At 37.0% G+C, this 53,966-nt stretch overlaps 3 protein-coding genes, 1 long non-coding RNA gene and 2 pseudogenes across 10 annotated transcripts in view; 4 read left to right on the plus strand and 2 right to left on the minus strand.

Annotated features, from left to right (window-relative positions):
- Positions 1 to 1,079, plus strand: part of LOC147520366 (uncharacterized) — a 1,660-nt gene extending 581 nt beyond the window's left edge. Inside the window, exons 3-5 of the long non-coding RNA XR_015214411.1 lie at positions 25 to 148; positions 273 to 354; positions 1,002 to 1,079. This is a non-coding gene — a long non-coding RNA (uncharacterized LOC147520366). The remainder of the gene's footprint in view (positions 1 to 24; positions 149 to 272; positions 355 to 1,001) is intronic.
- Positions 1,080 to 7,953: 6,874 nt separating this feature from the next.
- LOC147520367 (NADP-dependent D-sorbitol-6-phosphate dehydrogenase-like) lies at positions 7,954 to 10,547 on the plus strand. Its single transcript, XM_086594949.1, has 6 exons — positions 7,954 to 8,086; positions 8,912 to 9,006; positions 9,105 to 9,222; positions 9,390 to 9,522; positions 9,801 to 10,020; positions 10,117 to 10,547. Exons 1-6 carry the CDS (start codon positions 7,954 to 7,956, stop codon positions 10,345 to 10,347), a joined length of 930 nt encoding a protein of 309 aa, XP_086451075.1. The 3' UTR covers positions 10,348 to 10,547.
- Positions 10,548 to 12,152: 1,605 nt separating this feature from the next.
- LOC147520368 (cullin-1-like) lies at positions 12,153 to 23,127 on the minus strand (annotated as a pseudogene). Its single transcript, XR_015213161.1, has 13 exons — positions 22,950 to 23,127; positions 22,694 to 22,741; positions 22,320 to 22,612; positions 21,433 to 21,468; positions 21,262 to 21,348; positions 21,021 to 21,152; positions 20,898 to 20,909; positions 20,691 to 20,754; positions 20,365 to 20,506; positions 13,221 to 13,364; positions 12,909 to 13,130; positions 12,654 to 12,818; positions 12,153 to 12,563 (listed from the first exon to the last, which is right to left on the minus strand). The product of XR_015213161.1 is annotated as a cullin-1-like (transcript).
- Positions 23,128 to 26,444: 3,317 nt separating this feature from the next.
- LOC147520369 (polyprenal reductase 2-like) lies at positions 26,445 to 31,383 on the minus strand. Its single transcript, XM_086591898.1, has 6 exons — positions 31,030 to 31,383; positions 30,261 to 30,613; positions 28,692 to 28,923; positions 27,300 to 27,398; positions 26,923 to 26,994; positions 26,445 to 26,820 (listed from the first exon to the last, which is right to left on the minus strand). The coding sequence occupies exons 1-6, from the start codon at positions 31,180 to 31,182 to the stop codon at positions 26,716 to 26,718; spliced, it is 1,014 nt and encodes a 337-aa protein (XP_086448024.1). The 5' UTR covers positions 31,183 to 31,383; the 3' UTR covers positions 26,445 to 26,715.
- Positions 31,384 to 32,272: 889 nt separating this feature from the next.
- Positions 32,273 to 41,882, plus strand: EMB2757 (Transducin/WD40 repeat-like superfamily protein). 6 transcript variants are annotated; one of them, XM_086591899.1, is made up of 15 exons: positions 32,273 to 32,486; positions 32,578 to 32,640; positions 32,725 to 32,796; positions 32,885 to 32,941; positions 33,506 to 33,729; positions 34,032 to 34,090; positions 34,172 to 34,265; positions 35,003 to 35,114; positions 36,166 to 36,248; positions 36,386 to 36,477; positions 37,138 to 37,244; positions 38,829 to 38,892; positions 40,065 to 40,297; positions 41,351 to 41,544; positions 41,637 to 41,882. In XM_086591899.1, the coding sequence occupies exons 1-13, from the start codon at positions 32,353 to 32,355 to the stop codon at positions 40,167 to 40,169; spliced, it is 1,266 nt and encodes a 421-aa protein (XP_086448025.1). In that variant the 5' UTR covers positions 32,273 to 32,352; the 3' UTR covers positions 40,170 to 40,297; positions 41,351 to 41,544; positions 41,637 to 41,882. The 6 variants fall into 6 exon arrangements, with proteins under 6 accessions (XP_086448025.1, XP_086448027.1, XP_086448028.1 ...); XM_086591901.1 differs by having other exon boundaries at positions 35,003 to 35,069; XM_086591902.1 differs by having other exon boundaries at positions 35,003 to 35,069; positions 40,065 to 40,292.
- A 476-nt stretch (positions 41,883 to 42,358) lies between these two features.
- LOC147520371 (aldehyde oxidase GLOX1 pseudogene) lies at positions 42,359 to 44,850 on the plus strand (annotated as a pseudogene).
- Positions 44,851 to 53,966: the final 9,116 nt, after the last annotated feature.

Raw genomic sequence — 53,966 nt, forward strand, 5'->3', positions numbered from 1 at the left:
AATATATATTTTTTCTTTTTTTAGGTTATTTTCTCTTTGGAGCTTCGGATTGAGTAATTTGGGGTCGACACCCGTGTGATATAATTTCATTGCTTTATCTTTCACTCTTCTTCGCTGCCTTCGCAAACACTTGGACTTTGTCAAACAGGTAACATCTCTTCACTTATAACTCAATCTTTTTAATTTTCCATTTTCCCCTTGATCTATTTAACCACTCAAACACTTTGTAAGATCTATTTAATTACTTTGTGGGGGGTTTTTTTTTTTGTTAGGTTATTATCTATTTCATGGAGATGGAGTATTCGTAGGGGTCTTCTCATATCCAACATGATTTGGCGTCCTTAATTAACTTAGGTATCTACTTTTCAATCTCGGTTTTAGTTTTGTTTTTAAAATGTACCTGTGATGTATGAACCTTTGAAGTATTTGTTGTTTCATGCCTAACATTTAATTGATATTTTTGTTAATGTGGTTCCTGAGTTGTGATTTTATTTTTTGGAAATGAATATCCCCCTGTTTAGTTGCCTTGGAACTCATCAAATTAATTTTGTATTCGTTGGATACTTTCTGAGCTTTTCACTCTCCTATTGTATTCGTTGGATACTTTCCGAGCTTTATGTATGACTAATTGAAAAACGAATGATAATGAGCAAGCAAAGATGCTCAAGTGCATACCTGACATGCTAACTTTGCTGATGTATGTATATCTTTTAAAGGATTCTTTTGTTAATCAAACTTTGAATGCTGGAAGACATTTTTGTCATTTATTTATACAGGGTTTATTGGTCTACGAAATTTTTTGGTGAAAAATGGTTCTTATACAGTTATACCTGAATATTGATATTGAGGTGTACAGTACACTAATTTATTTTATTGTTATTTTTTTTAGAGGAGGCACCACATTTAGTGGCTTCTCAGTTGTGATTGTTTTTTAATTTGAAATTTAAATAAAAATTTGTCCTAAAAGTCATGTCTCACCTATAATCCATGATCACTCATAGGAGTGGTATTATATCAAGAGGTTTTAGAGGAGAATTCAGACACTTGGAATTAGTTTCGGGTTTATGTGAAGCTTCTCCCTGCTCGCTAATCGATTCATCGTAAGTTTCTACCGCCATTTTATTACTTTTATAACTAGGTGGCTTTTCCATGCTGATAGTAGCAACATGTCTATGCCAATGTAGTCATTTGGTTTTAATCAACTGTTGAACACACTTATGATCTGACCATAACCTTATCATTCACATCCAATATCTAGGGCTTTAATTTATTGCATTTGTCGATAATGCTCAAAAGTGCTCTAATATTGTTCAATCGCTATTAAATTAATAAACTTTAGATTCTCAATTGTAATTTGCACTATTTTTTGTTACTTTCATGTGCTTTATTTGGTTCACATGCAACTCAGTGTACTAACTTCTAGCATACATGATGTATGAACTTATTCGGCTCATTTTGCTGATAATGGTTTTTATATAATTTTCAGAACGATTTTTTGGCTTCTAAATGATTGGTTGAACTTCATGAAGTTCACATCTGAAAACACAAACGTCCTCGGGGTAGAAGCAATAATCACCCAAGATACTGCTATGTACAGGTTGTGTCAAAGGAATATTTCGACCTTTGATCATGAGGCCCTAAATGAATTCCTAAACCAACTGATGTACAGAGTGTCAATCAAGGTGCCTGCCAAAGCTATGAGGGAGGCTCAAACCTACTGTAGAGCTTCCTATAAAGCATTGGTGGTAAGTAAGAAGTGGAAATACTTCCAATTAAAAATTTCATGTGTATGTTATTATTGTTCTCTAATTGATGTCAATGGTGCGGGGCAAAGATGGCTAACATGAGTTGGTGAACCATGGCAGCTCATTCTCCTGGAAGCCAGATGGCATCAAGTGTGAAGACGTTGGTTGTTTGCATCTTATTCCCAAAGAACTTTCCCTGAAAATTTTAAGTAAAATTGAAGCCGGAGAAAGGTTTACCGCCTATGTTGTGGTCCCAATGTGGCGGAAGGGATACCGGAGAGTAGATCCGTTCGTGGGCAATCTTAGACCGCGTAAGAGGACAATGGAGATGATGTACACCGACATTATTCAAGACATAAATGGTCTCTGCTTTCTCTCGATGGCAATAAACTAATAATCACATCTTCCTTTTTCGCGTGTCTCGCTCACCGCATTAGCGTGAGTAATAAGTTGGCCTTCTTCCGCCCTTCCCAGTTTGAAGTTGCTCATATTATCGGTCATACTTGACCGATGATGCTTGTATGAGTTTGCTTAGAATTAAGCTTTTCTCGCCAAATAGCTCGGAAAGCTTTGATAAATGTTACTTGTAAGCTAGCCGGTTGTGTAACCGTGGGTTGGTGTACTTTTTAGCTTGTTGAATTCGCAGTTGTTGTTAAGGTTTACACAATCGCCAATTACCGCTTTAAAACAATAGTACCGCCAAGATGATTGAAATATGAGAAATTCTACTATGGTAGTCTTTGTAGTGTGCTATCGTGTTAATCTATTCTTTTTTCTTTTGGTTAAAGATCCTACATTAACTTTAAAATGAGGAATTAGTCATAAACCCGCATCGCAGGGTACAAACACAAAGATCTATGGCCGACTGCCCTACTTCATGAGTCTACCCCAATGATTGCCTTACTGGCCCAAAAGAAAATAACTTGACTGCCATAGATTACAAAACAATAATTAATCAGCTAAGTCCTGGTCAGATGCCTCCTCCACTGATTAGAGAGTCTTCATAAGCTCCTCCACCACTTGTCTCAGCTGTTGCCTGTCTTTGAGTCTAGCGGCTACCACCTCAGCTTCAAGCCTCCAAACATTTATGCTTGAATGGGATTTTGAGCACTAACCAACTCAAATTCCATGCCCTAATCTTTCGCCCATTCAAACAGTCCTTGACTAAGATAACCTCTTCTTAATAAGAAAAAGTAGTTGTCGTTACATTTGAACAAGGTATTTGTCCTGCGCTGTGGGGGTCGAAGGCCGAGGGTAGGCCAAGAAAAATCGACGCACGGGCCGTAAGCACGGGCATACCCTAGTTAACAATATAGCTTGACCTCACATCTCAGATAAGATCTAATCAACTTCCAACTTTCTGCTCCAAATCTCATCCATGCAAACGTCATAATTAAAGTTACCCTCAAAATGACACCTAACTAACATGCTATAGTTGTTTGAATGTCGACAATCTTTAACTTTTGCCCGTGAGTAACTGTGGCGGGCGGTTGGGCAAAACTAAAGCGTCACGCCTAGGCCCCCGACAATCTTTAACTTTTGCCCAGAGTAAACTGGGTCGGCTTCCTCGGGCAAAGCCAACCAAAGCGGCTTTAGGCCCCCGAGTCAAAGCCCAATAATAAGGCCCCCATTCAATGTTTGGGTCTGGAGTTTGTCTACTATTATCAAAAGATCTGGATACAAAAATGTTCGTAAAGAGAGTCAAACCTGGGGTAATTGCAGAGAAATTAGAATAGCAACCAACTACACTAATTAATTTTGGATACTTATTAGGCATTTAAAATATTTTTGTAGCATAAACAATAGGTTACTTAGGCCACTTTTTAAGAATTCGCCTTGGCCCCAACAATCTCAGAGCCGGCCCTGAGAGTAACAATGCACCTTCGAAAAAGTTCATGATCAGTTGGGTTTATCCAACTGTAAAATAAGCGATCTCATTTGTCTTTCAAAAAATACATTTGTGACAAACCAAAAACTTCATTGATAGGGAAAGTGCTCCTATATGGTCCTTTAAATGGAATCATACCTTTAATATAATAAGTATTCATAGACAGGAAGAACAATATTCAAGTCTTTGTATAAAATTAACTTTATCGTGTGACCAATAAAAAAACACCATCTAAACAAATAACTTTAGTGATTATGAGAAAAAGGACTCTTAGAATGCACATTTATTAGTTAATAAAACTACTCCCCTCATTCGAATATTCTAAGAAATGACACTGCGGCCATTAGCACTTCTCACCTTATACAATCTGCAACAAGTCAATTGCAAACTGAGGAAGCCAAAACCTCAAGGCATGATTATCGAAGCACCTATTTTGCTTAGAAGCCTAATTTACAAAGCAATCAAGTATGCGACATAATTGAAAGGAAAAAAATGTGTCGCTCGTGGTTAAAGTACCTGATTGCAGTGCGGATTTAGTATGCATTTGTTCGCCTTAAAACTTCATTCCATGGATCATATCCAACTCAAACTAAAATAAAGCTCACTGGTGGTTCAAGGCATTTAATAGTCTGCACAAATGAAGAAAAAAAATTGAAAACACAACTGAAAATTTAAGGCATTCTAAATCAACGCCAACTTAACAGTTGGTGCGTATGCAATTCCAAACCCAATTAAAATTTAACACACAAACTGAGCTTAAAGTCTAGCACGAGGTTTTAAATAGGTTATCAACTAATAAGAATCAAACGAGATTGTACTTCATTAGATGTCTTCTCTTGCCAGAAAAGGTTTGATCGACCATATATGTGTGGAAGGTGCAGTGTGTAATGTGCGTAAGGAGCTTGACTATGATGCACCAAGTTTCAATCTCAAGAACTATATAATCTACACTACAAAATAGTGCAATTAATTTTTAATGACATAAAATTAAGAATTCATCCTACAGAACTTAAGACGACTTCGTGCTCTTTTCACATTGTTGACAATATTCATCAAGCCAATTTTAAGTCAAGAAGCCGTTTCAAATCATTTTTTTTTTATCCGTTAAAAACATGTCTATATTCATTCAAAGCAAAAGAGGTACAATACTACTTTCTAACAAAAAAGTAGGAAGAGAGTTCAGATCCTAACTTCTAGATGCCCACTTGGCCAGATCATGAGCTTCAACATTTACTTGTATGCTAATCCAACTAAACCTACAAAAGTTAAAAGTCTGGCATAACTCCTGAATATTACATCTAATAGCATCGAATTTCCAGTTTATCAACTCACCATTCATTCAAGTTCTCAGGTACCAAAAATAACTTGTCGGGCTCTCCTTCAACCAAAATAGATGTGCTTCCTGTAGTCCTAGCTAGTTTAACAGCCACTTCTAGAGCCACCATTTCTGCCTCTTCTGCAGACCCAGCTTCAAAGTGTCTTGTAGCTGCGCCCACCACTGTTCCTTCCCTATCCCAAGCCAATGTTCCAGCTGCTGCCACTCTTGTTTTCCTACAGAAGGCCGCATCAAAACGGATTAGTATAGTATCTACTTCCACTATAGGAAAAATAGGATTGTTTTTCTCATCAAGCCAAGTCTTAAAAAAGTAAGAGTTTTGAAGGACTTCTCCCTGAGGTTCTTTATATGCTTCCATGCTTCTATTCCACTGTGCATAAGCTCTTCTCAGCAGGCTATCTCTATTGGGTAATTTGCCTTCAAACTTAGCCTTATTTCTAACCTCCCAAATATCCTGTAGAATATGAGCTGCTAGCAGCCCTTTTTCTGCAAGGCTATTTGTGTCCACCCTAGGAAGACATCCAACCAGTCTCTTATGGTATGTTCTGCATATACTTCAACTCTAGCCCCCAACTCAGAGGCATACCAAACCATTTTGGTCCACTCACATTAGAAGAAAAGGTGAATGGGTTCTTCAGGCTCCAACCAACATAAGGGGCAAGTGTGATCCCCTTGGATATTTTTTCTTTCCATCACGTCCCCAGTGGGAAGCATGTTCATATACAACTTCCAAAAGCATGTTCATTAAATGCATGTTATTCAAGATATATATAGTGTTCAGTGTTAATTACCATAATGTTGAGAAAACAACAAAGTTAGTTACATTGTGCAACTAAGATACAGAACAAGGAGTGACAACGCATAACTATCAATCCGCACTTGTTTCACTGCTACCTATGTGAAGCTGGTCATATTGCCATCAAAGTACAATATATCTTTTGCTCCAAATTAATTTGTACGGATTGAAAAATCACATCAATGTTCTATTGTTGTTAACACGTATGTTATAATCAATAGCGCTTTAACACATTCGTTGCTTGAGCCAGTCATGCATTCTATAGTCTGTGACAATAAAATGAAGCCAATACCGATAAGTCACGATTTTTACTTCTATAGCTAAACACGACTTTACCCGACTGACAATGACTGTCGCCAAAGGTATTACCCGACAGACCAAAACTGCCGCACGACCGTCGGAAAATGCTCGGTCGGTATAGGCTTTCTACAGTTATTAACGGTCAGAATAGGCCGTTGGGTTTGATGATCTTTGCCGACGGCTATTCCCACTGCTCTGGACCGTCAGATATGCCTACTGTCAAGAACCGTCGCAAATGGACTGCGGTTGTTAACCGCCGGATATACCTGCGGTCACTAGCCGTCGGATAAGACAAGTGTTATAGGCCGTCGGATAAGTCAGGTGCTAGTGACCGTTGGGTATTCCAATAGTTGGTGCCTGCTATTGTCTGTCGGGATAGTTTACTACTTAGACAATTTGTATCCGTCGGGTATTAGTTTTTTGTTTAAAAAAAATATTGGTTATAATAATTCTTTCAGGTATCCCAACATTACATTTTTTTTTCCCCTCCAATTACATTCTTGCAAGTTCCCACTCAAATGCTACAAGCGCCAATATATTTATAAAGAAACAATAAGAACAACAAAATGCTAAAATTAAAGTACTCTGCTCAAAGACACTGAATAGTTTGTGACTTGCATGACCACAATAATCTTGCCTAACATGACTAATCAAAGGAGAAACAAGACTTCAAGCTAAGATAGGAACAATATCGGGGCAAAATTTAAATTTAAGACCGAACAAAAAATGTAAGACTGAACAAACAACCCTTAATGTATTGCTAAAGCTATTCCCAATAACTTACAAGGAAATGGTTTTACTGAAACTAACATTTACAAAGAAAAAAGTTAAGGGGTCAAAACTTGTCATATCATAAAGGATTTCCAAAGTGAAGGCTTTCCCATTTAAGCTAATACTACTACATAAATGCTCATTAGCCACGGTAGGTCACAACGTATATACCACTGTTTCCCTAATAACAGTGGCTAATAGTCATATGGCACGGTAAGAATACCTTTTCATATGAACATTGTTTTTCACTATTCACGTGAATATTTTTTTTTTTAAATAATAATCTTTAATCAACCTTAAAAATAATAATCCCTGCCCTACCTGCAAACTAGTTAATATTAAAACTCCTATAAGGGGTATTTTTTTAGCTCTCTTAAAATTGGATATCATCAACTCCTATTAAAACGGAAATTCTTCTCTTATTGAGAAGAAAAATTCTACGGGAATCATTCTCTTATTATAATGGGAATTTCTCTCTTATTGAAAAAGAAAAATCTAGCATTTCTCCGTTACATCTTCTCCTTCGATAGATCTACTAAACCTAAAGTTAGTCTTAACTCACTCTCAAAAGAACTTTATATCGTGATCATCAAATATATAAATTGTTACAAATTACTGTGACACGGGTAATTGTCCAGGTAAAATCAATTAAGACATGGACAATCCTTAGCAGTCGATTCTGTAGCACATGCACCTAAATAGACATGAGACTAGGAGAGAGTATAGATTCGTGAGTTCAGGAAAAAAAGAAAAAAAAAAAAAAAAAACTGAAAAAAAAAAAAAAAAAACACTTTAAAATAAGCAATCATGCCCATTCACTTTTAGTGGAGTACTCCTTTAAGTAAACATTATTTAGACATTTTACCAAAAATAATTTAAGGGCCCCTCATATGTTCTTAAATCTTTCTCCAACTTGAATTTTTTTGTTGGCTCTCCAACTTGAATTTGTTGCAGTGTTTTGCACATGCTCATAAATGTATGTTTTAGAAATGTCTGGTCGATATTTAGGCATTTCCACAATCTCCTGTGAGTCTATAAATTGAGGAATATGTTTTCCTAAGATGTAGCTCAATATTAGTCTGTTTGATCTTACAACTTCTGGTTTCTGTGCGTGAAAATGGCAATCACACTCAACAATGGAATCAAAATGCCCACCATAGGATTAGGAGTATGGAGGATGGAAGGGAAATCTATCAAAGAAGTTATCCTTAATGACATTAGAATTGGTTATCGTCATTTTGACTGTGCTGGTATATATATAGTTTTATGTACTTCTACCAGTTATTTCCTTCCTCTTGGCAGCTCTTATATTTTAAAACTTTTATTTGTCATCGAAGCATACACTTCCCTAAAGATTCCCAAAGATTACTACCATGTGTGGTGCATAGGTGCTTACGCGAGGAGTTTGCTCCTCAATACCATGGAGCGATATATTTTACGTCTTTTTTAATTTATTGTTTGGAGGAGATTATTACATCTTTAAGCTAGGATATACTTTTTCCCAACTCCTACAGAAGTTGATAGTGTGAGGAGCTTGGTTTTGAAAACTTGGACATTTGCTCTGTACAAATACAGAATCACATGCTTCTCAACACCAAGTAAATTAAAACTTAAAAGGATACACATAGATCCATCTTTTAGAGTTTCAGTAACTAGACAGCGAACAAGAGAAGCAAAATTCCCTTGAAGTTGCAATCTTCAGAGATTCTGTTGTGCGTAACGGTGCAACAATACAATGTCAAACTTAATTGTGTTGTGTCTATACGTGCAACATAATTGAACTTTACTAACTAAATTTGAAGGCGGAAAGGATAATTATTTAAGCTATTGTTTCATTTCATTTCCTTTTAACCAAATAAAATGTTCCCGAAAATAGCCAATTTAAAACCATGGTGCAGGAGTTATGGCTACCGTACGTATCTTTGTTGGAGGCTAAAACACATTCCGGTTAAATGTTACAATAGTTTTTATGCTTGGTTGATTCCATTACTACATGGTAATTAGGTTCCACAGCTATGCGTACTTTTGCTGATAAATTGCTAATCCTACATCATTATGCCAATGTTTATTTGCAGCTAAATATCAGAATGAAGCAGAAGTAGGGGAAGCACTTGCAGAAGCTATTCAAACTGGCATTGTGAAGAGGGAAGACCTTTTTATTACCACTAAGGTCTAAAAATTGCACATCTGTTTTAGTTAACCTTTTAGTTCTATGTTTATTTTGTTATTTGCACAAGGGTGACTGTGCTTCCCTTCGCTCTGTTTCAGCTTTGGAATTTAGACCATGGACATGTTCTAGAGGCTTGTGAAGATAGTTTGAAAAAGCTCCAGCTAGAATATCTAGATTTATACCTTGTCCATTTTCCTATAGCCAGCAAGTTCACTGGTAATTCATTCGTTCTTTGCCATTTTAGTGTTCATTTTGTCTTTCATTACTTCTCCGATAATTCAACTATATCCTGAAGCATATATATCCAGAATGTTTCAATTCCTTAGCAACGACGATGATGTTATTGGAATTCTAATGCATTTCTTATCTCCAAACTAATGTAGGCATTGGTAAAACTTCAAGTGTTAAAGATGAGAATGGTGATCTTGACATAGACACAACAATATCACTTGAAACCACCTGGCATGCGATGGAAGGTCTGGTTTCAATGGGTTTGGTCCGCAGCATTGGAGTAAGGTAAACGTAAACCAACCCTCTTCAAATGATAAGGAGGGTTTACCCAGAGTTATTATCCAGCCTGGTACCGTAAGTTCTAACAGAGTAACCACTCAACCTACTCTAAGATTTTTAGTTTAAGCTCGTCATTTTTTTGTAGACATTCAAAGGTGAGAACCACTCATAGTCTCTGCATGTCATTGGTCTTCAAAAGTTGGCTTGTGTCTTGTTGAGCTTTCCTTAAACCGACGATTTTATTGTCTATCGACTAATCTATTATTAACAAATTGTACGTGCAGCAACTATGACATCTTCCTTATTAGAGATTGTCTAGCTTACTCGAAGCTAAAGCCTGCAGTGAATCGGATAGAAACACATCCTTATTTTCAGCGTGACAGCGTTCTTAAATTCTGTCAAAAGCATGGGATATGTGTTACAGCACACACTCCTCTAGGTGGTGGTACCGCAAATACTGAAATGTTTGGTTCAGTGTCATGTTTGGACGATCCAGTTCTCAAAGTACGCAAATTATTCCTATTCAACATTAACATACATTGCAGAAAGAGTCGATTTTTTTTTATCTAATTGTATACATCATGTCCCTTGAACTGGCAGAGACTAGCAGAGAAACATAATAAGACCGTAGCTCAGATTATTCTCCGTTGGGGTATCCAGAGGAACACAGTTGTCATCCCAAAGTCCTCAAAGCTTGAGAGGCTAAAGGAGAATTTTCATGTGTTTGATTTTGAGCTGACCTTGAAGGACATGGTATCGATTAGGACTGTAGATCAGAGACTCCGTTCTAACCAGCCAGGCACGGGTTGGGGCATAGATGTTTACGCATAAAAATGCAGAGGGCACCTTCTAGTGGTAGACTTGCTGAAAAGCTTAGCACCATTAACTACCATCTCCTCAATAAAACTGGACAATTAATAAGTTAGTGAAGAATGCGTCACATGCATTCCATTGAGTGATTGTACTTGTAAGCTTTTTCAAATTGAGTGATGTAATTGGGACTCAACTTTTTTTTTTCAATCGAGCGATTCTGTCCAAGACTCCAAATTGATTTAAACGGTTTTAAATTAACTAATATAATTTCGAGATTTCATGTCAAATTGATTTCGATATTTCGAGATTTCCATGATATAATCGACTTCAACAAAATATACTACCCCTGGCGGCCTGGCCCTGTTCCATGGTGCGCCCAACTAGAATGAAAATGAACAGATTTGGGTAACCAAACTCATTGGGCCGGATTTAGCCAGCCCAAATTGCATCGCTTAACGTTGAATAATTAGAGAAAAACTGCACAAACAAAATATTTTCCAACTTCGACATGGAAAGAACTAGGAGTGACAGTTTTGTACACGACTTATTAATCCGACACGAATCCGACCTGCAAGGCTATAAAATGCAAGTGTGAATTGTGGTCCAATGTCTATTTCACTCTATCTACCGTTCTATTGAAGGAATGCTGATAAACCATGATATTGCATTCAATACGTAGCCCAAAAAAAACATTATTATCAGTTATTTTTGTTTTGTTGTCTACTGAATGGAATGCGATATCATGGTCGTATAATTGTAGACGTTTATGTTCCAAGACAAAATTATTTTTTTCGATAATCTAATAAATAATGGAATGCGATATGCCGATATCATATGGTCGAATAATTGTAGACGTTTATTTTCCAAGGTCGAAATTATATTTTTTCGATAATCTGATAAATATCTAGGGGTCGTCCAAGTTTAGCAAGGGCGACCCATCTAACTATTTTCATGTTTTTTTCATTTGGGTGGACTTGAAAAAAAATCATTTGTTATTCAATCCAAATGTATTCGTCTTTTCAACAAAAAAGAAAAGAAAAATAACAAATGAAAAAATGTTGACAAATGTGTTCTTCCTAATGTATTCTGATGGGTTTTTTTGAAAAAGACGAATACATTAAGATTGAATGGAAAAAAATTATGGGTTTTCTATAAGAAAAAGGAACACATTTAGGTTGAATTGAAAGAGTTCGGGTAAAAAGAAAATTAAAAAGAATGTGACTAGGTGGATCAAGCATAGATGGTGTCTATTAGGACTATAGATCAAAGGCACGGGTTGTTTACATATAAAAATGCAGAGAATACCTTCTAATGGTAGACTTTCAAATACGTTCGTGGCCTAAATCATTTGAAAAAATAGTTCATGGCCTGAAGTGATAAAAACGTTGAAGTTTATGGTACAAAACTGCAGTTTTATCTTCATCCTCATTGCCAGCTTCCACATTTGATTCTCCTTCAGGATCATGTTAGCATGAAATTTACATCAATTTTCCGCTTGTGTATCACAGACTCAGTCTGTGCGAACACCCTGGCCCCGGCCCTTGTAAGTTAATTAGCGGTCATATTGACTTCGTTCAACTGCTGTGCCTTGCAAGTCAAAACTACTCACAACACCCTCGTCTTTTAGTTCATTATAGACAGATCAGCTTTGTGAGCGACTGTTTTAAACTTTTGATGCCAAACAAGCTGCTAAAGCAAGAGCAGCTTCAGCGGTAATTTAACTTCAAGCCTTGTACAGTATATTGCTTTTTACTGCCTGACAACTTTTTTGGCTACTCAACATTAACTAACAGTAGCAAATATCAACAAGTATTGACAACAAATTATAACAGTGTACAAGATGAGGATGTAAAATAGCAAATAAGCACGAGTCGTAATTGTGTAACTCTATTAATGGCAAAGACTGCCTTGGAGACAGATCAATGCACTTGAATGTTGAGTCCTATTTCTTTGAATCATCTTTCTTCTGTATGGACTATGTAAAGGTGATTCCAAAGGGCCCACAGAACCAGTCCTTCAAAATGTACAAAAACATTCTCTCTAATAGCGCGCTGACTTCCCTACACTTGTGAGTATCATTTCTATCTATTGTCAATGGCTTCCTACTCCCCTATTGCCCTGCCTTAAACAGAGTAAGCCAGGTACTTGCACAGGGAACGATCTTCTTCATCTCTCACCAGATAGCCACGTTGAATCAGATAATCAATCCTTATATTGATTGTCCTAGTATCAGGCTGCATTTCCAAAGTTCCATAGGAAGTGTTACTAGAAAGGAAGGTCATTGTCAGTGTGCTACTTGAAAGTAACATGATAGAGATACACACCTCAAACCTGCCGCTTAGCTGCTGAATACAATCCTGTACTAGCTGCTGAAAACTCAAACTTCTCCGACTCTTCATAATCCTGACAATGGACGCATCTATAGCAAATTTTCCAGAGCCATCATTTTCTACCACATTCTTCTTCTCATGCATGGGAGGGCAAGGAATCTGCAATCTCAGCAAAATTACTTCCATTCGAGTTACTAATGAATTGACTGGATAAATAAGAATGATCTCAGACGTGAAAAAAGCTCAAACCTTGATCTTCTGCAATTTGCTAGTATATTGAGCATTGATCTCGAAAGTGTCTGTTGGTAAAATGGTTACACTGTTTGGCTCTTTGTTAAGGATTTTGTATTTGCCAGAAGAAAGAGAATGAAGCACTTTACTAAGGTAAATCTCATCAGTCAATTTCAATTCACCCTTGATATCCGAGTAACTTAATCTATCTGCAGTATTGAATAGAAGCAGCAAGCAAGCCTGCAAATATGAAAAATAAAAGCTCGGGCCTCAGAATTCACATTCACCAAGGCCATCCACTAGGAAAACAAGGCTCACAATAAATTATACCTGAAAAGTTGTCACAATCAGCTCAAAAGTGTTTTGTCCCAACGTTCCAATGACATTACAAGTACCAAGGGAGTGCATCCACTCAAGTTTTCTTTTTTTTTGGTCGGTATTAATGAAGTTCTGGAAAACCTCCATACACTTGACCTGAAAGAGATGCACAAATAGGGACAAACTCTTTTTTCTTGAAAACCACATTGTGGTCTCGAGCCTCTACTGCGGGCGATAGCAGCAACAAAGTTTATTTCTTCATTGTCCCCCCTTTTTCAAATCTCACTTTCCATTCTGTTCGCTTATTGTGGTCTTGAGAACCAAGCAAAGTGGTTTATGGTTCTATATCCTTTCCCCTTGGGATCTTTTATTGTCAAACCTCACATAGCGCTCTGCTCACCTGTCTTTGTCTTGAGTAGGTTATTCCCAGTAGGGTCCTGTAAGGTTTGGCAAGAGGCAGGGGTAGTGGGGTTGGTCTAGGGACCTAGGTCGGTAGTCATGAAGAAGAAGGAAATAACCTTGGGGGAAGCCTCCTCAGGAAACAACAGAAACCAAAATAGAGATCAAAATAAAATAGACAAACTCCAAAAGGAGATGCACCAGCTTTTCTTCTCAAGAAAGAAAGCTGTAGTGGAGATAGATTGCCTCAATATAGAGGAACCGGTGAATGATGCTTTGACTATAGTAGGGAGGATGTATGGGAGTCAAGGAATTGACTTGGAGGGGCTGGGGGAAGATCTGCATCGGACCTGGCAAACAAAAGGGCACATCAACTTGGAACTCATGGATCGGGAACATGTGAAAGTAGTGTTTGAGGATGATCCGAGCCGAAAGCATGTGATAGAAAATGGGCCTTGGGTGCTTTGTATGGATATATATTCTCAGTAAAGGAATGGAACAGAACTATAATCTTGCGTAATATGACTTTGAGTTTGTTAAATTCGGTCCGATTTGGGATCTCCCAAGAGAAAGGATAAATAAAGTCAATGTGTGGAGAATAGGGCGAGCTCGGCAAGGTCATGGAGGTGGATCTATCATGTCCCCCGAAGTTCAATAAACCGATAGTCGAGTAAGAGTGGAACTAGATATCGAGAAAAGGCTCTCAAAAAGATCAAAATGTAAAATTGGAAACTGGAGAAACGATAATACGAGGCTAAAGTATGAGAAACTGAAGTGTTCTTTTTTCTTATTGGAGTGATTGGCCATGACCAATACACATGCGAATCTGAGCACAACAATCGATATGAACTTCTCAAATGTGGTGGCTCACAGAAAGATATCAAACCTTTTTTCACAAGCCAACTGAGGGCTAATCAGTTCTACAATGGAATAGCGTACACAGGCAAGCATATGGTCACCATATCAGGAACACCAGCAAAACTGCGGATGGATGAAAAGCCGGCAAGCGGAGGAGATACGACGGAGTATGGTGGCCGGAAAAACAACGGGCAAGTCAGACAAGACAAGAGGGAAAAGGAATTGTCCGCATGTGAAAGGGCAGAACAAGACAAGGAAACAAGGACAGGAGGATGCAGCATACCTGGGTCTCCAGGTACAGAGACAACGGCTAGTTTAACGGTCATAAACTTAATGGGCCAAGGGCAGAAAACAGCAAAGGGAAGGGGTAACAACTCGACTGGATTCGGGATGCTGGGCTCAAGCCCAAAGGGGATTGGAGAAAGGGCTGAGGGGGAAAAGAGCTTAGATAAAGCCCAAGGTGGACGAGATGGGCTGGATGAGCAAGGGGCCCAAACCCAGCAAAATGAGGACAGCTGGAGCATAGCTGTGGAAACTGAATCAGATCAAGGAGATAAGAAGACAGAGAATCTAGAGCTGCGCGAGGGAGAGATCTCTAGCCACAGGGCTACCGCAGTGGTGGTGGAAATCGAGGAGGCGCGACAAGATGGTTTGGTCTCCCAACCAAAAACTGATATTTCCCAGGCTTCCCACCAGCCTCATGAAAGGATTGCCCCTGTACCAGCGCTGGGTAGCACATCAACAGGTGGAGAACACATTTTTTTATTTGATAGTAGGACAACGCGTGGTAGGGGAGTTAAGGTCATGGTCTCGAAAAGGAAAAAAGGTAGGGGAAGTAGAGAGGCCTGGAAAAAAGACTATACAAAGGGATCAAGAAGAACAAGGGCTAATAAAGGCTGGATCAAAAAGGAAATCAGTTGAGTGGAGAGAAAGGGAGGAAATGGCACACAATGGCGATGGGTATTGGACCAGAAAGAGTCTAAGGGTGATGGCTGGCCGATCAAAGAAGGCAAAACTTTATGCAGATGAAATGAGGAGACGTGGGTTAGGCCAAGAACTGATCCCTGAAGATGCTCAAATCATTCCTATTTCTAGTGATTCAACTGGATCTCAGAGACAATCAGACTCTATGGGTCAGGCTACCTCCACTGAGCCATCTTTCTCTACCTCGGAGTCTATAGAAGACGATCAGACTGAGACAGAGGAAGATGAAGAGTCAGATTTCTCTGAAATCATAGATAACATGGATGAAAACTATACTCTGAAGATGAATGAAGATCGGAAAAAGGCAAGTCAGAAGAATATGGAGAGAGGAATCACTATATATGGGGCTCAGGTGATGAGTGACTATGAAACAGATATAGTAGGATATGTGGATCAACCTTCACCCCCTAGCGGTGGATGATTCTCGCTGCAGCTTCAAAGGGATCTGAGGCAAGAAGAACAAGACTGACTTATTTGGGAATACAAGATTGCGAGAAAGGGGAAGGATCGAGCCATGGGGCACGTAAAAAGGGAAGGGCATGGGGCGAAGGAAGGTAAGTGGAAGGTCAAGCGGTGGAGGTGCAGTACACTACTCCTCCAGGTTCGCCGGTGGTGTCCCTTCTTCAAACCGCCTTCACCACAATGAGTATTTACTGAATTGCCGGGTATTGGTACCACCACGGCAATTCAACATCTAAAGGACACGGTGGGGAGTCATAGTCCGGATGTGATATGCCTCTGGAGACAAAAAAAAGTAGTGAAAGGATGGAGTATGTTAGTAAGCAGATTAAGTATGGTAGTTGTTTCAGTGTGATGGCTAAGGGTCAGAGTGGGGGCTTGTCAGTGATGTGGAAAGAAGGAGTGGAGCTGGAGATTTTGGGAGCGACACAGAATCACATAACAGGTAAAATTTTGAATTTCCAGTCTAATGTACCTTGGTTCTTTACTTTTGTTTATGGTCATCCTGTTGCGAGTCAGAGGCATAAAGTTTGGAATGAGTTAAGGGATATAGCTACTCTTATTCCTGGCCCTTGGTGTCTCTTTGGAGACTTCAATGCTATATCTTCCTTAGATGAAAAGATTGGTGGTAGGAGTGTCATGAATAAGAGTATGCTAGAGTTTAACAATGTGATAAATGAATTAGGTTTGATTGATTTGGGGTATAAAGGACCTAAATTCACATGGAGTAACCACAGAAAGATTAAAGATCATATTCTGGAAAGGTTAGATAGAGCCTTGGCTACTGCCAACTGGCTGTGTTTGTTCCCTAATATGCAAGTGACCACTTCTGCCACTGCTTCTTCTGACCACTTGGCTATGTTGATAACTCTTAATAAGGAAAAGAACAAGGTTAAGAAGGCCAAACCTTTCAGGTTTTATAACATGTGGCTTAGGGATGACACTTGCAGGCCTGTGATTGATGATGCTTGGAACGTGGTGAGGCATGATATGCCTGATGTGAATGTTTTAAATAAAATAAAGTCTACCCAACAAAGTCTCAATCACTGGAACAAGCATGTTTTTGGCAATATCTTTACTAACATCACTAAGATTCAGCGAGAGCTTAATGAGGTCCTCTCTAAGACCTTCTCCATCACAAACTATGAGAGAGCAAAAAACCTGAAATCTCAACTGTTTGATTGGTTGGTTAAAGAAGAAGAGTTCTGGAAACAGAAATCTACTAATCACTGGATCAAAGAAGGGGGGAGGAATACTAGATTCTTCCACCTTTCGACCATTTATAGAAGAAGGAAGAATAGAATTGAGAAGCTCAAAAATGATGATGGGGAGTGGAGTATAGGAGAAGAGGAAGTAGGAGTCAACATCAATGACTACTTCTCTCATATCTTTGCTTCCGACCATCCCCCCAAAAAAGACCATATTCTTGATTTGTTCAGCCCTTGTATTACCGAAAGGGAAAATGAGATTCTCTCAGGCTTTGTTCCTACTAGTGATGTGATATGGAAAGTGATTAAAAAGATGGGGAGTCTAAAAGCCCCGGCCCGATGGGTTCCAAGGGGTGTTTTATCGTATCGACATTGTTGGACCCAAAGATGGTGTCCTTTGTGCAAAATTTCTTCATTATCGGGAATCTTAATCCTAGTTTTAATGAAACCTTTGTAGCCCTTATACCAAAGATCACCAATCCCCGATCATGTTTCCAAGTTCAGGCCTATAAGCCTTTGTAACTTCTGTTACAAGATTATTTCTAAGATCCTGGCTAATAGGTTAAAATGTCACCTTAATAAGATTGTGTCCCCTTTTCAAGGGGCCTTTATCAAGGGCAGGAGTATTGGGGATAATACTGGGTTGGCTTGTGAGCTTTTTCACAACATGAAGCATATGAAATCTAAGGGAGAGGGTTGGGTGGCCCTCAAGATGGACATGGCTAAGGCCTATGACAGAGTGGAATGGTCCTTCTTGGACAGCATCTTTGAGAAGCTAGGCTTCAATGATAAGTGGAGAGGAATGATCCAGCAATGTTTGACCTCTGTCACCTTTCAAGTCTTACTTAATGGGTCTCCTCTGGAGAAGTTTAAACCTGAAAGAGGGTTAAGGCAAGGGGATCCATTATCCCCGTATCTCTTTATTTTAGTCTCTGAGGCTCTATCTAGGCTCATAGCTAAAAAAGAGCAAGAGGGGTTGATACATGGTATCAAAATAAAAAGAGGTCCCCCATCACTCATCCGTTATATGCGATGACTTGATTCTCATTTACTAAAGCCAACTCCACCGATGGGGGCACCTCGCATGCATCCTTGAAGATTACCGTGAGGCATCCGGGCCCGAAAATTAATTTTGACAAGTCTAGTATGTTTTTCAAGAGGAATGTGAGAATCGAAATAAAATCGAGGCTTAAAAGGTTCGAAAATGAGGCGTTTGCACCCGTGAGAGAAATACCGGGATTCCAGTTATGCTATCCCAAAGGAAATCGAAGATTTTGATTTCTTAGTTGATAATGTCCACAAAAGATCAAGAGGGCTGAAAAGCCAAAGTGTTGTCTCAGCCGAGAGCTACTCTTATAAGCTCTGGGCCCAAGCAACACCTATATATGCTATGTCTACATACATGTTGCACAACTTCGACTTGTGATAAAATAGACAAGGCCCCAGGGATTTCTTTTGAATGGGGCGTAAACAAAGAAAAGTGTCCACACCATTGGGTGGGAACACATGTAAGCCCAAAAATATGGAGGGTCGGGTTTGTAGAAAAACAAGGGAGATGAATGTGGCCATGTTGGCCAAGTTGCCTTGGAAGGCTGCCACTGATGTGGAGTCCATGTGGACCAAAACTCTATATAGTATATACAGCAAAAATTGGATAGGGGATATTGAAAAGCCACCTGATTATGCCTCTTTCTTCTGGAAAGGTATACACAGGGTGTATAATACTATCAGTGAAGGGGTCCTTTGGAACATTCATGATGGGAAATCCACTTCAGTTATGAAGGATCCTTGGTTGATGTGCAATGGGAAACCAAGGACCCTCAGAGAGCTAGGGGTGAATAACCCTGAGCTTGAGAATATGAAAGTGGTTGACCTTTTCAAAAATGATGGGACTGGCTGGGACCAGGAGGTGCTAGCTCTACACTTTGAGCCATTTATAAGACAAAAGATTCAGGAAGTGGTAGTAAGGCCTTTGGGGGCTAGCAAGGATAGGCTGATTTGGTGTGAGGATAGGTCTGGGAGCTTAACTGTGAAATCTGTTTACTCCATGCTGTACCACAGCAAGTGGGAGGGACAGACTTCCAGCTATAGCTCGAAGACCATTGCACACATCTGGAAGGCTAGACTCCCAGCCAACACTATTTTATTCCTATGGAAGCTGTATATGCTTGGTCTCCCTATGGGGGACAAACTGATCCAAAAGAAGGTCCAAGGGGACCTATCATGCCCCTTCTGCTATAAGACCATGGAAACTGACATACACTTGTTCTTTGAGTGTGATTGGGTGAGAGCCCTTTGGTTTGCATCTGGCTTGGGGCTTAGGGTGATTGGACCTGAGAAGGGTACCATACAAAAATGGGTGGAAACTTTTCTGACCTGGACCCAGAGCACTAAGGAGGACATAGCCTATGCTGGGGTGCTGGCTTGCTGCATGCTTAATAACATCTGGAGGATTAGAAATGAGATCAGATTTGAACAGAAGCAGGCTAATAGGGATAGGGTGCTCAGGAGGAGCTCTGTGGAGGCCATGAAATGCTGGCAAGCTTTCAAGGAGGAGGGAGTTTCTTCTGACTTTAATATAGATATGCTTTTGAATGATTATCCCACTGACTTTGCTGACATCCCTAATGACTGTGTAATTATTAGGTTTGACGCTGCTTTTACCAAAGAAACAGGATGGGCAGCAGCTGGCTGCATCGCAACAGATGATGAAGGCAGAATTGTGGGAGCAGCAACAAGGAGGTGTAAGGCAAGGTCGGCAGAAGAAGCAGAGATGTTGGCAGCAGAAGTGGCAGCTCGTATGACAAAAACAGCTGGCTGGAAGGAAGTCATTTTCCAAGGAGATTGTGCTGAGGTGATTAAAGCTATCACAAGTCCAAGTTGCTTCTGGGCTTTGGAGAGCTTGAGAGACTCGATACACAATCTTGTATCTTCCTTACAGTTTCATAGGTTTAGTTGGATAAGTAGGATTTATAATGGGGAGGCTCATGACTTAGCTGGATGGGCTATCCAAGAGTTAAGTTTGAGCCATCTTCCGAAGTGTATGCTTGAACAAAACATACAACCTATGGTGTTTTAAGTTAATAGCTATGAGATGGGTAAGTTAATATCGAAAAAAAAAAAAAGAAAGAGATGCACAAATTCCTAATGCCTTTTAACTTCTTTTTTCATTTATCATGTACATATAATTAATAATAAGCAAACCCCTTGATATTTTACACAAGACGTCAGAAAATTCCATTTCTTACCATCTCTCCTGGTAAATTCAAATTGAGTGAATTGAAGCCTAGCCAGAATGTACTATGTAACAACATCGCTGTGAAGTCAATCCCAGGATTTTCATGAGGGTTGCTGGTCGATATTCTTCAAATTTGATCTGGTCTTCCCTTGCTTTTATCAAGTCCGTGAAAGAAGAAAAGGGAATAACACATCACACAATTTGATAAGAGCTCCAGTAATGTGTATAGCACATGCTCATGGATTTTGTCAGAAGATATGAGAACAAGAAACTGACCATTTGCTACATGTTAAAACCGATCTCTTCATCACCGCGATCGCCCTCAAATTCTATCACAATATACCCTTTCAAAGTCAATGTTTGCACCATTGCCAGACAAAAGGCGAAAGCAAGGAAATTCCTGCCAAAACGAAAAGAGGAAACACAAATAGTTGATACGACACTTCTATGATGGATGGAAGAAACTAGGCAAGTTTACGAGACAGACTTACTGATAGGACTTCAAAAAAAGTTAAAAAGGTCATTTTTACCGATATTACAAACCAGCCGATATACCTGTCAAGTAAATAACAACAATTAAAACATACATATTCAGAACATAATCAGAGCACAGAATGACAAGGAAGCGAGGGAGTAAATGCGAATTGATCCCACATAGGAGCCTACCTTCACAATTGTCTCCTCAATGGTTTCATCTCTCTTCTTTTGGAGATTATGACAGAAACAAGCTAGTAGTTTTGCATTTGAGCTTCCAGCAACATTTCTATTCCATGAGACCACAACAATGTCCTGGAGCGCCTACAAAAAGAGCATTAAAGATTAAAGAAAAAGAAAAGGAAAAAGAATTCAAAATTACTACGTAAGGGACTGGAGTTCAAACAAGGAGGAAAAACTCTCCAACACCAACCTTGGCAAAAAGAATGTGCTTTGAAAAGCAGTTGTGCACATATGCAAAGTACTTGTCATGCAGCTCAAGTACCTTTTTAACATAACCCTGAAGAACCACAAGATCCATTCATTTCGCATCCAGGTAAGTTGACCAATCTGAATTTTAAGTGTAAAGAGTTATGAATCTTACCTGTCCATGCAAATCGGCCATGTTGAATTTCTTTGCCTGCGCAAAATATAGTGTTAGCTACAGTTCACTGGTGAAACAGAGGATGCCAGCTTCTATACACACACATCCCTAAGATAAAGGCTTTAGAGCATAAAATCCAAACAAGAATTGAGAAGATGATTTATCTGAATTACGCGGCTATGTTCAAGTCGAATCAAAATATAGTATGTTCGGATGAGAGGTGATTGCTATAGATAATTTTGGAAACCCAACATTCAACAAAGTTTCAATCTCCCCTCCCTTAACTCTTAAAGACATCCTTCTCTATTACACAGAATCAGTTTGAGCTACTGAAGTGTACAACATAATAAAACAAGACCAACAACTTGTCTTTTTTTCTGTTTCATTTACTCTTTAAACACATCCTCGCTTATCATAATAAATCACTTACGAGCAAGCACTAAAGGACGCAATAAATGAAATAATATTCCTAGTTCTGTGTCCTGTCCATGTGTGTGGTGTACTGGGATTAGCAGATTTTTGAGAAGCAGGCGACCTTTTCTTCAGATGCTGCAACTTCCACTTGCTTGACCAAGGTGTCGATTCGGAAGTAAATTGCTGCACCAGAACAGCTCAAAAAATGTAAACGACACTTGAAAATGATATAGAAAAACCATCCATCAAGGGTAAACTTGTGTTATGGATAGGAAATAGAAGTATTAACCTGTTTAAACAAGCTAGAAGCCATGTCCAATCCACATGTTATTTTACTGAAAAGCTTATACATACTCAAGAGATATCCGCCTAACATGTTACAAACATTAGAAACAAAATAAATGTAGTCGCTAGATTGCCATGAGACAATATCTTCAAATTTAAAAATTCAAGTATTTAATCCTAGTAAATACCTTGTCATCTCTAAGCAATGCAACCCAACCAGACTTTTCCTTTTCAAACAGATGCTCATTGTGTACGGTCAACAACTGGTGTTGCACTTCCTAAAAAGAGCATATTATAAAATTTTAAATGAATAAAAACTGAAGTGGAGTCACATCACTCTCTATCCAGTATCCTGGAGCATGGCTCTTTCAAAGTCGTTTTGATAACAATCCAGTTGTCCCATTCCAATTTCAACGAAAATATCCAAGACATTCTTCAACAAAGATCGATCAATCTGCTCTCCCTCTCGCTCTTGCTTGATCTAGTTCACATTTATTTAGTCACTAAATCGAGAGGAGAAAATTAAAAGTGATATTACATATTTAGAAGCTGTTCAACATACCAGCGAGATTACAGCATCTTTAACATCTACATTGACTTCTTGATAGACCTGAAACAAGAAAAGAATCAATAAAACTAAAGAAAAAGTTTCAGAGCGACTATGAAAATGCAAGAACAACACATAAGAAGCACAAATGTTTGAACCAGTGAAGAACCTAAGCATCTACAAGCATGCAAACTTAACTTAAGAGTGGGAAAAGCAAAACAGGGGAAACATCCTTTTTCAGTTAAGCAAGTGTTATGAACTCTTCAAGTACCAGATCACGGAAGCAAGTCAGACCAAAATCTCTGAGTGATATCGAGATAATTGAAGAATCGTGAAAGCCACCTGACAACAACTTTGTAATTTGCCCAGCTCTTCACTAGCTCTATCAACAAAGATTCATCATGCCTTTTTCCCAAACCTGGTAAAACCTGAGGGAGAAAAGGAAGACAGGAAGTTCATAAGAAGTAACTTAGTGAGATTAGAGAAGATAATTTTACGCATACTGGAGAAGAAGATAATAATAATCATTGTGGCATGCCATGAAAAAAGGTTCATTGTTAAATGTTAATATGCATGTATTGTTTAAAATGAATTACAAGCCACCTTCTCTATGGCATAAGGATAAAAACGAATAGATACACAAAACAATTAAAAAGTAAAAACATTTTTAATGTAGCTCCCCCCCCCCATTAGCTTTACCCCAAGTCAACTGTTATTTTTTTTGTCAATATATATAAAAATATTTTATTGCTCTTTGCCTTTTTAATAGTTGTCTAGTTTTACTCTCTAGAACTTAGGCCAATTAGTTTTATCCCTCCAGTTCTTTCGTCTAGAGGTTTACCCCCCAAAACCTAGGCCAATTAGCTTTACCCCCATAGTTCTTTCATCTAGAGGTTTACCACCCCCAAAGACCACAGCACATCCAAGTCAACTGAGTTTGACCGTAATATTTTGGTCAAGACAAATGAAAAGACTCTAATGCCCTTTTCTATGTATTATCACATAACTTCATAGCATTTGATTAATACTCAAGAAATAATCCAAAGAACTGATTAAAACTCAACTTTGAAGTAAAAAAGATGAAATTATTCAAAATTATGATTAAAGCTCAAAACCTAATCATCAAATTACTAATTTGTAAAAATCAAATTGATCCCGTAGAAAGGAATTTAATTAATTTTCAACCTAATATTGAAAATCAATATCAATCAAAAGTTATTGATGTTTATTACAATTAGTGTTTTAATGACTTGATTATAATTAAGTTATGTTTTGATGTTTATTACAATTAATTTTTGTAATGATTTTTTTTTGTTTTGTTTTAAGTAACACCGTTACTTTAGGTGTTAAATAAGAGGACACGTGTCAATAATATTTTATAAGGTGTAATGGCTAATGTTTTACACGCGGGTGGAGAAGATCCGACCTCTAATAACAAACGCATTGAAATATTGAAAAAGAGGATACGTGTAAAACATGATATAACCTTCACGGTCATAGATGGATATAGGGGGGTGAGTGTGGGGGCGGTCGCACCCCCTGAGATTAGAAAAGCTCAACTACCACATAACTAATTGCCTAGAAAAATCTTCAAACTATAAAGACTCGCACCTCTTAATTTTTTTAGCAAATTTCTACAATTGCACCTCAAAATTTTCACAACTATAATGAAAATATAATCAACAAAAAAAATATTATAAAAAAATAATAATAAAAAACATTCCAATAAACCAACGTTTTTTTTTTACTTTACTTTTTGCCCTTACAAAATTATCATTTATCATTTATTTTGAATCTAAAACCATTAAAGATTGACAAATGTATCTTTGAATGTTTGATAGGTTAATGAGACTAAAACATTTGTATAATTCTAATCACCTATAACAAACCCATAAGCTCTCCCTCCTTTCTTCACTCTCAATTCTTAAACAAACGTCAGACCTCAATCTAAAAAAAAAACAAAAAACAAATTCATAAAATACATGCGACGTAGCTTGTTGCACGCCAGTCCTAATTATTTGTAAAACTCGTTATCATTATCAATAAAATTTTCACTTAAAAAAAACAAAAACAAAACAAGGTAATTTTTTACTTTGAATGTTAATCTTTTATAGTTTTCCCCACATGATAGTAAGATTATATAAACTTATAGTATTATAGGAAATTAACAAATTGTTGAATTGTTGTAAACTTATGGACTAGATTATGTAGATATATATATAGACATAGTATTATCAATTAATGGTTTAAGTGCTTAAGTAGTTAATTTCATCAGTCCATATTAAATTCTTAGTAGTCAACGCACTCTAGTTTTGTGAATTGAAATAAATGTATAATTTTGTTAATCTTTATTGTTTAGACATTTTGACAAAAAAAAATGCATATTTTTTTTTGGGGAGTGGGGTTGGGTGTGCATATAATCTCGCATCCCTTGGCTTAGAATTCTGGCTCTGTCCCTGTCCCTGTTCAAGGTTCAACTCTGGTAGAGGAGGAAAACCTTTCAAGATTTGCCTCAGTTTAACTAAACTTACTGTTTTTCCCATCATCGACATCCCCAACTTCTGCGAAACAGGAAAAAGAATCTAAGTTAGATACAAATATCACAACCCGTCAACCCCAAAACCTAGTTTAATAAACACGTACTTGGTCCGCATAAAATGAACAAAAAAAGGAGGTGAAGGGTTTAGTTTGGGGTCCTACTTTTCTGCTATTAAAGTATTTGAATTTAAGTTCGTGAAATACCTTGGATCAATGTTTCTAATTTTGGCCATTGGATCAATGCTTTATATGAAGGGTAGTTTGGCTATTTTCATAAAAAATGAAAATTATATTATTATAAAATGGGTTGACCATGATCAACTAAGTTGACTCAAAGCCAATCGATAGAAGTAGGACTGAAGCCTAATAATCGATAATTTTAAGACCTATCCCTAAATACCCCTAAATAAATAGGACTAATCCCTAAATAACCCAAATGTCAAATAACTAATATTGATCCTGGTGTTTGCAAATTGTTCATTTGCCTAATGGTTCAAGGTCCCCGCCTAAAGGTAAAATAGAGATCATTAGCGTGTCTTGAACGATCCAATTCTTTAGTTAAAAGTTAAAACAAATTCCACTTTCACAACCGACATAGACCACTACATTGCAGGAAAGACATGCATGCCAAACGTTGGTCCTTTAAAATTCAAAAGAAAGTAAACAATAAAAGGGGTGGTTTAAAGACGGGATGCTAGCTCAATTAAAATTTAAAAGACAAACCCAAACATTCTTAACCGATGCAAGGGCGAATAGAAATGCCAAAGGAAAGGAACCCCCTAATTGCTTGTACGGGTGCATGGACAGTGAAACGTTTCTTCTTTATTAAACAGGCTTACTTCACACTTTTGCAGAACTACAGCAGTTGGGAAAATTCACACTGCCCATCTAGTGTAAATGGAGAAGCAGGCAGGAACATATCTTCGTTCTTTATTGATCAGATTCAACACAATCTTAAAATGTCAGAATGAGTTGAATCTTTGACGTTCGATCATATAGTAATGGTACGACAACAATTATGATAGAATTATCTTACTCTGTTGATGGCCCATCCAAGCTGTTCAAGCCTGAAGGTCCTCTGATAGATTGGCGGGTGTAACGGAGGCACTAGCCCCAGCACCCAGGGAAAGTGATAATTCAATATCTCAAAACGCATAATTGAACTGGAAGATCTTCTTACAGGGCTAGTTGAAATTCAATGAACCTCTTGGGTCTATTGGAGTTAATAGTAGTTTCTCGTAAAATTATCATTAGCCATAATCAATAGTTTCTTTCTGAATGTTTCTTTTATCTAAAAATTTGAAACCCAGAAGAACCCTATCGTTTTTAACATTTTTATTTCGCATCAGACATACAGAAGTCCTCAGCTCCGCAGAGAATTTCTAAAACAAACAGTGAGGAGCTGAGGGGTGTTGATATGTTTGTACCTGACCTTATCTATATACACAGTTTGGTGCTTTTGTTGCACTACAAAGCAAAGTATTCAGTGTATAAAATCTCTAATAAACAAAGGGGAGAATGGCACGCCTTCTTCGTGGGTAGTTTTCAAATTTACGGAAGTACCATCTTTGAGTTTCAGCTGCTGTGAAGACAAGATTAATCACCTGCCAGACATTTGTTTTAAAGACAAATAAACAGACTAGATGAGTAATTTTGAAACAATTAGAATTTTTAAAGTTTGGTGGAGTTCAAGGCAAGGGAGCTACCACAAATCCAAAAAGGAGCCAGATCGTGGGGTCTGATCCTCCACTAGCAACCAAAAGACCAGCATAAATAACCTGGACAGAAATTTAAAAATACAAGAACAGTATACAACTATCAATAGCATTCACTTTTACTGGCCTAAAGAAAGAGAAGATTTTCTGTTAGCGTATAGATTTAATTACGGAAATGGATACCCCCAGTAATTTCATGGTTCAAGTCGATAATTTGTCTTTTGCTTGTAGAATTATCAAAATATTCTTAACTGTGTTTGTTTTAAGTATACAAAGTACATGTTAGGAAATAATTTCGTAACTTGTACTTTCAAAGTCTGTAAGTAAAACTTTAATAGGTGTTTGGAGAGAGAAAGAGAGCGTCTTACAATCTCGGCCAGGTAGTGTGGACATGAAACAATTTCGAACCAGTCGCCATGAGGAATTACATACTCATCAGTTTGTTCTTTGTGTTCCCGCAGTGAACCCTGCTCAGAAGATAGAAATTCTTAGAAATGAATATTGAAGTTAAAATGCAACTCTTAACTGCAAGAAACAAAAATGACGCAACAACTCCTGCTTTGAAATGTAAACATAACTGCTCAAAAGTCCAGCTTTATGTCGTATGCTATAAATTTTGAGAAAACAGAAACAACCGTACATACAACCATTGCTATGAAAGGAAAGAAAGAAATAATAAGAAAGTGAGACAATGATACCAATAAGACAGCAGAGATCGCGTAATTTAATAAAAAAAATAAACCACATAATAATTAGGTCATCAATAACTTCATTTCAGTATCTGCATAGGTTCAAACTACTTGAGAAATAACAAGGCAGTAACTGGAAACTGTGACCTAAGTCACACTAAATAAAACTTGAAGCAAAAAGCCAGCATAGTAATATCGTATGCTGCCTAACTCTTTCATTCGACAAATGATCTGCCAGTCCCTTTCTAAAACACGTAACAACCAAATTGGCCTTCCTGATTTATAAAGCCATCTTCATTTGCATACCCCTTGTATTTCAAGCTTAATAAGAATGAATAAGTCAACATAGGCAAGGAGTCTTACTCATCCACATATGTTCTCAATCATTTCGGTAAGCCACTTCAACTGCAACAGCAAGCCCCATTAAGTGAGCCAAAAAGAGCATTTTCACTCCCACAGGCACGTAAATAATAACTCTTTTTTTTTGGTACGATGTGAAGAACAACTCGATGAGTCGATTCAAACCCAAGGAAGAGAAAGATCCATTTAGTGAAAATGACATCATCAGTAGCGAAATCAATAGCCAAAGAAAAATGAGCTCGTTTTTGAGTTTTTGACAGTTCTAGTCTTCTAGACATGTCAAGAGACAAAAAATAGTAACTATTGTTTTATTTATAACTTAAATTCACATCTTATGCGCTAAAAATAAGGTTAACATTTTTCTGAGGAAGACCTGCTTGGTGAGGAGACAGTCTTCACAATATTTACAACTTAACATTGGTTTCGACTAATCTCCATACGGGCTCCATGAGTGTCTCCTTCAGCGAATCATATACTCATGACCTTAAAAGTTAAAACATACAATAAAAATGCGGGGCATGCTCTCTTTTCTTATAACAAAAGATAGCCTACCCAATATTCTTGGGCAAGACACTGCCGCTATGGCGATTGACCCAATAATAATAATAATAATAATAATAAGTAAAAATAATAATGGTAATCTAATTAAATATGCAGGCCAAGGAAATCAGACCACTGAAGAATATGATAATAACAGGATGCGAAACCTACAAGAATCACATGGCAACTGTGCTGATGAATCCAACCCCAGATGCATATGGCCGCACCAATCCACTGGAGCCATCCAAGCTTTGTGAGAGGATTCACATATCCAAACCAATCAAACTCAAAAATTGGCATTTTCTCTCGTCCTTTTATGAACTCAGCAACACAATGAGCAGCAAAATTAACCACCTCTGAAGCACAACTGCTGCAAAGAGACAATGGAGCTGCTGTGTAGAAACTAGCTTCAGAAAAACAACATGATTCGTTAACACTTAAGCATGCACAACTTCATTAAAAGGTAAAAGATAGGACATAGAGTGAAGAAAGGTATCAGATTAGTTTCCTATTCTAAAACACTAACACTAATCATATGCCAAAAAGTTTTAGTATCATTTTCTGCAGCAGAGCATATTAAAGGTAAATAACATCAAGCAGTCTGACTAAGTGACTAGTACCAATCCACTATCAACCCAATGTAAGGTGAGATATATTTAATCTGGTCTGCAGCAGAGCATATTAAAAGTAAATAAAATCAAGCAGTCCGACTAGTACCAATTCACTATCAACCCAATGTAAGGTGAGATATATTTAATTTGGTCTGAAGAAAATTGAATAAGAATGTCTACAACCGGATTACAACCACATAAGACCTATTCTCCTCCGTGGAAACCATTTGATTGTACCTAATTTACATCTCACTTTGTTAAGGAGGAATGTGATGAGGAATTGATCTACTTTCCCAAGGAAAAGTTCTTAATCAGAATCTCCAACAAACTAAGACTCTTTGTGTTTTCCGCTCACTTAAATGTTTAATGTTCTGAAAGGCAGCTTGCATGATACATCATCAGTAGCTCTCTACCTCTCTCCAAGATCTTTGCAAAAACCCTCAATACAAGAAAATATCTTGACGACGTTATCTCCTATTTTACTGTTAGCAAGTATATAAGGTAACACAGTTATCTGGCGTATACATTTTTCTCTTCAAGAAAAAAATAAAATAAAAGTAATTTTCTAGCAAAAAAATAAGTGAACACCCCATGCTTGTCATGCACGGATTCCACTGTACAAATAATAATATCATCGCCAACATTATATGCAGATCAAGTTCAAGATAGTACTGTTTTGAGCTTGATAATTTGGTACGGTCATAAAAAAATTCTTAACAGTTTAACAGAAAACATTACATGACAAATACATTTGTATATTGAGATTAATAGAATTAAGGTCACGGCACAGAAGTAAATGATCTATCATATAACTGGTAAACAAGCAAAATTAGTGCAGTGGGAGCTTAATTTTTTCTAACAGAGCACTTGAAGGGATAAGTTTTTCATGAATTATAATTACATACCAATTAGTGCATTGTATAACTTATAAATGCTTCCAAACGAATGTGTTCCAACAACTAAGCACCTAAATTCATTAAATGCTTACAAACGCTTCCTAAAATATAAATTCATTAAATAGAAGTGTAGTAAGGTCGCTATTGCTGTATATGCATTTAAAAGTTGAATGTAAATAATGATAAATAAAATGTAGTAAGAAGATATTGTCCATGGGTTGCTTGAAACTTACAATAACCCAGTGAAGTAGCCAAATATATGCATTCGAGCTGAAGGGCTGTAACTGAAAACATATACAGTTTCAAAAAGGCGTCTCCACACTTGTACTTCCATCAATAAAAGCAAGAGAACGGTTCTCCACACAGTGTATCTTCTCTCAAGAGGAGTCGAGTGAGATTTGTGCATAGAAAAGATGTGTGACCCTCCAGTCAAGTGGCTGGCAATCGTCGAATAGTGAAGTGGCTCGTTCCCCAATGGCACCATTTTACATGCATAGACCCATGTCATCAGAAGCAACAACGTTGTCCAAACCACAGCCACCACATAAAAATGCAAGAAGAATCTTTGAGGGACGGTGAATTTCTTCTATACTCAGTAAAAAAAAAAAAAAAAATAGTTGATGTTCATTTAAGCAAATACAAAAGATAAGTGAAACGTAAAGAAACAACAAGTGACATTGTTCGGCTATTCCTCGGGTACTAGCTGTAAAAAGGAAAATGTAAAACTAAGGCCTGTGAACACTACAATCAAGTGAATATTAACAAGGAATATCTCCTTAGCAACTCTTCAAAGAAAAGTACATAGTTAGTTAAGTATGTAAACACCACAAGGTCGAGGAGCTCAACAACTAGTAAAATTGATTATTACAACTCTACACGTCTCATGTAATCTCCTATTTCTTTATTGCTTACCAATAAAAAAAACATCTTAATTATCCTCCTAAATATTGAATGTACCAACTACCAACTGAAGCAAAGGAAGATTTAAATGACACAACTTACATATGCTGATTGCATGGTTTTGCCTCGATTAGAGAAACCAGAAAGAATCCGATGGAAAGAAGCAATACGAGTAATAGGAAGAGAGGCAAGGAGGATAGGAAAAATTCCAGCAATCCATGCCGCTCTTAACAACTTGTCAATCTCTAACTCCATCAACTTCTCAAGTCTCAAAACTCTCAACCCAACCAGATGAAAAGGAGGAGTTGAAGAATATAAAACAGAGAATATTTAACGTGGAGAATTGGAAAAAGAGAGAAACGGGCTTTTACTTGTTGAGTTATAAAGCAAAGTCAGTAATCTCGAGATTCTCAAACCTTGCTTTGCGCGCTTCCCTCTTTATTATATCTCTGCCGTAAAAAACCAGGACCACAGCTCGTTTTTTATTTGGGACCATTGGATCATCTCCTTATTTAGTCACGTGCACCACAGGACTTGGCTTAAATCTAAGGGTTTTTTAGACATACCCCCATTTATAATTGGGAATTAGACATAATTCCCATTCTAATTTTTTTTAGACATGCCCTTCACTTTAACTTTAACGCTTGATGCCGGTCAACTAGATTTGATTCTCATTAACCGTTAGTACAAATTTTTTATTTTCTTTCAATAAAAAATATAAATAATAATCTAAAACTCCCATAATAAAATATCGAATGTGCTCTTAATAATTTCTATTTCCATCCAATTTGCTATTTAAAATCAAGTATTTATATTCTACTATTTAACAAACATAAACAGATAAATGCACTCAATAGATGTTTAAAATTTTAATTCATCAAGTGAGCGTAGCAAACGTTTTTGGGAATGGTGGGATACCTGAGACAAAAAGTAGTTTGGTTGGTTTCTGTCTAGCTGTCCTCACTTATCTCTCTCTCTCCTTCTCCCTCCTTCATTCTCTCTCTCTCTCTCAACCAACCCCTAACTCTCTCTCTCCCCACCCACTCTCCCTCTCTATTCTTCCTTCTCCGCTCACGCCCCCACTGTTTAGCAGTTATCTAGTATATTTGATAGTCACTGAGGACATATATATTTGGTATTTCATCATAAGAGTTTTAGATTATTATTATTATTATAAGAAAATAAAAATCTATACTAACGGTCAATGAAAGTCAAACCCAATTAACTGGCATCAAGCGTTAAAATGGAGAAATGGACACATGTCTAAAAAAAATTAAAATTAGAGTGGAGGGTTATATCTAATTTCCAATTATAAATGGGGGTTATGTCTAAAAAATCTTAAGCCACGCGATTACTAAAGACACGTGGTTCGTAGGTGTTACGAAATCTATAAAAGCAGCAGTAAACTAAACATTTTTTGAAGTCATGGAGATTTGTTCTAGAAGGAGTAATACAAAAGGAGCACGTCCTCCACCAGATCCAGTTGCTGTATTGAGAGGACATCGCGCTTCAGTTACGGATGTTTGTTTTCATCATTCTAAACCTCTTCTCTTCACTGGGTAATATTATTTACACTTGTTTGTATCCTTCTTCTATTTCTTACGAACAAATTTATTTATGTTTTTATGTTTTTGTGTTTTAATGTTCTAGTGCTGCTGACGGAGAATTGAGGATTTGGGATTCTATTCAACATAGAACACTGTCGTCTTCATGGTAAAATAATTTATTTATTTATTTATTTTTTGAGTTGAGTGTAGTCTATTTATACTGATGGACGATGGGATGTGAATTGTGTAGGGTGCATAGTGCGGCACATGGGATTATTTCTGTGGCTACAAGTTCTTCTATTGGAGAAAACAAAATTGTTAGGTACTTTTTTTTTTTTTTTTTTTCTCACTTTACATTTTATTAGTGCTTTGGTCAAGTTTCTTATTTTATTTTGTACAATTTAATGTAGTCAGGGAAGGGATGGAACTGTTAAGTATTGGGATATTCAAGATGGAGGCCTGTCAAGGTACTAATAATTAGTAATTTTACTTGTATGGGATTTTTCTGTTTTTTATTTTCTTTTGAAAAATTATATTTGTGGAATTTGTTTGTCCCTCAAACTTGATAGCAATTCTATTCTTGGCCATTTTTGCTTGTATTCCAAATTGTCTGCTCATTTCTATAGCTTCATTGGCGAGAGTGGTAGTGGATTTTAAGTAGGTACCGTGCAAGTCAAGTATTCAGGACTTAAAAACCCCTATTCGGTAGAGTATACTTGGCAAAACTGAACTCTTCTAGGGATGCCAATTGATTTTTAACTTTGTTTTTTGTTGAATTTTGAATTTTCAGTACGAATATATAATGCTCATAAGGAAGTGTTGATAATTTTGATGAATTGGATTGGGTTTCTTTGTGATAAATTCGGAGTGATTCATCAGTGTGGTTGTAATAATTAACGTCCTAATTGAGCTGATCAAAATGCGCCTAGCATAACAAGTTTCGTAAAAATCATTTTCTGATCGTGATATATGATGATATTTTCCACTTTCGTGTCTTTTGGATTTATTGATTTTACTTTTACTTATTGCAGGATGCCTTGCGTAACTATTAGAACCAACTCCTACCATTTCTGCAAACTTTCGTTAGTCAAGAAGCCGTCTACTTGTTTGGTTCAATCTGAAAATATTTTATCAGTTGACTCGCAATTGGATTCAAGTACCGAGTATAACTATAACTTGAAGTCGAGAGAAACAATTGATGCAGAACTTTGTGAAGGTGCTCATAGAGAGGCTGGTCAAGATGGTCAGTTGGAAGGTATGAAACTAATGTACAAAATGCTTGCGATCCTTGGTTTTTCTGTCTGTCTTCCAATTCATTGACCATAATTGTAGCTAATTCAAAAACCATAATTATATGGTTGGTGCTTCTCACCATGTCTTGGATAACAGGCTAATCTTATTGTTCACTCACTTGGGTGTAAATAGGAAGTGTTCAAAAGTATGTTTCATCAGATAATTTTTTTTTTGACCGGTCAATGTTATGCCTGTAGTAAATTGCCAATTAGTACGTTTTTTTTTCCGTTATTGATTTATCCGTCTTCTTAAACTACTTTTCAGACTTTGTGCCTACTGAAGGAACACAATATATAGCTATAGCTGGAGAGAAATCTTCTGAGGTGAGTACATAAATCTAATGATTTTGGCGTTTTGATTGCTCGTATTATTGCTTTATCTTACTATTTGATGGATATCCAAAGGTTGAGATTTGGGATCTCAATAGTGCAGAGCGGCTAGTACGATTACCTCAGTCTTGCAATGGAAGCTCCTTGGATCATGGTACAAAGGCAAGAGGTTTGTGTTTATGCTTATACCATTTTTTACTGTTTATTTAGCCCTTCTCACAATAGGTTAGCCATATACTCAACAGTTATGCTGCATATCGAACATTCAACTCCTTCCATTTATACACATGATGAATTTGCTTTTCCCATTTGCGTATATGTCATTGAATCATGGCAGACATATGTAAACCACGTTCATCGTAGAGTAGATTTTGGCATATGTTCATTTTGATACTCAGTATTGGCCATGGAGCAGTAGTTTAACTGCTCTAAACTGCATTTTGATGATTCTAATCTGTTCTTTGTTGGTGGTTTTGTAAGTCTTTTGTTTGGATAATATGCCTTGCCGTTGTAGTGAATTAGTTGTAATGGGTTTGTGGCATAATTTCTCTTTGCATTTCAGTACTTGCAGTTTAATTGTATCCATAACGTTGTTTTCAATAACAGAAATAATGATAAGAAAAAAAGAAAAGAAAAACAGCATTGCCTTTTGATTACCAGTCCGCATCTTGTTTTATATGATAAACATTGGTTGACTTCATTCTAGTGTCCATATCTAGTAGTGCATCTTTATTTAAGTAAATATTTGCTATTCAGTGATTAGTTATTTTCTATGCATAATTACGGTACCTTCATCTCCAACCCATCCGTCAATTATTGTCTTTATAAGCTTGTGAGTTTATAATTGTGTTTTGGTACTTTTTTTTTTTTTGCATTAGTTGACTTTACCTTGTGATTTTATGGCAGGAATGTGCATGGCTGTTCAGGCTTTTGTTCCATCTGAATCCCAGGGGTTTTTGAATGTTTTGGCTGGGTTTGTTCTAAATCTTTTGTCTGTTGCATATCAGCAATATTATTAGTATGTTTATTCTGTTCTGCATCTGCAAATACTACTCTTTTATTACATGGAAATGTTTTCATAATGCTATCTGTAGGATCAGTTTGGAAAATGTGTGAAATCAAATATGAATTCCAGGAGCAATAGTTGTAGCAAATTGGTAGGATCTGATCTCTAAAAGTCAAAGTTGTAGTATTCCTTAGCAGATGCTTTTATCTAGGAGTGACCATATCTTACTCACTATGGTGGATTCCCTAAGGAGATAAGATTTGAAACTGGTCAGGCCTGGACCTCATTGGGCTTTATAATTATTGAAGCCCTTGAATAGGTTTGTTTTTATGGAATAAGCATTTGGCCCTGTAGTTATAATAATGCTCAGCAATGGTCTGTCAGTGCTGCTTGAATTGAAGAGTAATTAGGGAAGACTGAAACCAGTGATAATTCATATTATAAAGGACATCCATTCAATCTAAATGGATTGAACAACCCTAAATTGGTGTAAATATTATTTTATGAAACTAAATCTGGTCGAAGATTTTAATTATCAAATGGAGTCTGAACAAGTAAACAATCTGGTGTATCACCTCATTAAAATAGGATTCCCTATGTTCTTATTTTCCCTTAAACTTATGTGGTTTAAAGATCTCCATGTGGCACTTGAAAGCAACTTCAAAATGTACAGTTCATACAGGCATTGTTGCCTCCTGATTTGGTTGCTTGATTGAGTGTTAGTGCTTTCCTTTCATGCTCACTAGATCGTTGCTAAAGCTCATCCACTAGCAAACTGATGAGCTTGGCAAGCCTCCATGTACCATTTTTCCTTACTAAGATGCAATTAATTGCGAATGAGTGTAGATATCATCCATATTGCCTATCAAAAAAAAAATAAATATCATCCATATTGTAAAGCTATGGAACTGTAAAACTTCATCCGCTTTTAATCTTCGGTGGCTACTGTATGTGTGAACATTTATGAAGGCATATTACTCAAGTATATATGAATTTTGTGCAAGTGTTAATTGGATTGATTTCTTATTCACATTGTTTTTCTGGTTTGCTTTACTTGTGGCAGTTATGAAGATGGAACCATGGTTTGGTGGGATATAAGGAATCCGGGGGTACCATTGGCTGCTGTAAAATTTCATTCTGAACCAGGTTCTTAATTCAAGTCTTGTGCTTATCTTGCAGATTTTATAGATATGGTTATACTTTTTGGGTAAAAGAGCTTAATTAGCTTATTGTAGTAATCTGACGGCCATGCTTTTGTTTCTAAATTTATTATCTGCTTTCAGTTTTAAGCATCACTGTTGATGGGCTATGCGCTGGTGGCATCTCGGGGGCTGCAGATCACAAGCTTGTGTTCTTTACTCTAAATCATCAGATGGTAAGTAATCACTAAGGATCTCTCTATCTATTTATCTGACAACATCAGAGATTTCAGAGTGAGCTCATTTTTGGTGAAGATGATCGTTGCCATGCGAAGATTATTTTCACAAAGAACCAGCCCTTGTTTCATCTTCAAGATATCATGTATATATAGCAATGGGTTCAAAACCATGGGTACACTGATTCATCCCTATGTTTGTGTGTGTTAGACATCTTTTTATCTCTCTGGCCGTTTGGTTTTCATGCAATGCGGTTGCAGTTTTTTTCTATGTTACATGGACGCACCATATTTAAAAACAATCCATGTTGGATACCTATCCACGTTTCTGTGTCAGACACACTAAGGACACATATTGTATGTGATATACCTCAATTTTTAATATTTTACCATGTCAGACACTTCGAATCCGTGTCGGGATACGGACACACGTATCCGTGTCAATGTAACTTAGTTTTTTTATTTAGTGAAGATGCAATAGTAGAGATCAGACCAGCATTAGTGACATTTAGTGCAGTGGGCCTAGTCATTGAAAGTTAGGGAGTAGTCGTCTTCTTGCTTTTAATGTGCCTCTTTTTTAGTAATAGTATGTCGTTGCTTTCTCGTCAAATTTTTTGTTCCCTCATTGTTTACTTGACATAATTCTCTTATGTTGGATAGGGTTCTTGTATGGTCAAGAGAGAACATGGTTTGGAACAACCTGGTATAGCAGGCACCTCAATCCGATTGGATGGGAAAATTGCTGCAACAGCTGGATGGGATCATAGGTCTTATTTTCAACTTTATTTTACTTCTGATCTTGAAGGTGCAATTAATTCAAGGATGCCATATCTGTTTACATAATTACCATGTTTGTCAAGATATTAGAGCTAATTGTTATTTATATATTGTTTACGTACAATGTCATTCATTGTTTGTGTAGAAATGTTGGAGAACCATGTTTCTATATATAACAGTCACACAATAATGCAGAATACTATTCCACATTCTGTCCAATACACTATGTCGTAGACATCTGCAAGCAGTCCTTTTCATCTTTTGTTTAAAAGACCTTGGTGGGCGAGATCCACAAGTCTTTTTTTCCCCCCTATAAATGAATAGTATATGCCACCAAAAAGAAGAAAGTTATATTTTGGACAATGATTTTTTTGTAATTATTTATATTTTTATTCATTTAATTTGATTTATTTTTTGGGGAGTGAGGGATTGACAATTTTTAGATCAAGTGGCTTATGATTTATTGTAGGTAGGTTTGGATTAGGTACTCGGTGTAAATAGTAATTCCTCCCAAAGTTTTGTTTTTATTGTTCATTTGTCTTGTGGATCTGATGCAATGGTGTTATGGTGGTGAAGTGTTTTTAGGTGGTAAGACAAAATAACTTTTTTGTGAATTTTGGTCTGGTTACAAAATGATGTAAACATTTACCTTGGTCTAAATTTGTCATATTCAAATCCGTGTCTCCAGGATATACAAGTCTCTTGAAGTCTGCTCACACATCCAAATGACTCGGCCCATTTTGTTTTCGTTTATTTGTAGAGCCCTCAACCTATCCATTCAGTTATACATGGCAGTGTCTCATAAATCAATGAGGAGCTAAGGCTTTTACCCGTGTTACGTGTATCATTTGTACAAGGAAAGGAGTGTAAACCTGCAGAGAAGTAGAAAATCTCAAAATCAGGGTTTGAACAATGGGAGTGAGGACAACTTAGGCCGGCTAAGGGGAAATCTATTGTCTAGGTTCCTGAACCATCAAATGGCAACAGCAGGAAGCTGTACCAGCTTAATCGAACTTCAAGAAAAGTCGAAAATTTAAAGGCAGTGGTAATGAAAGGAAGCACACTGATGTTACAGTCACAGAAATTTGAGTAGATAGAAAATTGAGTAGATGCCGACTGTGGAAGCAGGGCTTCGTCTAATTAGTGAAGACTTTTTAGAGCTTCCAGGGAGAGGAGTTTCTAACCTGGTGGGTCACTTTACGTAGAAGCTTCGCCCGATTAAGGATACAAATTTATGAGTTGACGGCTGCATATTTCTTTGCTTCTTTTCTCCCTTCCTTTCCTTATTTTTTTTACAGGTTTCTAGATTTAATAGATGTTTCGCACTTTCCTCCCATTTTTTGTACATTGTTGTTTTAGAATGATTTTGTTCCCTTCATTGTTAACTACAGTAACCAGGTTTCTTTTCTGGTTGTTTCTCATGGTCTCGTTTTATATCTAATCCGTATGATAATCAACACCATATCTTACAAGCCGAATTATCTTTCCGTATTCTCATGATTTATGCTTTCCTGATTTATGGTCCACTTTCAATCGATCTTCCACTTTTACAAGTGTCTTTCTTATTTTCACAGAGTTAGGATCTACAATTATCGCAAAGGAAATGCTCTAGCAATACTCAAGTACCATGGTGCTACGGTGTGTAAATGATTCGCATTCTCCCTCACACTATGTTTTTTAAAATGAATAAATAATAATTATTTGAATTTATTCTTAGTACTTCGATGAAAATTGAACGTCAAATTGGTCTTCAAAGTTCATGTGTTTTGTTATTTTTCTCAGTCTTTTAAATACCATGCTCATACAAGTTACATATTATGCTTTTTTTAATCCTTTTTTATTATTTGTTGGAATGCTATTGCAAGCGTTAGTTGTACACGTTTCAGGTGATTTTCACCTGTGACCTACAGACTGAGAAACAACTGTAGTATAGCTAATGTAGGTTCTAGATAGATGACGAAAGTATAATTGGCCTTCACGTTGTTTAGCCATTTTTTAGGTCCCTGAAAATTTTAAAGCGGTCCATCCCATGAATCTTTGATTAAATCTGAACCCGTCTCAAATGGGTTATGTATTCTGATCTGGAAAAGATAGTCGGGTCTACAGTTCATTAAACTTAGTCGCAAAAATCTCCCTAATGGATGGTTCTCTTATTTGTGCTATTTGCATTTTCTAGTTATCCTTTGAGTAGGTTGTAAGGTTTCTTTTGATGGAATCAAAATGCTGTGTGCAACCAATGGCTGTCAATGGGTTTCGATAATCCGATAACCGACCTGAACCAAACCAATAAAAAACAGTTTGGGTTTTGGAAATTTAGTTTGACCTCCACCAAACTGATAAAATATTGGTTTGGTTTCGGGTTTGCCCTCCACCAAACCGATATGAACCCGAACCGATAAGATGGCATGTTAGTAATATTTATGATTATTTGTGTGTCTAAAATTAATTAATTTGATTTAGGATTTAATTGATTTTATAATTTTCGGTTTGGGTTGGTTCGGTTTCGGTTTGTAATATATCTTATCGGTTCGGTTTCGGGTACCCAATATCTTATCGGTTCAGTTTCAGATTTTCCAGAATCCGACCCAAACCGATCCATTGACAGCCCTAGTGCAACCAATCATACATGCATTTTGAGCGTCAATCGTATGCATGTATTTGTGTAAGTAGATAAAAGTCTCTCTCTCTCTCTCTCTCTCTCTCTCATTTCTATTTATTTTCCTTTTCCATGAGCACTTAGGGGTTACTGATAATGTCGTGCTATTTTCTGTCGCGTAATCTTTATACGATTTATGTTCTGTTCTTTTCAGTGTAATGCTGTTTCATTTTCGACAAATTGTAAGCTGATGGCTTCTTCTTCTGAAGACACTACGACTGCACTGTGGGAACTCTATCCTGCCAATATCTCCAGATGAATGAAAATGATGGTAGAGATTTTGGGGTTTGAAGATTGTTCAACACTCTGTGGAGCGTTCTTTCTCAGTCTTGCACCTTGCTTAAGATGTTGATTGGAGTACTTGTATTCTTCCGTTCATCTTGTAAGGTTTGTGCCTGTTGTTTTTCATTTTATTCCACTCTCCATAGCATTCTATTTCTTCACATTATTTATCTAAAACTCTTCTTAAAGGAATTCACATAAGAACTTTTCAAATAGAATTCACATAAGGAATTTTGTACCAACGGAAGGGTGTTTATATGATCGAAATAAATTATTCAAATCTTGTAGGGGATAAAGAGATTACCACACTCATTTGTGGGGCAGGATACCTAGCCACCCTGATCCAAAAGTGGAATTTCAAAAGGAATGAAGGGCTCATTTTTGGTGGGATATGATCTCTCCACCAGGAAGAACACAAAATTTCATCTCATTCGAATATTTTTAACCCTGTCAAAAGATGTGGTCAAAAGTCTTAGGAGTTATCTCTTGGTATATAATATTTCAGTTTCACAACACTTCTTTAGAAGGTCAGAAATATTCAAATGAGGTGTTATTTTTTGTTGATAATTCACGTGGTCAGGAGACCTTATCCGCAAAAAATGGACCCTTCTTTCCTCGTGTAAGTCCACTTTTGGGTCGGTCTGGCTAGGTATCCGCTCCCTCATTTTTTTTTAGGAACAAGTTAATTTACTCATTATTGAAGTGTTGGACACATGTATTTGGTATTATAATACTATCTTTTGCTTTGTAGATTTTAAAGTATCAAGTGCTAATTAAGATCAAGTTGCAGTATAAAATTGACAAATAGTTGATCAACCCTTTTAAAACCGTTTTATTATAATCTTTTGATTGTATCTTACATGTGAATTTGGTTTTTTGTATGAATATATTTTTCTGTTTACCCACATTTCATCTTTTAAGAGCACGTAAGCCATGTACGCATTACACATTCTATGATTACATGTAAACAGCAAAAGTCATAATAAGAGCATTGAGGCAGATGTGTTGGAAAATTATGTTGGTCTCAGGTTTTTTTCTCTGTATATATTATCCCCAGCTGAGTTCAACAATTACTGACGTTGACCCATGGTTTAAAATAGGCACTACCCGAGGCTGTCAATCAATAATTAATGTTAACTATTTGATTTTAATGATCAGGATGAACGTATATTGCCAGATTGAGTTGTTGGAGTGGCTCATTTACCGTAGTTCTCGAGCATTCGAGGTGCGACGTGTTGCACAACATTATCAGCCAAACTGGAATTGCCCATATATTGCTGAGATCTACTGCAGTTAATTGTACAGTGATTCAGGAGGATTTTGTTGTAATTCGATAAAAGTTACGTGGTGAGGTCAGTGACACATGCCATTTTTCTTTTTCTTTTTCTGTTTTCATCTTGACGCCTACAGTTAATGATATTTGAAGTACTCTTGACCTTTACAGTGAACTTGGCTGCTTGTTTGATCCCAAATTCTCGATGCAATGAAAATTTATATGGGCTTGATAATCCCATTCTAGAGACATTCAGATGTTTGGGCTAGGTTCCTGCCATTAACCAAAGAAACTGAATCTACTATATTTATGTTCGTCAAGGGAGATGACTCAGTAAGAGTTTTCTGGTCTAATATTATATGTTATCTTGATTTGTGAATTAGTAGGCTAATCTTAGAACGACTTTTTATTCCTAGAGTTTTACGCAGCCGATACGTTTTTAGACATTGCTAGTTATGGAATAGTAATTATTTCCACAAGAATCTTATATTACTTCCACTAGATGACAATCATGATGGGAAATTAGGGTTTAAATACACACAAATTTTTTCCGGTCAACCCAAGACAATTTTTTGTGTGTATTTAGGGGAGACCCTAATTTCATCTAGTAGAAATCAACATCTAGGGGGTAATCAGTTTTCTTATATTACTTCCACTCGCACAATCATGAGGGCTTTAGCAAGCGTTCAATCAAGACAATTCAAATTTTGTAGAATTCAACATGGCTCAGTTTTCTTGTATCGCTTATCACTGTTGTAGAGTACTATCAAATCTATTAGATTCAAACTTATGACTGCATTATGCACATTCTTGAACAAGTCATAAGTTTCATCGTTTGTTATAACCTCAGGAAAGCAGCCTGTTAATCTAACTTGACTCAACGCATTAGGAAAATGGCAATCATTTGTGCCGTTGGCACAATGGACACTCCTTTTTGGATGTTAGACTTTTCAAGTGAGCGAAGCGAACAGTTCTTTGGGTGGGGGTGGGGGTGGGGTGTTGTCCAGAATGTAACTTGACCTGGTACGGTTCTTTTGGGGGGAGGGAGGGAGGGGGAGTGTAGGGGGTGTTGTCCAGAATGTGACTTGACCCGGTCTGTCTGTCCGTCCCATTTTTTCTTTAACACTCTCATCTCCTTCTTCTCCCCAAACTCCTCCTCCTCCTCTCTCTCTCCCCCCACTGCTTAGCAGTTAATCTAGTAAACTTAAGATGTAACACTCAGATATGTTAGTAAACTTAGGTGATACAGTCCAAGCAATTATAACAAAGTGCTTGCTAAGAATGTGCTTAGAATAAGCTTGTGTTTTATTTTGGGTGGGTCTACTGTGAATTGAACACTTATATTTGACTATTTGAGTTACAAAAAAAGCCAACACTGGAGTTGAACACTTATATTTGAGTTACAAAAAAAGCCGACACTGGAGTTGAACACTTATATTTGAGTTGACAGGAGGTTTTGATCAGTGATTAATTTGTCAACAGTTCCGAGTCTGAATATAAATTTGGTCCGTGTTTAGGTTATTTTTACTCTCAAGTCTCAAGTCTTAACAGCTTCAGTGCCTGACACAAAAAAAACTCCGAATTATGACCCTGCTGGTCACTATGTAGTACATGGTTGTTGATCTTGTGTGTCGCTTGTTCACCCTTAAAATCAAACTGCTAACAATCCAATCCTTGCCAAAATTATAAAGATAGGCTCCTGTCATCATTTAAGGGTTAAAATAAACCCCACATGAAGATCCTAATCTTTAATTAATAATCTAAAATATCAGTACCAAAAAAAGACGTGGAATGGGACCAACAACAACTTCTATAATTAAATGGAAGACAATAACTCGCTATACTAAACAAGAACAGAAGAAATAAAATTACCGTGTGAAATAAAAGATACAATCCGAGGACAAGCACTTTGCCTTTCTACCAAAGAACAGACTCATTATTTTCATACACAAGAATGAGTAGAAGTTCTTATTATGACATTTTATCTTCATTGCCGGATTGCTTCACCAGAATCTGTCCAATGCTGCCGGAGGAGGCCAATGGTTGAGTCATTATATTCGATAGGATTGCTTTCGGCCAGTCGAATATCTCCTTGCCAAATGGCAAATGTGTAAATGATCCTAGAGGATTGGGTAAAGTAGACTGCTCTGCTCATTCTGTTGACGGTCACCTGATCAAAACTGGTGGATACAGTGAAGGTGAGCATGTCATAAGGACTATGTATCCATGTAGTAATTGTGATTGGGAGGAAATACCAATTGGCTTATTGGTTCGACGGTGGTATGCAACTAATCACATACTATCCGGCGGAGTTATAGTTATCAGTGGGCGTAGGCAATACAGTTACGAATTTTTTCCCAAGTCCACAACAACAAATTCCATTTTTACGTCAAGCAAACGATGCTAACGAGGAGAACAATCTTTACCCTTTTGTTCACCTCAATGTAGATGGGAACTTGTTTATTTATGCGAACAACCTCTCAATCTTATATGATTACAGAAAGAGTGCAGTAGTAAGAACATGTCCTCCATTAGGAGGGGATCCCAGGAACTATCCAAGCACAGGTTCATCAGTACTCCTTCCATTGATAAACATAGGGCAGCGGATAGTTGAAGCTGAGGTTTTGGTATGTGGCGGTTGCCAAGTTGGAGAGTGGAGACAATGCCATTAGAAAGAGTCATGGGGAATATGATTTTGCTTCCAAATGGTGATGTTTTGATCATCAATGGTGCTGGAGCTGGAACTGCTGGATGGGAAAATGGTATAAACCCAATGCTATACCAACCAAATAACCCATTCGGGTTAAGATTTGAAGTGCTAAACGCCTCTTCCATACCAAGTCTTTACCATTCAACTGCAATTCTACTACGTGATGGTAGAATTCTTGTTGGAGGTAGTAATCCTCACGCTAAATACCAGTACACTGGTGATTATCCCACTGATTAGGCCAGAGTTTTGACTCACAAAGGAAGTTAAAATATGGACAGAAACTTGAGGTACGTTTTTTTGGGTGCATTAAACATTAAGGAAGTAGCAGTAACTATAATCGCTCCATCCTTCGATACGCACTCCTTCTCCATGAACCAAAGGCTGTTGGTATTGGCGGAAGAAAAATGACATTGGTCTTGAGTACGACGCACGAAGTCCAAGTCACAATGCCAAAGTCGAGTTCTATTTCACCTCCTGGATATTACCTTTTATTTGTTGTGCATCTAAGCATTCCCAGTGAGGGTATATGGATTCAGATTCAGTGACTGTCTTTGTATAGAATAGGGACTGGAATAAATTTTGATGTGTCATGTGTATATCGAAGATAAATAAAAATGTCGTGAAGCTTTCTTTTAGTGTTCTAGGTTGTGGTTCTAATGTACTGTGTTTCAGACTTTCAGCCCGTTCATTCATTTTTCATTGGAACTCGTAAAAAATTAGTAGACGACATGAGTCAAGTACTGCAAAGTTGCTTTAAAAGTTCTATTTTTGATACAAAGGATTCATATTGTGAACTTAATTGTAACATTCCCTTAACAGAAATGACAATTTTACATTGTTCAATCCAGGATTCATATTGTTCATTTCTCAAACATCAGTTCAGCCTTTTTATTTATTTATTTTTTGTTGCGAAGTTAAGAAATCTATTACAATGAGTATAATGGGGGATACAATGTTCTGAACTATTTGAACTTGGAAATGCCCCTTAAACCTTTACACCGATGGGCTACTAGTTGGATCCTAATCCATCTTGAATAACACCCTCGTAGGCCTGTTAAACGCTTAAACCTCTGTTAACATATTATTATGGAATGATAGTAGAAAGATTACACACGACAATACATTTTGAAAATACGTGTTATTTTACAAAAAAAAAAAATCTGACTTTACGGTTATATGCAGTTGTGGGCTGGTGGATAAGGGGTGTCATGGGACTTCAAATTTGAAAAATAAAATTATGTCCTACTAGTTCATTATGGATTGAGGTTTCAAACATTTTTTCTCTCTCAATTTATGTTCACATTTTCAGATAAAGCTATTTTCCATTTTTTTCCTTTCTAACTAAATGTGATATTCTAGGTGGGTTTAGTCCCACATCTGATAGGAAGTCGTCATTAGATCCTAGATATACTGGATGCTTCTCACTTACTAATGTTGAAATATTTTGAGTAAAAACCTCACACCCATATATGGACAGGCTTTGAGCCTGGGTTTTACAAATAGGAAGCCACCTTAGATTAACATCGGGCATCTAATAGGAAGCTGTCTAGCTTGGATCCTTGATATATTGGATGTTTCATTCCCACTTACTAATGTCAAGGCATTTTGAGAAAACTACACCCAAGCTTTGGAGTTGGGCCTTTGTACGTAAGTAGATACAGTTCCCATCTACTAATGTCAAGGCATTTTGAGAAAACTACATCCATATATATGGACAAGCTTTGGAGTTGGGCCTTTGTACGTAAATAGAGACAATATTGACATGTGGTGACTGGTGAGTGTTGGTTACACTAAACCTTGCCTTTACTTAAAAACAAAATAATCTCCATCAACCAAGTTACCAAGTGGTCCAGAGCCTTAATTCAATCGAGCAATGTATATGGGCTCCATGATTTTAAACCACGGTCATGTTTCAAATATTTAACCAAACATCTCCTGAATATCCATGAGCATGCATGTGCTCTGAAAGTAGGACACAATTACAAATTCACAACAAAAAGGAGCTTCCGCAGGTACAATAGTGTTAAAAATAAGGCTGAACTAGTGTTACCCTCTACTAGATGAGTAAATTAGAATCCCGCCCCTATTAGATAGGAAATTAGGGTCTTTTCTCTAAATACACACAAAAAAAATTTGGTCAACCCACTTTGACTTTTTTTTTTTTTTTTTTTTTTTTTTTGTGTATTTGGGAGGGAGACCCTAATTTCCCATCTATGGGGGGAATCCTAATTGGCTCATCTAGTGAGGGGTATATTGGTTAACTCTAAAAATAATAATAACCCAGTACAATGCTGGTTGTAAGGGTGCAATTTGAGTAGAGCGGTTCGGGCTCAGCTCGTTTAAGTTCGGCTTGAGCTCATTCATTTAGGTAAATGAGCCAAATTTGAGCCTATATTATAGCTCCTGTAACAAATGAACTTAATGAAGCTCGGCAAGATTAGCTCAAATAGCATCTTCGCAGTGTAAAATAACCAAGCTAGTCAAGCTCGGCTCAATCTCATTCATATAATCTATATAACAAAGAAGGCAAAGTGTGGGCATGTAGAGCCTCCATCTTATGGTTCTAAGCCTCTCACTATGTTTTCTAGGCTTATGACGTAGACGAATGTGGATTATCCAGTGGTATGCTGTTTTAGTGATCTCAAACACGCCCATAGGATCCCCTCTTTTAATTTGTTTTCTTCTCCAAACAAACTAATGAGATGCTCCATCACTCTCTTACCTCATCCCTACCGCCGTCATCACTTCTCACCTTCGCGCTGAAAGCGCGCGTATCTGTGATGTACAACATGGGCAAATACTAATATATATATGAGTCAAGCTTGAGTTTATTTCAAAACTCATTTAATAAACGAGCTGAGCTTGAACATAGTAAAGCTCAGCTTGATTAGCTCAAATTCCACCCTTAGTTGGGTGAACCGTCCTTGCTATAAAATACAAAATAAATGCGACAAAGTTTTTAAGAAATAAGGATCACTACATTTGTTGGTTTTGTAGGTTTTTAAGTTTAGGACTAATTAGGGGTGTAAAAAAGGCCCTCAAGCCTTCAGCCAGCTCGGCTCGGCCCATGGGCCAAAAAAACCCTCGAATTTAAGCCTTCATGCAACATGAGGGCCGGGTAATAGACTAGATGTAAAAGCATGAGGGCGGCGACCCTCAGCCCTACCCTCAAAGTCCAGTATTAAGGCCCTCACAATTTTTCTATGTAATTTTATTTATATTTTGTTAAAAAATACATTAGTGTTTTGTGTAGGCTCCTCCAACGTTACATGAAAAATCTAGTTCAAAATAACAAATTGTTCTATTGTCGAGATATGAACCCGGGTCACTTTTCCATGTATAAGCAAAAATAAAATAAAAATTAGATCGAGTAATGTGATATGATCCTTTGTAACGACCCTACTACCACGTGCTCAAATAATGTCGATACTGTCCCCACTTACGTCATCCAAAGGCTAAGGGCCAGAGTCTGCCCAACCATGGGTGTGGGGTTTTAACTCAAAAGCCGTCAACATTAGTAAGTGGTAGTCGATCCAATATAACCAGGATCCTAGACGACTTCCTAACCGATGTGGGACTAAACCTATATCCAGGGTATCACAATCCCCAACCTTAGGAGAGAGTCGACCTTGACTCTGATACCACTGTAACAACCCTACTACAACGTACTAAAACAATGTCAATACTGTCCCCACTTACGACACCCAAAGGCCAAGTCCAGAGCCTGCCCAACCATGGGTGTGGTTTTAACTCAAAAGGCCTCGAAATTAGTAAGTGATAGTCGATCCAATATAACCAGGATCCTAGACGACTTCCTAACCCAATCCAAAGTGTCACATGATAATGAAGTTTTTAACTTCAACTAATCAAACACAAGTTATTCTACAACCTACAACACCACATCATATTTTTGGTCTCATATACATTTCTTATTGATTCATGGAATACATCTATCAACACATAAAACCTAAGAATGAAACTTTAGAATTTTATTATCTTACAAACTTTAGCCAAATTATTAATTAAGTACATTAACCAAAGTCAAGATTGAAAAACCCTATTATTTAAACGTGATAATTAATTTATCGCGTATCAATTTAGTAAAATTATACTTTAAATAAAGAGTTTAAGAGAGTAATCAAACTCGGCCCTCTGGCTCGACCCTCAATTCTCTAGAGAGAGGACTGAGGTGAGGGTTAGGGCTTCACAATTTTAGCATTGGCCTTCATAGGCCCGCTCCTCACTACATTAGAGGGCCAGCCCGGCCCTCAAGTTATACGGGATTCATGGTTTGAGAGCCTGTCCCGTTTTACACCCTAGAAATAATGCATGTGTTAATATTTTTGAGAGTAATAAAATAAGAAAAAGGAATGAAAATTGCAACCTTTTGTACTATGTCCCACTTGCTCAGAATTCAAGTTTAAAAGTTAAGTATCATTCACAAAATGTTTGCTGAACAAATTGCCTCACATTATGGTTTGAGCCTTTGAGGTGGTACAGTACGCTTTTATATTGAGGGCCATTTTCTGGTATAATGCAAAATATTGCAAATCAAACTTGCACTAGAATGACACCATTGAAATGATATATACGGAATGAAGTCGATCAGAGGCTTAAATACATCCATCGAATCTCTTTGTACGTACAGCTGGTACAGGTTATGGTCTGAATCAATACATTTGTACCTTGGTGGTGGAAGCTTCGCACCACCTAATTAATCCTAGAACACAATATTCCAAAATATTAAATATCCCCTTCACGGCAAGCGAAAATGAACAAACAAAAATCCAAACGATGCGTACAACATTTGACTTGCACATGCAAGCTAAGCACTGAATGAAATCACAAACAGCAACTTGTGTTAATAACTTAAGGTACTAAGCTTGAGTAGTTGAGGTTGGTTGCTTGTTTTGAAACTGAAATGTTCAACTCTTTCTCCACGTGGTTATCACTAATGTTCGGTTTTGCACTAATTTTCAAGACTTCCACTAGTTTGATTGGATAGAATATTTATGGCAAGGCAGAGTTGTGGTTGCATATGATTTTTCTTTCTCTTCATAACATATTTTATTGAGAAATGCTAGCGAGCTACATTACGACATGCTAAAAAAGGAAAATAGTGAAAAAAAAATTTAAAAAAAAAAAAATCGTTGTCAACTCCTTTTTCTTTTCTTTCTATCTTTTTCTTCATCCTCATATCTTTCCAGTTGAATATTAATTTGTATTTTCATCTGAAAAAAAAAATATAATTTGAAATGGGAACATGAGAATATGAGTTGGACCAGATGTGAAATCTCCATTTCTAGCTTGAGTATGAAACTGTAAATTGAGAAAAACCCAATGTCTCTAATTCATTCCATATGAGTTTTCTCTTTGATCTTTGGTGTTTCTAAAGTTGTGCAATTTTTTTTCTTCGAAGGTGCATGTTCATTTTGCTTGGTTTCTCTAAGGTTGGGCTTTTTTAATATCGGCCAGTAAAATTTAGAAGAGAAATTGGATTTCAAAGGGGCAAAAACAAGTATCCTTAAAATATGGCGGAGTGCTGCAACCTTTTTTTTTTGTGATTTCCTTTTTCAACTCAAGTCTGTTTTCATTATTTGTTTTTAATCATGGATTGAATTGATTTTTCCCACTTTGATACTACGAATATTTTGTTTGTTTAACTGGTACAAAAAGAGAAACCAAACTTCCAAAGTCCAGTTTACCACACTTCAGTATTGGAGGTAGTTTATTTAGTAATTTTTTAATTCTCTCTACAAGTACTTTTTCAGTCATGTTTGATTGGTAAACAGAAAAAGAGTAATTTTGGGTTTGGAAATCCGGTCTCAAGTTGTTAAATTTTGTCCTGTATCAACATATTACCGGAGTAGCTCGTTAGTATTTTTCTCTATTTTATAACAAAAATAATAGATTAAAATAAGAATAGAGTAACAAATATATAGGGTTGACCTAGGTTTTGTTTAAGCGAAAAAAAATATATATAGAGAGAGAGGGTTGACCTACGTGTGGAGCAAATGATTGCTAAATGATAAGCATCACTTATTTTCTTCTTTCTGTTTATTTATGAAAGGTTATATTTTAAATGAAGCAAAATGCATCATGTCACCTCAGGTCTCAGCATGAATCGCCAGTTCTCTAACCGTCTAACGAATCATCAACTTTTGTGCGGAAATCTGGATATTGTACGCACCTCGAGAATTCAGAATTCATACCAAAATCTTAAAACGCAACACAAAGCAATAAACAAAGTCAGAGTACATACGTACATTCAGGGTTGTCCTTTGTCCCCCAGCTACTGATCACAATAATTCTGATTACACCTATATGGTTCCTAGTATCATTCTCATTCTGCTCTAACAACAAAAGGAATGTTGACTTAAGTTTGGATAAAAAAATTCAGCAACATTGGGCTTCTGGCCTTACCAACAAATATTCACCAACATAGGCATAGCCAAAGAATGTAGACTTAGGTTTATAATTTATGTACCAATTAGATGGACTCCATCGCCAACAACATTCTGTTATAATGTTCGAACTCTGACAAGAAGGTTTCTATTATAAAAATAGTATTCTGTGTAAGTTATTTTTGTTTGCCTTTTGGCAGTTCCCTCACAACAGCTCCTAGCCAAGTTGGTTAAAGACTTAATTAAAGTGCATCGTTAAGACGTTAGTGCCTAGCGTCTAGACTTTAGATTTTGGGTTAGTTTCAGCACCCACAGAAATATTGGCGAAGACATGGAACAATAATAATAAAATCAACAGTTGATGGGAATTTTCAATAGGAAATAGGAACACAGGGCTCCTAAAGCAGGGGAATCACAAATAGACTAGAATAAACATGAATTTTTTTTAATATTGTACATGGATATGGTTGAAGGTATTCTCTAATAATATCCTAGTAGCGGGCAGCACGTTTGGGAAAATGGCTGTGATTTGACACATTGAAATTTCGTCTTTTGGAATCGAATTTAACATGGCAAGTCCCCAGGCCACCAACTGATGGAGTCAAGTAACCCTAATTTAAACGCCTAGTTCTGCTTGATTATTGCTAGATATTTATAAGAATTCAGTCCTTCAACTGGAGTAGTGTAATAATATATGCAAAGCCAAACAAACACTTTAATTTATAAATCACTAAGCTAGTAAGTTTAATTTCATGTAATTAATTTCCTTTGTCAAATTTGAGTTAATAACAAGATGTTTTCGTGAGTCTTCAATCTGATAACAGTTCAAAGTGTGTACTAGAATTATCACTTAGCGCATTTCCAATGCAAGTCACAAATATTCACCTCCACGTAGGTAGTATTTTTTCTCTTTTCCACCGTTTTGGTGAAAAGCAAGGTGAGGCTGTCCAATACAAAGGTGAAAAATAATCTCGGACGGGATGTTGGATTTCATCTGAATGTAAAAATCGAAAAAATGCGCCGGACGGAATGAAACATTCCGTCTGAAGTTTAAAAAAAAACCGAAAAAAAGTCGAAAACATTTGAGACGGAATCCAACATCCCGTCCGAAAAAAAAAATGATTTTTTTTTAAAAAAACACACGAGGCGGAATCCAACATCCCGTCCAAAGTTCACAACTCAGCCACTATCTCGGTTGAAGGTTTTACCCTCGTTTTGACTTGGGAAAATAGTCACCGAGATATTCACATTTGCATTAGGCAAAGATTTTGAACCATAAAGAGGTGAATAAAGTCATATTCCCACCACATCCACCTGCATTGGGAATGCTCTTATAGAAGTTGGTATGTCATAAGTATAACCAACTCATGCATCTTTGACAATTCTTTGTACCTTGTAATTATTTTTATTCTTAAACCCTACACTTACCTTTAGCAAAAGAAAAGTGGACAAGAAGTAGCAAGTGTTGTAATCAGGGTAAGATAGTCGAATAGAACAAAATGACAGAAGAAATAGGAGCAGTCAAGACGTGAAAATACACTGTCCTTAAAAATTAATTTCGCCCTCTCAGATATTGTAAAAGGCTTCACAGACGTATATACTCACATGATTCAATGACAGAAGTAGACCTAAGATACACTCTAATAAAATACTATCTAGAACATCAATACAACTCACTCTTGCAGCTAGAAGAAGAAGAGAAAGAAAAGTTTTTGGGTTTCTGAATTAAGCATTTCAATCTAGACATGAGTCCGGCCTGTTTATATAGAGATCAAAAGTTTCTAAAATAGTATTAGAAACAAATTGTAATTAGGAAATCAAAACTTGTTCAAGAAGCCAAAACTAGTTTCGGGAATTGGCCAAACCCACTAATATATCACATATGAGAAGCCCAAGCTCAAACTCTGAACCAGACAAAATTAATAGTAACTTACCAATGTGGGACTATTATACAAACATAAAATAGGAGGGAACACTTATTGTTCTACTTCTCCACTTTGTATACACAAGTAGTTTGAAATACACTAAGGAGAATTCCAACAGCAAGTAAGAGCTCTTTATTACTCTTTAGAACCATAGATCAGATTTCATATCAAAGCTTGAAGACCAAAACACAACCTGCTTTAGATTCGCGCCTTAAAAATGAAATGAGGAGACTTGCACAGTAATACATGCCTCCGGTTTTAATGATTCTTTCATTGTAACTGTAAAAGATTAATATACACAACCAATTTATATTATACACGTGTCCAGCACAATTCATCACAGAACCATATTAAGACCTCAGCTAGGTTGCTCATATTAAGACCTTAGCCAGGTCGCTCATAAATATTAAGACCTCAGCCAGGTCACTCATATCAGGTCGCTCAGCCAGGCCTCGTAATGCTTAGAGGAGGAAAGACATTCGTTACAGCAATTCTGTAACAGCAGTCATGCACTCATTTATCCTCCATTTAAGCTCATTCAAGTCCCACATTAAAGGGGATGGACCAAATGTCATATGCTATAAACCACGAGGGAACTACCAAAGAAAGGGGGAGCTCTATGCTCACATTCTCTCCATCTCCAATTGAATTACTCAATTCCAATATGAACTATGCCTAACTTGATTCAAGTTAATCAGAGAATTGGATACGTAGGCAGCTTACAACATAGACCTGAGTTCAGTCAAATATCTTATACAAACCCAATTCTCCAAGATTGTAAGGTCGTGACTAAAATGCACATTTACAGTAACCATTTCTCTTGTTGAAAACAAATTACCCTTGCTTAAAACAAAATCATTTCCTAAGGCGATAAAAAGAGGTCTGGCCAGCCTTGTTACATACATGCGTGATACATCAAGGAACATTTCCGCGCGACCACCAACAAATATCAATATTTCTCTTTTAAGACTGAATGTTACAAACTATAGGCCGGCCGCTTCAGTTTGTTGTTCGGTAGGATTATTATGGTTGGTAGAAGTTGCAGAAAAATAAATATCTCAGCCTGCCTTTGTTGTTCGGTAGGATTATTAGGTAACACGCTGGCACTGGCCAGTTTGTTATGTGTAGTTGTGTACCGTAAGCCCACACAAGGCCTAGAACCCTAGACTAACTAGTTATTATTTACCAATTCGACCAAAGGCAATTGATTACTCTATATTTGGTATTTTGATAGTTAGTTATTCCGATTAGCTATTTTGACTTATGAGATAGGATTCTTGCTGGTCTGACCTGCAGATATATTATGGTTGTTGATTTTGTTTTTGCTAATACTTGTTCACGACACCAATGGGAAATATGGCATACAGCTCATCCCTGACCAAAAATGCACAATCACATCTTTGCAATTTATTTGAAAAAATGGCTTTACCTAGTTAGCTAAAGTTTTGAGTTTTCACATCAT

The sequence above is a fragment of the Coptis chinensis genome, chromosome 2, assembly GCF_015680905.1.
Source record: "Coptis chinensis isolate HL-2020 chromosome 2, ASM1568090v1, whole genome shotgun sequence".
In the NCBI taxonomy this organism is placed as follows: Eukaryota; Viridiplantae; Streptophyta; class Magnoliopsida; order Ranunculales; family Ranunculaceae; genus Coptis; species Coptis chinensis.

Bases quoted from the DNA above. Each gene is read 5' to 3' on its own strand.
- LOC147520367 (XM_086594949.1), top strand. From the start codon at position 7,954: ATGGCAATCACACTCAACAATGGAATCAAAATGCCCACCATAGGATTA. The intron at 9,007-9,104 runs GTCTAAAAATTG...GCTCTGTTTCAG, and splicing joins ACCTTTTTATTACCACTAAG to CTTTGGAATTTAGACCATGG. The intron at 10,021-10,116 runs GTACGCAAATTA...TTGAACTGGCAG, and splicing joins TGGACGATCCAGTTCTCAAA to AGACTAGCAGAGAAACATAA.
- LOC147520369 (XM_086591898.1), bottom strand. From the start codon at position 31,182: ATGGAGTTAGAGATTGACAAGTTGTTAAGAGCGGCATGGATTGCTGGA. The intron at 28,924-30,260 runs GTAAGTTTCAAG...TTCTGAAGCTAG, and splicing joins GGCTACTTCACTGGGTTATT to TTTCTACACAGCAGCTCCAT. The intron at 26,995-27,299 runs GTAAGACGCTCT...ATTTCTGTCCAG, and splicing joins CACACTACCTGGCCGAGATT to GTTATTTATGCTGGTCTTTT.
- EMB2757 (XM_086591899.1), top strand. From the start codon at position 32,353: ATGGAGATTTGTTCTAGAAGGAGTAATACAAAAGGAGCACGTCCTCCA. The intron at 36,249-36,385 runs GTTCTTAATTCA...ATCTGCTTTCAG, and splicing joins AAAATTTCATTCTGAACCAG to TTTTAAGCATCACTGTTGAT. The intron at 37,245-38,828 runs GTCTTATTTTCA...TTATTTTCACAG, and splicing joins ACAGCTGGATGGGATCATAG to AGTTAGGATCTACAATTATC.